General features: G+C 41.9%; 1 protein-coding gene across 1 annotated transcript; it reads left to right on the forward strand.

Annotated features, from left to right (window-relative positions):
• Positions 1-13330: 13330 nt before the first annotated feature.
• LOC131591841 (sodium-coupled neutral amino acid symporter 1) lies at positions 13331-54906 on the forward strand. The gene is made up of 16 exons (XM_058862941.1): positions 13331-13564; positions 22254-22466; positions 30007-30082; positions 30641-30756; positions 35735-35808; positions 37368-37460; positions 37769-37850; positions 39001-39083; positions 39987-40045; positions 40736-40855; positions 43038-43117; positions 43862-43962; positions 47097-47215; positions 47769-47910; positions 48020-48117; positions 49157-54906. The coding sequence occupies exons 2-16, from the start codon at positions 22348-22350 to the stop codon at positions 49256-49258; spliced, it is 1464 nt and encodes a 487-aa protein (XP_058718924.1). The 5' UTR covers positions 13331-13564; positions 22254-22347; the 3' UTR covers positions 49259-54906.
• Positions 54907-72089: the final 17183 nt, after the last annotated feature.

Here is a 72089-nt window from a genome sequence, read left to right on the forward strand (position 1 = left end):
AGGTCAAGCATGGCAAAACAAACTGTGCCACTGGGGTGTATTTTCCAGGCATTTGGCCTTTGAACACAGCACATTTTTCAGCTTAATGGGCTCTTACAAATATTCCCAGACATTTCTTCAGCTGCACCAGTCAAGGAATTTCTCACAGATGTCCTTTCACAGTAAATGCTTCGAGGAACTTCTCAGCTAATGGACCTGAAGATGTTTCAGGGAAGCCATGGCCACTTTTGGATGGAGACTTCTCAGTGGGAGAATTGGGCAGATGCAGAGAGCCAACCTAAGGTGGCTGCTGAGATGGCTTTGCTGTGCTGTGTGACCACTCTGCTCACTGCTTACTGTCTGATACTGTGGAGAAAATTAGGAAAATTCCTGCCTGCTGCTGCTAAGTAGCAAAGTTATGAAAAAGCAACTATTTCCTTTAAATTTGCTTCTCATTCTCCTCTTTTTACAATTTTTTTTTTTCCGTTCTGATGTAATACAAGACCTTTTAACATTATTTTCTGTCTCTTAACTTTCCTGCATAGGAAGCTCCATCCTGATGTATTGTATTAATCCTTAAAGAGGATCAAATGAACAAAACATAAACATACTCGAATTTGGAGGTTATTAGGATCTTCTTGAGGATGATTTTCTTGTTTTCCATTTCCTGTCAGAATTTGATTTTGCAAATGAAGCTGACATATGCAAACTCTGATCACATCTTGCTATTAGTTTTATATTTAGATGTATGAGTTTTATTCAGATTTAGCTTGGGATTATCAAAATTTCAGCTGTTCATTTCTTTAATATAGAAAACAGTTCTGCAAGGAAAGCACATCCGAGAATAACAGCATGATAGATCAATAAGAGCATTATATGTCATAACGTATTTCTATCAAAGATAAATCACTTCCCACTTGTCTGAAAGGTGCATACCTATCTCCTAGAACAGCAAAACAGAAAAGAGACAAATCTATATATCCAAAACCAAATACAGGGGAAACAGAAATAAACTGAAGACTGTTCAATTTAGATGTCGAAGAAGTAACATTGAAATCTTCTGTACATAGTAAACAGGACTGTGGAAAAACTGCAGTGTAGCAGAGGAACACATATTCTCAGAAAAGTCAATTTTAAAATCATAGGAATCAAATTTAGTTTTGTGCTTTCCTTTCATAAACTTTTTCACAAGAACATATTGTGTCCTTTGTATCATGTAAAATGAAAGATGAGAACATGCTGACATATATATCAAAATAAGTTGTATTCAACACATTTGTATCAAAAGCTGTAGCACCATTGTAGCCAAAAGGCCTAAGAAATAAACAAGACAGGTTTTGTAAGTAGGGATTGCATCTTTTATTAGATTAATTGGTGTAATTAAAAAGAATTAGAAATAAAAAAAAGCTTGCATGAGCACAGGGCCTTGTATAGATCTGAAATAGAAGTGGCAAACCAAAGTTTGCTAAGAAGCTAACTTTCACTGCACATCACTGACTGCTCCTTTCCCATTCTCACTTCAGGCAGATGATACATTACCCTTCCCCACACTTCAAGGGATACATTTATCAAATCTCCCTGTTTTGCTGAGCAAGTACCAGCTACCTTTTCTGCTGGGTGGCCAAATTTACACACGCCCAATTTGGCTTAGAGCAGCTTCCCTCTACTTCTGCCAAGCTTCCAAGTCTGTTTCTACATCTTACCCAGAGATGGCCATGTGTGCTCAAAAGTTTGCCTTACTCAGTGTGCAAACCTCTTCTTGCCAGAGTGTGCTGGTGCACCCTAGCTCCATGAATTGTGTCCTGGTTTGTTGCCTTCTCTCATGATGTGCTAACACAGAATAGTCCAGATGAGTAGAAAAACAAGGGCAAGTTTTACAGCAGCAGCATGACAATGATATAAACACTTCTAGCACTAGCGTCACTGGCATAGGGGAAAATAAACACTTCCAGAACAAGAAATAAATTCTTAGAGAAAATTATAGACCCACAAATGAAATATGAGTGAATTCTGTATGACACAGTATTTTTAGACTGGGTAAATGCAGGGGGATGGCAGTCACTTTTGTCAGTAGACGAATATTTTCCAAGAGCAGTTCAACATTAGATGCTATTTATAAATATATATAGAAATAATTATATATATATATGTATATATAAAGTTATATAAAAAAAAATTGTAAAAATAGCTGTTTTTTTAAAATTTCATTCTCCAAACGTGCAGTGAGGACTCCAAAACTCTGAGAGCACAGAAATAAGTATCCATACTCAAACAGCCCCAGATAGACCACCCAGATTTTGCATATTGTCACAAAGCTGAGGGAAGGTACAGGGTGTGCTTCCTGTCCCTGTGTCCATAGGGCACAATGAGGTCTGGATCAGCATATAGAGCAATGCAGGTAAGCTGGCAGTGTGGTCTTTTAATTAGCAAAGAGATAGGGACTGGAGGTATTGGAAAAGGAAAGTTTTGTCTGTAACACGCTAGGTCTGGCTGGCTGCTGCTGCTCTCTTGGGGAGAGGTCCTCAAGAGGGTGATGAATAAATGAGGGATGAACCCGAAAACAAAAGCTTTAATAAGCAAAACAACAACCGCATAATCTGTACACTGGATAGGGTTCACTAAAAAGGCCGGGGTCCAGGGTAGGGAAATAATTATATTAAGTGGGCTGAGGGCGGAGTTTGAGGGAAAGGGTCCAATAAAAACTGGGAATTAGGAATATGTAAAATAATTTGACAATGCTTAACCAATAGTAACAGAGAAACTATAGAACTTCCTAGTACTGTTTACATAGAACTTTTCAGGGGGCATTGTGGGTGAGCTTTTGCTCGCCACAACTAAAGGAGATTTTTCTCTTCTCAGTGTCTGGGACAAAGCCCCTTGCCAACCCCTTGCAATGACAGACTCCAACATTTGTCCGTCCCTAATTAACGACGTTGGTGCTCCACTTTTCTCATTATGTAATGTGACATAATGTTATTTTTGACACGAGTTAGCCTAAATAAAGGGAGACAGAGTAAGGAAAAGAGCAGGGGGAAAACCATAAATTTCAATCCAAAAATTTCCCAAGCATGAGATTAAAATGATGAGGAAAAAAATCCCTCCAGTTTTAGAAGTCCCAACGCAGCACTGTTGTGTGCAAAAGGCCTGAAGAAGGTGGCCTTTGGTTGTGTTACCCTCGTTTTCACATTACACAGGTCATCAACTCTGTTGTTGCAACATTTTCAGGCAATTGATTACCTGGTTAGGAAGCACAACTTAATGAGTCATGAGCAGCAGTGTTTGTTGTGAGTGGCACGTGTTTGTTTAATCCACATGAGAAATTAAATGTTTGTTTAATCCACTTGAGAAATTAAATGAAAAGCATCAGTAGCCATTTCAAACTAGATGAACGTCAGAGAAAAGCAAATAATTTTATATTTGTAATACTACACGTTGGCACCAAACCGTGCTCCTGACGGAAAACCAAAAGGCAAACAAGGAGCCAATGAGTGCTTGTGCCCATAGAGGCCGTGTGTGTTGCCAGCAACAGCTAGCCGTGAAATTGAAAGCAAATATTTGCTGTGCTTAAAAAATGCTCAGACTGTAATAACTGCATAGTGCTGTAAGCTTTGAGAGCTTCTTGATCATTCACGGACACTGCCTCTCTGCTTGCAGAATATTTACTGAGCACAGGGTGAGGTTCTCAGCAATTAACAATCAGTCACTCCCCTGGTTAAACCCAAAACATTTTCAAACAGAATTATGCATGTGAATCAAGTCCTGATTCACTGTATTTTTAGTTTCCTGGTTCCCTGTAGTACAGGCTGCTGGTTTTGTTTGTGGCAGTGGGCATGCCCCAAAGTCCAATCCCTCTTTTATTTAAGGTCCTGATTCAGGTTTCTTACAACCACAATCAAAATCTTGACATTTCCTATGCCAGGCATCCTTCAAGCATGAGGTGACTTGGCAGGGAGAGTTGTGGGATGGATTTGTCCTGTCTCAACCGAGAAGAGAGGAGAAGAGTTTGTGGCTGAGCTTGGCGACTTTTTTCTGTCCTAAATCTGCCACTTGGCATCCAGATTTTCCCAACTCTCAGCTTTGCACTAAGCCACAAACTTTAGTGCAAAAAGCAAAAAGTGCACAACCCAAGGAAAATTGCAGAAAAATGCTATTTACCTGGAAAGCAGGAAAAAATACAGTTTTGTAACCCAGAGAGCTGTGTAGCTCCTGTAGGACTGCGGTCACTACCGCAGGGAGCTGGAATGAGCTACCATGCTCCCTCCAGGTCAGCACAGAGAGAGAGCATCCTTTCTGAGTCTTACCCAAGGTTAGCATCAGCAGCCCGCTCCCCTGTGTTACAAGGCAGCCCTCAGCAGGTCTGAGAGCACAGTGCCCCTGCTCTGATCCCAAGCACCCCAGTGCTGCTCCTGCCATGGTGTGCCCCCACTGAGGCTGCCTGGGGCCCAGGGAGGGTCCTGCTCTGAGGTAGGGAAACAGCAGGGCAGAGGGGACTCCTGAGCACCCAGTCTGGGAAGAGGACGTGAAGAGGTGGGATTAAACATCTCTTACACAAACTGTTCCAGTGGGAAGTCAGGTCCGAGACAAATTGCTGCAGACAATTCTCATGAGTTAAAAATGCTAGCTCAGGCTTCAGAGAAGCAAAGCTGCCTGTGCACCACCTGCCCATTTCTGCCTTTGCAAGAACAGATCTGAGCTCAAGGCTTTGGATGATGTTGTTCCTAACCAGGATGTGTGCCCCAGCCTGGCTGAAAGGAAATGAGTTGGCTTTGCACCCACAACCTAGTAGGGAGGCATGCTCCTGCACAGGCTGCTCCTTGCCCCTGGGCCCTTGCAACTTCCGAGAAATTAATTACACCATTACATCCTGGACTCCCCATTATGGACCAAATTTCAGAAAGTGCTTCAGTACAGCATTTGTTTTGTGCATCTCCCTGCCTTCACTGTCTTCAAGAAGCTTCTGGCCAGCCCTAACACTGGGATTGCCTAAAGAGGCCACTTCTCACAGCCCCCCTGCACATGCATAGAGGGGAGGTGGACCCTGCAAAACCGGCACCACAACTCTTTCTGAAAACAGCAGTTTTGGACTACAATCTTCTAGAAAAGCATCCACAACCTGAACCAGGTAGCATTTGTGATGAACATGAATATTTCAGAACACATTTGCAAAATGCAGTTATGCCTTCCTTTTACATCTGCATTAAGCCATGATGGCAATACTAAAAACACATTGGGCTTTGTACACTGGTCCATAACAATATTTCCAGTGTGACTTCTGTACCTGAATGTACAAAATTGCAGGGTCAGGCTATGGCTTTCTGCCAAGGCTTTAGGAAGACAGCATTTCCAAACGGCATTTTGGACCAGGTATACTTAGCAAACTACGGCCAAACTCCTGCATGAAATACAAGTTCTAAACCTGTTCTCAGGAACGTTTTTTTTTAATGCATTCATTACAAGAGCTATAATAGCATCAGCTAATATAGATTATACATTAGATATCTCTAAATTTTAGCTATAAAATAATAATGTAAATTTATATATCCTTCATATTGTAATATATCTTTTGTCTTCTGGTTACTTAGAGCTTTATACACCAGATCTAGCGGCAAAGCATTTGTTGCATTCCAGTCTTCTAAGAACTTTTTCTACTATCAGTTTCCTCAGGATACATTCTTTTAAACCAGCATTTAAACTTTTACATCAGTCTTTGAAATTTTATTGCACTTTACCTCTGACACCCTCTTGTTAAAAAGTTACTGTTACCTGTTTTTTTCACCTTCTGGCTAAGCAACATGAGACAGATGGTGAAACAGGAGGGACCTGTTTGACTGTGGATGAGTGAAAGCAGTGGGAATCAAAACTACTGAATCCCTTTTCCAGTGTGAAGAGCCTCTGCCAATGCTTGAGTAGTGTATGTTCCACTGATAATGATCATCCTGTTTCTGTAAGAGGGTACACATTCAGTTGTATTCCTTGCTAAGTGAGCAGCACCTTCTGCTAGCACACATTTGTCAGAAGAGGCTGCAGGACAAGGCAGGTAGTCTTCACTCAGATGTTCAACTTCTGATCACACCAACTGTCCCAGATAGGACATTAAGGGTTGTAAGGCCAGACAGGAGAGGGATTTAAGCCCACAGTGTTGAAATGCATTTTAGGTGGGCAAATACACAGCTGCTGGAGGACAATAAAACAGATGCTGGTAAGGAACAGGTTTAGTTTTCCATCTCCAAAGATGTCAGGAGCTGGTATGAAGGCAGTCCTACCTCTAGAGACGTAAGTATCAGTAATTAAGGCAGACATGTGAAGTCTTCTCTCTTCATCATTAATATGACTATATAGAATTGTACAAAGAGTGGGGAGCCACTCTGGGAAATAAAAGCTGCAGGTGCTGTATCCAGCTGCAAACTGTGAGCAGTCTCATTTTGTACCCAAAACCTATAGCACCAGGACCTACAGGGAAGATCCTTTCATTCAAAAGAAATGCAACAAAAGGTCTCTTGCTTGTAGCATCTTCTCAAGGATATTAAAGAAAAGGGTATCTAGTCTTGAACTAACTAATCTTGCTTTAACATTTGACAGGAATCCTAAATAAATAATATTTTCTCCTTTTTTTACCCAAGTTTTCAATTTGCAATGGGACTAATAATACTTGCCCCTTGTAGCAAAATATTAAGAGATGCTGAGATGAAAAACGCTGTGTAAGTTCAAAGTACTTGATGTAATCAATAATTCTACAATATGATAGACTCCTTACTTCAATCAAGTGCACTTAAAAAAAAAATAAATTATGTGCTCTAAAGATAATTTCCCAAACACTATCCTTGAAATCAGAGGATTCAGATATAGAGTACTTAACCAGAATGCAGGAGCGCATGCCATTTCTAGTCCTGTAATTAGGCAACAGAGCAGATCTAATCACTTCATTACCGTAATGACAGCTGCTACACGAAGCCCAAAACCAGAGAGACAAATAGGTTACCACACAGGTACCTCAGAATGTGTTTAAGCATGACTGCTAACAGAGCTGCATACTTTGGCGTTTTTGTGTGTTACTTGCCTTTTCTCCTCATCTGCAGCCTGAGCTCAATTGCCTGTTTGTGCGGCACAACCAGTGTTGACCATCTCCCTGCTGCATGGGAGGCTTGGGGGAAGCAGCCACACCAGCAGGGCTTGAAACTTCCCTGTCTTGAGCAGAGCAGAAAGTCTTGCTATATTTATAACATGAAATTCCAGTGTGTTTAATTTTATTAGTTCAATGGTTCTTCTATGAAACTGTACTCCTCCATGAACATGTAATTAAAACATGCGCATTCGATAACCACTGAACGCTGTGCACAGAGCCTTGGCCTACAGCACTGTCACAACCTAGGACTTGCATGGAATATGCAATACCCAAAGCCTTGTAAATGATGAGATAAATTCTGCTTTCACTGATTTAATTTATGTTTAATGAATATCGAATTGGTTTGTATTTTACAGAATTGCAAAAGCTAATGTAAATATCAGAAGAAGTATGGGATGGGTCCTGGGTACCACATGAGGCATCTGTCTAGTCTTACAGATGTGTTAAAAACATCAGATTTAAAAAAAACCTGATTATTTCTGTCAGATTTTAGCTGCACTTCCGGAAATGTCCTCAGGCACGTCAGTAGCTTTATTTTGGTTTATTCTTCTAAAAAATATTGGCCATCAGGAAGTTCTTAACGGACTTAGTTTTAACCTCCCTGAGTCTGAATTTCTTGTGTGTAAAGAAAGCTTTATTTGTTGTTTGTTTACTGTGGTGATTTAAAGAATTCATTATTTTTCCACCATCCTGAAAATCTTACGTCATCTTATTAAGATGGGAATTGTAAAAAATTCAAAATTCATTCTTTTTTTCAAAATTCTCCCATTTCATGATGTTTCATGATACCATGAGGTTAGCAGATCATATTATTGCAGGGTTACACTAAGATCAGTATGTACAATCAGGATATCTACAAGTCAGCATCTAATTTCACACATAGTCAGGTAAACAACCACTCTGATTTCTAAAGATACTGATTTCCCTCAATGCCCATGGATTTAAGTAGCAGTGAGATACGGTCATCAACTTCACAAGCTTTTAATTAATGTTAGGGATTTAGATATATATTTGGCACCTAAATTCTGAATTTTCTTTTTTTTTTCTTTCATCTATCTGTCTGTCTGTCTATCTATCTATCTATCTATCCATCTTCTTTAACAGAAGAGAATTCAATTACTGGGATCTGCACTAGCAGGCCACTCCTAGATTAAGTTAATTATATTTGGTATAATTTAATACAATACATAACTAAGTATTTTTAGTATAATTTAATTCACAACAGTTATCAATTATCTCACTTTTCTGGACACATCCCATTCTCAATAGCTATGCTATCAATACATAATATCAATAGTATATGCTGGGATTAGGAGTTGCAATTTGCCAGGGTGGTTTCTGACAACATGACATCACAGGTATTATCCCTCAAAATGCTAAGCAAGCCCTTGAAGTTACTCCATACAAATGGAATGTCAAAACCCATTATTTTCTGGGAAAAAAAAGAGAGGATCTCATCTTTATGTTGTAACACAACTCAGCATCCTGGTCACCACTAAGTCTGAATTTACTCCTTTCAAAAAGATCAAAGTTTTATGTTCTACTCAGACCATATAAACTGGTCTATAGTACTATAAACTGATGTCAGGAAGCACCACCTTAAAGGAAAGTAAATAAAAGAGCATTTTGTTACACCTACTTTTAAAATGTGTTTAAATGAAACTTTTACTACCACTTCAGGCATATATCATATTTGTAAATCTATTTTATTTTAGCCACTGCTATTTTCTTAGCCTCATGCAAGAAGTTTGAAAACTTTGTATCCCAGTAAAACACTTGTTCTGACCAAAGAAAAGAGTTAGAGCAGATGATCAGGAGTTAAGGAGAAAAGGCACAACTACCTGGTTCGTTGCGTGAATTCCTGAATCTAAAGAGGAAGAGCAGAGGACAGCTCCTATTAAACCAGGATTACTCATCATCAGTTGTATACCATCCTTTGGCCAGGAAGCCAACGAGGGATAACATCTCACGGTCACAGCATTACAGACATGCATGCAAGATTTCACAGCCCTGCAAAACTGATTGTCTCGACATGCAGAGTTGGAGGCATCTGAACACGTTTAATCACAATTGATGCTATCAGTGTTCATGAAATGTGTGACAGGTGTGGGCAGTTCTTTTCAGAGTATCACGCAAGACCAGTCATGTGCAGATCATACATTATGCATCGTAGTTATGATGTTCTGCCTTGCTCAGCTGCTAGGCAAAATATCCTCCTCTGCTAATGTCACAGTGTCAGGACACTGCTAGCACCAGAAAGCTTTTAACATGATGATGGATATCCCCAAAACCTTTTTTTTTTTTGTTTGCTAGCAGATCCTGGCATGGCAGACTAGAGAATCCACAGATATTTGTTGAAACATTTACTTTATTTCCAGGAATAAATTTGTACTGTGCAGTCAACAGCTTGCTGTTCCACCCGGAAAGACTTCACCCACCTCAGAAAGCCCCAAGGTGTGTTTGGGCTTGAACCACACCCAGCCCAAGTAGGTACCAGTATTTTGTTTGTCCTTGCAGTACATCTCCAAGACTTTTTGAGCCCACAGTCTCTGTGAAGCCTTGGTGGGAAAGGAATTTCCCTGTCTAGTTCCTTTAAGAGGACCAGTACTGCCCCCTCCTGTGAGCAGTCCCAGGGCTTAGATGCCGTGTTTCCAAACCTGTTGGTTATCTGCAGCAAATGGACATAAATTCCTAAAAAAAAAAAAAAAAAAAAAAAAAAAAAAAGAGACAGTGAACAAAAAAAAAAAAAGTCACTAAATTCTGTATGAAATTTAGTCCATCTTGATTTAGAGCTAGTACTGAGGTGCAAAAATAGCCATTGCTTACACCCTTTGCTTCATCACTATTCTTGAACGGCAGTCACAGAGACTTCAAAGACGTTCAAGGTCACTTTCTGGCAGCAAGCACATTCTCTGAAAAACACAGGATTTTCTCCTTCAGCTGGCTTTACACTTCTGATCTGTTCTCTTTTATTCTCCTCTCTTTCACACAAGCACTAACACATAAGTTCAAGCATGACAATGATGGATTTACTAAAATAGAGGTGAAGAGAACTCTGTAAGCACCTCCAGCTCCACCTGTCAGGCCCATCACATCAGCCTTGAATTCCTCTGCCCCAGGCACAGCCACCTCTAACTCAAGCAACTCCATTCCCCTGGGCTGTAGCCAAATATTTGCCTGAGGGTAAAATAGTTGTAAGGATAATCATACAAATTTAATGACGCTCTGTCATCAGCTTTGTTTCAGGTGCAAGAATTGTGTCTGGAATGTCTGGTAGGCTTTGCTGCAATTTAGAAGCAAAAGACAACAAAGAAGCCAAACAAGCCCCACTTCCAATGAAATGCACACCGAATCAAACAGCATTCTGAAATTGCATTAAGAAAATTGCTAAATGTTCACACGTGCAATAATTAGGTCAGCCAAAGAAGTATTTGGTGTCTTTTGATTTAGGTCCACTTTTATTATGTAGATACATTTTTTGTTGCATACCAGCAGTTTCCATTAGTAAATGTAAGTTAGTCAATAAGCATAAATTTTTGAAGAACAGTACAGAAGGGAATTTTCCAGACTCTGGAAGAACATTGCACTTCAGAGGGTAGTTCTGAAAATGAACATGGCTGTTGATTCATTTTAGGCAGGCAAAATATAATCTAAAGGATATTTGGAAGTTGCAAGTCTGAACAAAAACAGGATGAGAATGATGATACCACAAACAGAGAAAGGCTTAGGGTTATTTCAGAGGAAAGAAAATAGGATCCATTTTGATTAGATAAAAGTGCACTGAAAGGCAATCTCCAAGAAGAGATTTGAGATGGATACCCACCTCATACCAGCTTCAGATGGGCAACAGAAAGAAAAAAATTACGGTAAATTCCTGAATCTTTGTGGATTCTCTGTGTATAGAAATAGGAATGAGATAATGAGTGAAAAGAATAAAGAAAAAGACACAGGAGGAGTGATTAGAGTCAGTAAAGAGTGACTGTCATGAAAACCTGTTGAATAAAAGCTCACAAGAAACCATAAAACTTGAAGATGCTTTCCACAAGCATCAAAGTTGCACAGTGTATCAAGGCAAACAGAACCAACAGTGATAAAGACAGAGAGATATTGAGAGGGAGAGTGGATGCAAAGTAAAGATGCAAAGTAAAATAGTTTCCATTTCTGAGAAATGCTATCATTTTTTGTGGAGCTGTGTTAAGATACATTAAAAAGATTTTTTCAGAATTCCATGAAAAATAATTACCTCCATTCTAAGAATGCACATGACAAGGTAAGAATCAAACAGCCTGCCTTTACAACTATAAAAGGAAAGGAGGTAGCAGAACACATCAAGTCAATGATCATTCACCTGATGTCCTGATACATGTTTCATTTTAAAGAAACAAAGTAGTTTTTGCTCTTATTCCCTAGGGCAACACCACCTGACTCCATGCACTATACAATACACATTTTTATTCAATAATCTTGGGGAGAGATTGATTTTCAGTTTACCATATAGAAGTCTAATTGAGTCAGAGTGAATTGCAAACATCTACTTCTCTGCTTTCATGCATGGTATCTTGCACTGAGGGCTGGGTGGGGAGTGAAGCCTCTGGCTTGGAATCCAGTCCCACATCTTTTTTCAATCTTAAATTTCTCTGGAACTGCATATGATTCTGATGTGAGAGGTTAAATCACACGAGTAAGGCTGAAAGATTTGCCATAATGCCCTTGTTCAGCCAGCTCTGCCTCAGGCTTTACTCCCAATACTGGGATGATATGGCTCTTGTCCTAGCAGGATGCAATAGGTGTTGATTAAATTACTGTTTGCACAGTGCTTCACATTTAGAGAACTCTGGGGTCCTCAGCACAGGAGACACACGGGGCTGTTGGTGCAGTAGGGCTGTGATGATGATCATGGGTATGGAGCACCTGTCCTATGAGAAAAGGCTGAAAGAGTTGGTGTTGTTCAGCCTGGGGAAAAGAAGGCTCCAAGGAGACCTTATTGCAGCCTTGCAGTACCTAAAGGGGGCCTATAAGAGAGGGACAAACTTTTTTAATAGGGCCTGTTGCAATAGGACAAGGGGTGATGGTTCTAAACTGAAGTAGGAGCAATTTAGATTAGATATTAGGGAAAAAAGGGTGGTGAAACACTGGAAGAGGTTGCCCAGAGAGGTGGCGGATGCACCATCCCTGAAAACATTCGAAGTCAGGCCAGATGGGGCTCTGAGCAACTTTATATAGTTGAGGATGTCCCTGTTCATTGCTGGGAGTTGGACTAGATGACCTTTAGAGGTCCTTCCAACCCAAACTGTTCTATGATTCTGTGAACTGCCCTATTGAAAAAAAAAAAAAAAAAAAAAAAAAAAAAAAAAAAAAGGTGAAAGCACCAAAACAGGAATCCAATTTGTATATGCAAAATCAGTAATTTGAAAACCACAGTTCTTCATGTGTGTCATCTGCCTTTTTGGCCTGACATTTAGAAGACCCAGTAGTGGAAATTCCAGAGCAAGCACTTCAAGAAGCTTCTGAAAGAGCTGCCATGAAAGCTTCCCAGAAGCCATTACTCTTCATGGGTGGCCAGGCAAAGTGTGTCCAAACCCACAGGCTCCATCACCCTTTCATTCCTTGCCTTGTGATATCCCATGCAAGTCATGTGTTCTGTAGCGGGGGGAGACAAGGACAGCTGCAACACCATCTTGCTTCAAGTTAGTTCTTGAAAAGTTTTTCCAAGCCAAAAAGCTCATACAATGCTTTCTAGATATTAGCATGGAAATAAAAAGCTGCAGCAAATCGTCTGTGCGTCAAATTCCTCGTTCGTTTTGAGGAATGTGTCCTGCCCCAGCAGGAAACGCTCTGACCTCTTGCACAAATGGCAGCATTTTCAGCATATACATTTAGGATGACAACACAGGAAATCAGCTAACACAATAATGCCAGATCTTCCGTAGCCATTTCAAGCTACAAAAATCCAGCCTGCTTGCCAGGAGGGGTTCTCCTGTGGCGTGAAAAAAGAGAGAAAAAATGTTGTCTGTTGTAAAAAGAGTAAAAAATTAGGGGTTTTTTGTTTTTGTTTTTTAAAAATAATAATAATAAAAAAGGTGCTGAACGTCCATGCGGCCGGGGAGCTGGGCGTGTCGGGGGGCCCGCGGAGTCTCCGGGTCCCGCAGCACCTGGCGGCGCGGCCCCGGCGCCGGCCCCGCGCGGCGGCGCGCCTGGCGCGCTCCCGCCAGCCCGCTCACCTCCACATGCACACACGCGCGGCGGGAGGAGGAAGGACATCTTTCTCGCCTTTTTCGTTTCGCCACTTCAATTTCATCCCTCCTTCTTCTTATTTTCTTTTTCTTTTTTCTTTTTTTTTTTTTTTTTAAATTACATTTTATTTTATTTTTATCCCTGTAATTATTTGTCGGGGTTCTCCAGCCGGATCCCGGCGGAAAAGGTGGATCGCTTCTCAGAGGGTCCCCGCGGCTCCTGGGGAAGGTAGGCAGCAGCAGCGAATGCAGTCGGAGGGATGGGGCCGCGGCTCCCCGCGCACCCTTTGTCTCCGCGCAGCGCGGGCCGGAGCCCGGAGCCCGGAGCCGCCCGCGCTTTGTCCCCGCCGTCTGCGCAACCCTGCCCCCATCCCCGGCAAAACGTGTGTGCTCGGCCCTGGTGCTGCCCTGTGCAAACCCTAAAATGCAGGCAGCGAGCCGTGCGGGGCGGGGGGAGCCCGGAGGGGCGGCGGGCACGGGGCGGCCATGCGGCATCTCCCCGCGGCTGCCGCGCCGGAGGCGGGCGGCGATGCTGCTGAGGCGGCCACGGAGAAAACCCACAAACAAACAAACTGAACCCGCAGAAATAATACAAAAACCTGGCAGTCTGCGGCTACGGACTTCGGCTGGCAGAGAAATATAATAAATATCAATAATGAATGAGTTTGCCCCTTATGACGGGCGGGTGGCGGGTGCCGCAGCCCCCGCAGGGTGCGCGGCCGCGGTGCAGCCGTGCCCGGGGAACGTTCCGGGCTTTGCCTGAAACCCTGCACTGCTATGGGGTCAGTGCAAGTTTCACGGTATTCGGAAAATGCAGGCTGGGCCCACGGCGCGCAGGCGTGTGCGTGGTGCCCGTAAATACATAGTAACAGCTGAGGTGGTCGCTTTCAGTGAGCGACGGCGAGAACAAAAAGAGGCCCGAGTGGATGCCCGGGGCTGCATTGGCTCACGTGTGTGTGCGTCCAGCTCGCTCTTGTGGCAGGGGGCTCGTTCCATTGTTTTGCGGAGTTGGTAATGCAACCTGTAGCTAGGATGTGTTTTCTTGGGAGAGAGGAGACGGTGAGGTGTGTGAAGACGTGCTTTGTTTATGTGACATTGCAAGGACTGAAATAGACCCTGGATTTGGCACCCCTGGTTTTATAGAAGGAGAAACTATAGTTTCCTTATGCCACCAGCTGAACTCACCTCATGTCCTTAGGCTATTCAGTGTCCCAGACTGCTGTGGGGCATTTCTACCACCCTCTAATCCAAATTATAAATAGGAACCTGTGCCGTGTTTTGTTCACCTTCAGGTTTGTTTGGCTTTTACTTGTGCTTGAAAGGCCAAATAACATAGAACAGACATTGTTCTAAAAGTAAAGTGTAAGAAAAAAATATGTGTTAGTTGATAAAATATATTGCAGGAATAAAAAACCAGTACAAAACAAAGATTCCCTACATTATGAGTCTAACCTTCATAGATCAGAAGTAAAAACAGCCACAGGGGGAGAAAGAAAGAGCATCCTCCATCTAAATTTTACTTCATTTGCTACCAAAAGACCAACTTTGTTTAAAAAGCCTCTAAAAGGGAATTCCATCTGTTGCTGAAGGATATAGGTATCAATAACTGCCCTTTCCAGGCTAGGAGCCCCTTCTGAAATGGCGCTGAAATCCGCTTTGCAAAACCTGCGTGAAATCTCCAAACTGCCATATTGCTGGTAAGCAGAGGCCTTCTACTGAGGCTCGGTGGAAATTCACTGACTAAAATGGGATCTGCTTCACTGTCGTACTGAATGACTCCTATTTGACTTTGCCTTTTCGGAAGGTCGGGAGTTTTTTTATTCTAAGAGGCACCATAGAGAGAGCACTTCACTGAAGCACACTGCAGCAGCATCCTCTGTCTTGTCGCTTGAGACTGTTTGTGCCGTAGTCAGACCAACTGGGCTGCCCAGGCTGGGTGAGGATGGGAGACAGCTGTTGGCAGTGAGCACCAAGCTGCACATACCCCTGTGAAGAGGATTGTCCCCTGAGGTTGAAGCTTTCTGCAGAATGCTGTAAAACGTGGAGGATCAATTGTCCTTGGTGCCCAAATCCTGCTTTTTACAAGGGTTTTAAAGGATGGAAGGGAAGGCAGTGCTCTCTCGGCCTTCCTGCTTGCAGGCTGCTCCTCCTGGGTCTCTGTCCTACATTTTGTCTGTGTTTGCTGTTCTGGGAGCTTGTTCTTAGCAGTGTAAGAGTGGTGACCGAGCAGAAATGGGACTCTCTCCTGTGCTCTTCTCTCTCTTTTAGCATCTTGCTCATTTCTGTTGGAATGTGCATAGCAAGTAACATGATAATAACCATCACTTAAAAGTTTGTATTGTGAAGGCAAGTGGATGTTGTGGAAATATTTAAATATTTTAAGCCTGAATTCAATTTTCTTTCTGATGGATACTTACTGCTGTGACCTTAATCCAATCCAAGAAATTTCAGCAGCTGCTCTTGGGAAAAATGGCAGATTTTTCATGTTTTGCAGTTAACTCTTACAACATTTGCCCATGCTTATCAGGTAAATACTGTTTTGAATCTCTTACAGTCAAGAAAACTGAGGCAGAGAAATTACTTGTAAACCAAAGCAGAAAAGTGAGTTACACATGTACTATTACAAAGGATCCTTCCTTCTGTAGTACAAAAGTTTATTTAAATGGGAATTTCAGAGCTGCTGTTTAACCCTTAGAAATACATCTGGATAGCGTGTTTTGTTGCAGTGACCCATAAAGCCCCACTCATACGGCATTTCCACTTTCTGTGGAAGACAAGAGTGCATTTATTTGTGGTGGTGATCTCTTGGGAAAACCAAGACTGTTGAGAGGATTTCACAAAAAAATATAATGAGGAAAAAATGTGACTATATTCCTCTGCCAAATTCCTTTCCTAAATTGACTGGGAAGGGCTCAAAACAAAAATGTACTTAAAACCATTTTCCTTTATGGCTCATCTTTAAGTGTTTTGCCTAAAGTAATGAATCACTTGGTGAATCAGACTGGGATTTTATGGTTTCTTAGTTGCCTGCCTTTGATCAGCTGAGTAGCCTGTCGAGACTTAATTTGGGACTGTCTTCCCTTTCTTTATGGCAGCATGGAAGGGCAGTGTGGAGAGTGATGGGGCAGAGGAGGAGCATTTTCCTGTTGTAGCACGAGGTCATGCACTACCAAGAGAAAGGCTGACAATCCACATTTGTTCTCATCACTTCTGTTTTATAGCACCCTTTTCTGAGCTTCCTTCCCAAGTCTTCTGTCATTTGTTTTCCCACCCCCCATCTTATCTTTTAACTGTTTCCATCCTGCCTGCCCTGGGGGCTGTGAGGGAGAGGAGCCTGGGGATGAGAGGTGGTGGCTTGCAGACACCAAGCAAATGGCTGTGGCAGCTCGAAGGCCTCCCAGCCACCGCACTGCCCTCATCCTGGCGCCACTGCCAATGGCAGGACAGGAGTGTGCCAGCACCTTGATGGTTCTCTGTGGCTCCTGGGCCCAACTGGGACACTGCCGGGGCCAGGGTGAAGCCGCTTCCTTCCACTGCTCCTGTGGCTGCAGCCTGCTGCATGCAGAGGGGCAGAGCTGAGGAGCTGGAGGCAATGACATTTCGAGCACTGCAGATGTTTGCTCAGTGGATGTGAGTCAGTCTAATTTCCAAGCTCTTTGTTATCTCAGTGGCTCTTCTCTAATCTCTCCATTTTGTCCTTCCTGTAGATGAGGAGTAAGTCTGGAGCTTTATGTCCCTCATGTCAGGTGTCACCAATGCAGAACAAAAAGGAGATAGTTGCTTCCCTGCCTCCCAGTGTGATACTGTTACGTATAAAGGTTATTCTTGCTTTTTGTCATTTAAGTGAATAGTCCACACACAGAGTTTCAGTTTCTGTGTTCCATTATTTATATCCGTTGTCTTACTGGTCATATTGCTCTTCTTTGAAAGAACTTTCAAAAGTGTATGAGCAAAGGAAGATGTATCACATCTCAGGCTTTGCAGAATGAAAACAGCTTGTGTGAAACTCAAGTGCAGGGTTCTGATGACTTGTAACCAACCAAGAGGAGTTCTTGGCAAAACTCCCTTTGAGAAGAAATTGACTCACATTTTGTCTTTTGAGCAAATTATCTTGAGTTCCACAGTTAAGTGTGCTTAGTGTGTCCTGGATATTTACCAACTCCGAGACCGTTTGACTGGGGGAAGCGCGCAGTGAATGAAGTGCCCAGTGAAAGGGCACATTGCAAAAACCATACCCAGAGATAGACTAGATTTTGTTCAGCTTGACCACTTACATACTGGGTCAGCTTTTGAGCAGCCATGTGCCTTAAGATGACACTTTTGGAGCTGTGTCATTTACAGGATGTGAAAAAAAAATGGCATGTGAACTAAGCCGTCGTGATTACTACCAGGAGTGATGAGGTTCTGTGCAGAAACACAGCTTCCGACAAACTGTTTTCTGAGATTATATATACCTCTTCCATGTATGGCCTAGAGAGGATTCATGCATGAACCAGAAGAAATAGATTGTCTGTATTATCATTATTTTTTTTTTCAGATATAAAGTTTTTGATCCCATTACTGCTCTTGTGGAATTTTAGCAGTCTAGGAACCTGGAGTTGCACGGGAATTTTTTTTTTATATTTCACAGGTTGACAGAGAAAATGACCACTGCTCTTGGAATGTGCTTTAATGGCTTGTGACAGTCTCGATGTCCTTGAAAATAATAAACTCATTTTATCTTCTTGTATCATCTCATAGTCCTCCTCAAGTTGTGACTAGTTGTAACTTTTCCCATATTCTGTAAAGAGCACACAACAAAGAAATTATCTCTAATGGCTTTTACAAGACATATCATGGGATCTTTAAAGAGAAGGCTAAGCTGCTAGGCCAGAGCAATGCTTTTTCTACTAAACAGAAGAGCTAGGTTAGCTACAAAACACAGATCCTTGAGTTTCATTTTGAAGAGTCATAGCTCTTTGCTGGTTTTCTCTTGTGGAGGTGCCTTCTTCAATAAGGAGTGTTTGCCCATCTGAGTTGAAGAATTTGAAGAGCAAAATTCTGATTTGTCCTTTATTATTTACTAGGTGTGTGTTTGGAAAGAGAGGTTTGATGGCAGGTCTCTGGAAGTTTTTCTTTTGAGAGGTTTAAGGCTGGACAGAGTAGTAGGCACAGTGACCGAGGTGATTGGGATTTCTGCAGTCACTATTCATGTGATTATTGACTGTCTTTCAATGTGAATTGGGAATAAAGCTCAGCCTAAGAACTCTTGCCAAAATAGTATTTTTATTTGCATTTCTTTAAAGACATTTCTTGAATGAAAAGGCTGTAAAAATACAAATATTACCCTGGTGCTTCCAATATAGCTCAGTATCAACATATGGTGAATTTTTATTAGTTTAATATAACTAATTATTATAGTTAGCATATTAGTATATTCTATTAGTATAGAAGCAATTTTGGGTTTGTTGCTCACAGCACTAGTGGCATGTACACCTGAGGTGGCAGCCTGCTTAGCTCAGCTATCCCAGCGTTGAATCTCCTTTTGGTAGCAAAGCTATTGCAATTGCAGGGAACAGCCCAGTGTGACTGCAGACCCTTCCCATGGGTCAGGGGAGTTGTCCTCCTGCAGCACCAGGCTCCGCTGTAGAGGCCAAGTGACAGGCCTGGAGTGGACACCTGACTTGTAGGGAATTAAGCTAGCTGACATGAACCATAACCTTTGGGATTTTAGATTTTATTTAGGCTCTGTGATTTGTCACATGGGTGAATTTGAAGTTTAGAGTGGGTGAATTTGAAGTTTAGAGTGGGTGAACTTGAAGTTTAGAGTGGGTGATTTGGGGATGAAATTCATTTGACCACCTGTACTCCATTGACTGTAGAGAATGCCCAGAGTAATTAGCAGTGACAAAGGATTTTCTCTGTATATCTCTAAGATAAAGTTATCACTGCAAAAATTTTGTGATTTGCATAGTGTTTTATTCCAGGTATCACACTTTTATCACCCTTTGTCTCTGAGTCTTCAAGCACTTCACAAACTGAGTGTTATTGTCACTACTATCATCTTAAGTTTATAGGTGGAGGTGCAGAGGACATGTTGTTTTTACTTTGGCAAAGATCTGTTATGAGTTCATGCCGTGACAATGAAAACTTCAGTTCCCAGCCCCACCACTCTCTCCTCAACCACCCCATGTTTTGACACTGAGATCAGGTTTTCTCATACTTAGAAGTGCTATGCATTATTTCATTCAAGATTTTTTTTTTTTTGTTTGCTTGTTTCAGGCTTCTGTTTTGGTGTTTTTTTAGTAAACCACTTACCCTAGCAAGAACCTGATGCATATTCAGAGATGTGCCTACTCTCATGATACTGCAGGAGCAACTTGTCACTGAAACATGGAATCTGCTGAAATGATTGGTGGTGCTTCAGCTTGCTCTAAGATTCTGCTCTGCCTTATAGAGTAATAGAAGGGTTTGGGTTGGAAAAGACCTTCAAGATCATTTCGTTCCAACCCCTCTGCTGTGGGCAAGAGCACCTTCCTCTACACCAGGTTGTAGAAAGCACCCTATCCAATCTGACTATGAACAGTTCCAGAGATGGGGCATCCACTACTTCTCTGGACAACCTGTTCCAGTACCCCACCACTCTCACAGTAAATAATTTCTTCCTAACATCTAACCTAAACATGTCCCCTTTCAGTTTAAAGCCATTCACCCTTGTTCTATCACTACATGCCCGTGTGAAAAGTCTTCAATTAGTTTTCTGTAGAAGCAAGTGACGCTTGTCACTTTTGTGCTGCAAAGATTCCTTGGGGATGAAGCAGGGAACTGTGTTCCTGCCAGTCTGGTCCTGTAGTGTTTCAGTGACAGGGGCAGAGGGCAAAGCTGGAGCCACACATCAGTGAGCTGTGCAGCCGGCTCTCCAGTGTGCTGCTTACCTCACACCGCTGCTAATTTCAGCGCCTTCAGCTTTTGAAACACTTAATGGGGAATTTATTAAGCACAGGCAATGTCAAAGCAGTTCTGCAAATCCTCCTGGGCATCATGGTACAAAACAGTGCCCAAAGGAAAAGCTTCTCTGCTTGAATCTCAGAATGAACCTTTACACAGGCTTTAAAATGCTGGGGGACACAGATCTTGGCACAGAGGTTGCCAGGTCTCTTAAGAAATTGTTTATTTTAGGAACTCGTGGTCCCAAGAAACTTCAGAATTTAGTCCTTGGGGACTTTAGGGCTTGGTCCTTGACACCTCAGCAGTCGCTGTCTCCTGTGGCTTTATCCTTTTATAAAAAGATTGTGCCTCTCTTTCAAAATAGGTAGACTATTTTCTCCCTGCAGCCTCCAGGAAGACGGTTCCAGAATGCTAAAACCACCCTCTGCTAGCCAGTCTGCATTTATTTATCAGCAGCCTAAATAATTTTTTTTTTAATATTTTATTGTGCCAACATTTTAATACCTGAGCAGTTTTTTCCTGGTATCTGTAGTGGAAATCTCTTGCAGAGGAGTTGAAAAGTACCCAGCTGGCATGCCCCGAACTCTACCCTTGCACCAGGCCGTGTTTGCCACCATAATCACATGCTTAGCTGCTCCTTCAGTTGAAGAGAAGGGATCCTGCCCTGCTGTTACCCTCGAGGCTAGCCTTTAAAATTGACACCTGAGGTTTGGACAGGGTGGGCTCTTGAGGAATTGTTAAGAGCACGTGTAAACTTTAAAATGGCGTTTCTGAGAAAGTATTTACAGGGAAAAAACTGCTCATTTGCAAAGCTGTCTTCTGCATGGTGGGGATGTGGTATAAAACAGAAGTACTGACTTCTGTAAACTTCATTTGAAACAGGCAGATGTTATAACTGAACAAGTGAATTACATCCTCCTGTCTCTCCCTGCAAGAGCCTGAGGATGCTCATGCCTCTTTGCATGCAAGCAGTTTGATGGCTTTGAGGTAACCCTGAGAATTTAAAAATATCCCCAAATTAATCTGGTGTCTGAGGGTTCACCATGTACCCCAGGCTGAGTAGTTGTTTGGCAGTACTGCAGGAAATTCATTCACAAAATGAGAATTCAGAGAGTTGTGGTGCAAGAGCTTGTTTGTGAGTAACACACTGTTGCCTGACTACCACGCTGGAGTTGTAGCTCAGCCGAGAGTGGTTGGACTCCAGAAAATACTGGTCTTTCGGTTGATTTGCATTGCTGATGAGGAAGTATGTCTCTGTAGCAGACTTCTCTGATCTGCCTTTGCTTTTATGGAATACATAAAAGAGGAGAGATCACCTGATCTCTAGATTATAACTGCTTGACACAAGGTATGCGTTGCTCTTTCTTTCTGTGATACATGAGCTGAGGGATTTAGGTTTTTTCTGCTTCTCTCCTTGTTCATAACAAGTTTAACCATCCAAAAACTTGAACAAAGCACCTCTGCTTTCTCAGAAATCTTTACCAGGTTGGAATACATGTTTTAGTAGAACAGAGTATTGGGATAACTCTATCCCTCTTTCTATCCCACTTAGCATTAGCATGGAAGTGTATTTTATTTTTTTAAGTAAGAATGGAGAACATACAGAGGACAAACACCAGATATTGAATTGAGACTTGGACAAGCAAATAATTTTTATTCCTTAATTTGTAGGAGGTTAATTTTTTTTTCCTGAAACCATCAGGCTTGGTTTGCTCACAATTTAAAAAAAAAATAAATAAAATACCATCTTCAGCAATTGATTGCAGGACAGGGTAAATTTATAAGGTTAGTGAGGTTGAACTCATTACAACATATGAGGTTACTACTGTTCCACACTGTATTTAGGCCATAACCTGAGGTCCAGCTAACAGTACGAAATCATTTGGTATGGATAGCCCTCCTGCACAGGTTTCACTGGTTTCTCCTGGTGATATTGCCTGCCGGTGGTGGTATACATCTTGGATTTTTTTTTTTTTGTTTGTTTCATTTAGGTTGCTGACACTGTGGCTGCAGTTTACCCACGAGATATCAACCAAACATTAGGATTTGAAGAACCACTTGGATAGGCACAGTTCCTCACCCAGCATGCCTTTCAAAGCTGGATTAGAACTGACCGAATTGCAGAATATGACTGTCCCTGAAGATGATAACATCAGCAATGACTCAAATGATTTCACAGAGGTGGAAAATGGCCAGATAAATAGGTGAGTATTTTTCCACTGACGTTGCCTCTGCTAAGAAACACACTGTTTAAAAACAGCATTCTAATTTTCAATATATGTCTTGAATAATTCATTACCAAGTCATGCTCCATTTGAAGATGTAATTTGAATTTCATACGTAACATCTGTTGGGCATAGGCTGCAATAGCAGATAAAGCAAACAGAGTAGCAATTTATTCATCATTTTGAATCTTTCAAATTAGTCTAATAAAATTCACAAATATATAATGCAGCAAAAAACCAAAATTTTTAGATGTCTGCTTACACACAGCGAAGAAGTAATAACAATACGATGGCATAATTTTGGAGAGGTCTGTTAGCTGACCTTTGGTCTCTGATTCGACACTTTTAACTTGTCTGGCCACCTCCATGTATCCAAGCTTCTGGGGAGTTACAGCTGCTGTGGTTGGCAGCAAACATAGTTCCAATCTGTATTTGTAATTTGGCAAGATAAACTGGGCAGCGGTTTGCTCCCTTGAGGCAGAAGTGGCAAGAAGATGGTAAAACTGAGTCTTACGCCTAACTCAGCTCAAGTGTAAAAAATGCATCAATATTGGTGAAAAGTATTAGTTACAATTATTATCAATACAATTATTAGGCTGTTGATTTTTTCTATAAGCTTACAGTCATTTCTGAAGAGCTGCCTTTTCCACCAGAGAGCCATTCTCCAGCCCTTCCTGCCAGCCTCCAACAGGTGCTGAGCCATCCAGTTTATAGCAAAGACCTGCTGACAGACCCTGTTTGGATTTTGTGAGCTGTAAAATAGGAAGCTCTGTTTTGATCAAACTTCCTGTTCAAATATTGCAAACCAAGGTGGAGCACAGGGCCAGTCAGTGCCTGCGTGGGGATCCGGCCCTGCCGGGAAGCGTGTCCCAGCACATCATTCTGCTCCCTTCTGCGGGGCTGCCACCGCCTATTTTACGATCTTTAAAATCTTCTTCTCTTGCCTTTTCTTCCTGTTGGCAGCATCGTCTCCAGCTACATGAGAAACTCACTTTCTAGTGTTAAAACAAAATTCAGAGCTGTTTTTTCCCAGGTGAGGTTAGAGTCGGTTGTGGGACTCGCAACTGCGTGGGTGGACGAGGATCTTGGTGCCAGGTGTGGGAATAAGCAGCCAGCATTGTCCCCACGATTCACGTAGCAGAAGCAGCCGGCCGTGCCGTGGGACAGAGCGGGGGCCCGGGGAGCTGGCAGGGGCGGGGGCAGCAAAGTGCCAGCCTGTCCCCAGCGCCAGCCCCAGGGAAGTCCTGGGGCCCTCAGCAGCAGGGCGGGTGGTGCTGTGACCGCAGTGCAGCTGCGCTGATGAAGATTAGAGCTGGTCAGGAATTTTCTGATGCAACTGCTTTGATGGAAAGTGCCAAAACGAAACACAAACCACTTCTGTTAAAAAAAAAAAAAAAAAAAAAAAGGCAAGAGAAATACAAAAAAGCCTCCAACTTTGCCAAAATAAAACAGTTCCAGTATGAACATGCTTGCTTTCCTGCTGGTTCATGTTGTAAGGAGAGGAGCTTAGGGGCTGACAGTGGTAAATTCACTCCCTGGAGGCTGTTGAGGATTTATATCCTCGAGACAAGGAGTGGCTATACTGGGCTGGCTGTGCTTCACCAGCACTTTGGCTGATGCCATCAGTAACTGTTATGGGGAAAAACCCTGCTGGTGCTTCATTGTCAGTGAATGTTTATGGAGGGTGGGGAAGGAGTGTGCTGGATGTGCCTGGTCCTCTGTGGTCACAATGTGCTTTCTGGAGTTAGGGCACAATAAGTGTGGCAAGATCTGGGTTGGATCCAGACTGCCTGCGAAAGGAAGACAAAAAGCGGAGTGAAGAAAGAGGGTCAGAAACTCAGAGGCAGAATTTCTGATTAGTGGTCTAGCTCTTAGGGCAGATTAACATATTCCACAAGTTTCTGTTCCTTTCTGGAGAACTTGCTTCCCCTGCAGAAGGAGGATCTGTCATTTGGCTATAGGATATAGCCTTTATGGTTCTCTTAGCCCTCTACCCAGGCACTCATTGCATCCCATGCATGACTATTCTGCCCCGTATATCCCAGTTTGTTCATGTTTCCCTCCATGTCCAAACCAAGGCAGCTCTTCCTGAGCACAGCTACCAGTGCAGCCTGTCAGCATGGCCTGGGGCTCAGGCTCTCGCTGAGGCACCCACAGCCACTGCTCTGTGCAGGCACCTCCGTGCTGTCACGTGTGACCGGCAGGCAGGCACATCCTGCTCTGCACCCGTGCCAAACGCATCCTGAAAGGATGTGGTTAGTCCCTTTTTGTAACTAGTTTGGCAAACACCTTTTTTCCATGGAGTAAGAGGTTGACAGGCATAGGAAACATGTTTTGTGCTGCCTGGCACGTGATGTGAGGCCTTGTAAAGTGCCCAAGTCCATCAAAATCAGTGGGACTTTTTCTGTTGATTTCACTTGAGCTTTAGATTAGATCTGTAATTTTCAACTCACTTTTTTGTTGTTTCAACCTGTTTGATTTAGCACCCTATATTTAATTTTAAATGTTTTTTTCTCTCAGCATGTAGTTTTCTCAAGCTCAATGTAGAGCAATTTTTCAAGGGTCTTTTGGAGACGGTATACCAGGCACAAGCTGATTCCAAAACTGGCTGTAAACTCCAAATATTTCTTGATCTTGGAAGAGAATCCTATATGTTCCTTTGACTTTCCAGCCTTTTCTGGGCCTAAATATATAGTTATATGTAGGGAGGGTATGTTGACTTGAAGAGGCTGTATTAAGAGGGGTTTTTCTTTGTATGCAGATGTTGAATGGGAATGTCTTCTGAAAATGTCAATTCAGAGATTTGCATGAAACCCAGACATGAATTTTGTGACTTTCGACTATGTCTCCTGGCTATAAAACTTTGCCATCTCTGTGCATAGTTGTAAATCAGTATTTAGATAACTTAGTCCTTAACTATATGACAGTGCTCTCAGGAAACTGATATCTGAATGCCTGTCTTGGTTTACAGTAAGTTATCAGTCCCCCTTGTTCAGTTAACAAGGTTGTTAGTAGCTATGCTAAGATCTGGTTCAGGTTTCATAGTGTAAGTCAGATCAAGCTTTCCTCTGCATTTCTTGTTCATGCCTGCCCTGGAAATCTTTGCCACTGCTCAAGTTAGCATGCAGTTTAAGAAGCTGCCTAAGGATAAATTTCTGTCATCTTGGCAAAACTAGCTTTCCCTAATAAATGTTTAAGGCATTGTAAAATAACATTTTAATTTAATTATGCTTAAACGTATCTGAGATGGCTACATGGTTTTTGGCTAACTCTGCTTAGCCAAAGTGGTTAGCTTGGGGGTATCACCTTAATCAAACATTTCTCACTGAAGTCCTTAAATAAATTACATTTGGAAACCATAGTTCAACATCATCCTTTTTAAAACACTTTATCAATAAGGCTAAGTTTCTACTTTGCACTAAATCAAACCAGTTTAAGTTAGATTAAGATATTCTTTCATGCTTCATGCATCACAAGGATGAGCTCATTATATCTTGGCCAGGATATTTCATTAATATATCTGAAAAGTTTTGTATAGTCTGTTCATACTCAGCTGTGACACAGGAAACACAACAGGAAAGCAGAAATATATAAGAATGGGTTATGTCTTTCAGTGGTGGGTAAAGCATTTGAAATGAAGACAACAAACAGTGCAAATGGATTTCATGCTTGTCAGGGAGTCTCAAAGCTTTGATGGCACAAACAGTCCCACAGTGCATTGCCACAGCACCTCTCACAGAGGCCTCTGATCCTTGGGAGGGCTGGGAGAGACCAGCATAAACAGGCATTTCACTTAATTTGTGTCATATTCATAAAGGTCAAAAATACAACATTCTGTGACAATGAATGGCTTGTTTTCTAAGCACGTCTATTAAGCAGAGCAGATGCATGGCACAGTTTAACTAGAAATTCCAGTATTCCAACATGTTTCCTTTCATATGCTCTAGGGGAAAAAAAACATCCTGAAATGAAAAAAAAAAAAAGTTTATAAAAAGCAATATCTTGATAAAATTTGTTTCTGCTGAATTCATTGTATTTTTTTTTTTTTTAAATTTTATTTCCTTTAAGATCAGTAATATTTTTCATTTATGGAAAACTTTTTCTGTCATGTGGTATGGCCAAACCAAGCGTTGTCCCAAGGCAGGCCTCTCCTCTGGACTTGCAGGTTAAGTTGCCTGCAACAGCAAACGCCGCACAGCAGAGCCCACATCCCCCTGTCCTGCGTGGCTGCTGAACTGTCTGCACAAGCTCTCCTGGGGCTGGGAGGGCCCCCATGAGAAAGCTGGGCTCGGTGCTAGGTACCCCGTGGCTTGGGATCCCAGTACCCTCATTCCCATGCCCAACTTTGCCCTCCTGTAGACATCACACAGCATAAATTGAGAAAAGTGCAGTGTGATGTGGGAAACGCAGGGTGGATGAGGAGCCCGGCTGGGCAACAAGCCCACTCTGTTTTCACTCTGGAACTGACACAGAAAAAAGTACTTTGGATCAATTTATCAAATCAGACTAGTTCTCTCAAAGTCCTGTCCAGAAGGATATAACATGTTTGTTGGCCATGGAAGGTACCAGCTTTGCAGAAACTGTTTATGCTGTCAGAGGTATTCTAATGGAAAGTCCTGTGGTCACTTCTATTTTCAGACAACATTGCTCGAGTATTGTCTTTATTGTGTATTAGTTTTTAACAATAATTTTCATGGAACATTAATACCAGAAGGCAGTAATAATAGTATCTACAAATTTGTTATTTTTGTAATTATTAAGGGGGAACTGGCTGCAGGGGATGAGCAGAACTAGGGGGAGAAGACTAGTGACTTCTATCATAGCTCTTGACAAAATCTAAAATGACACATGATCTCCATAAATGACAGAAGAAGGCAAAGTCCACAGATGTTCCCAGCAGCAGTTACAAATCCAAAAGAGACAAAACTTTTCTCTGTGCTCCTGCCTGTACAAATTGCCTGCAGGGTGTTTCGAGAGAGAGCTGGAATGTCCTTTTCAAACTGTTCACACTCTGCTGCCTGCGTTCAAGAGATGGGCTTTAAACAGACATGAAAGAGAAAAAGCACATGCTCTGAATCAGGTTGAGATTTTATTCCATGAGGATGAAATACCTACAAGGTGAGCTTTGGAAAGCTAATTTCAGATCAGTCTGTCTTAGAAGTGGTTGCTTTTCACTTCATAAAACAGTGGGGGAGGTTCAGCCATCTATTCCAACTGTGTTAGGGCTGGTAAATCTGACATCATGCCTATATTTTGCAGCAAATTAGTTGCTGAAGTTAGTATTTAAAAAATACAGAAGAAACCTATAGTTCTTTTTTATTGAAGGAATAGAAAATCAAAGCAGACCAATGGGCAGGAGTCAAAATTGCAAAAAAAACCCAGCTAAAATACTACTTACCTTTTGCAATCTATGCCTGGATTTAAGGCATAAACACAAAATGTTAGACACAAGGCCCAGTGTTTCAGCTGTGGAAGCCAAGTCAGCAGCATTATAGCTGCATGATTTTGGCACAGCCTTAGAAGCTCTGCTAGCATACATATCACTAGTAATTAGGCCACAGCTGGGGCAGTAGGGAAGTTTGCTCAAGCTCTGTCTTTACAAGTTCATGGATTTATTACCAGCCTGAATACTGCTGGATGTACTGAGATGATGCAAAGTCTTGAGTCACAGTTTGAACTATATCTCCCTGGCCAGTAGATGTTTCCCACTGTGGGAAAGGACCAGCAGTGCTGCTGTTTGTGTTCAGTGTTGTTTGTCTGTTTCAATTTAAGAAGAGCCAGCTTGATGTAGCTACAGCTAAAATGGGCTCTGACACTTGGTGACAGCCCCTGGTTAGGTATGTGACGTGTACGATGGCTGAGGCATTAGCCAGTGCAGGCTAAGAACCATCTGTGGATTAGCAAAGATGCCAGGGACTTAATTGTGCATAAACCTTCAAAAGATGAAAAGCTGAAAGAATGCTTTATGCAAACCAAAGTGTTTGCTGAAGAGAAGATCTGTGAGAAAATAACAGCTCATCTAAATCAAAAGTGTCATAAATCTCAAGGATGCCAGCTCTGCCACAGGGGGACAGTAAGTTCCTAAATGTGAATACATCGAGGACACAGAACAAGTAAAGGTTAAAGAGAAAGAAAAGCTGTTTATTCTATGTTTCCCTGCACAGAAGTGTTTAATTTTGCAGCATGATGAATTCAGCATTGCTTTTTGAAATACGCTTACGTGAAAATCCTGCAGCCCAGAACAGTGTACCAGCAGAGCAGGTTGCCTGGTTCAGGACTGTCCAGCCAGCACTGGCATGTATGTCACATCTTCCTCCTCTTAACTCCAGCCCTACCAACCCTATGTGGCAACTTAAGGTTTCAGTAGCAATGTAGGGTTTTGCAGTACCCCTGACAGTGAGGGGACAGGTGAAATCTTCTAGGGATCCTTGGCAGAATGATGATGGCAGTAATTCATAGTTTCAATTAAAGGTTTATTTTTTAGCAGGGTGTTATGATTAGTGTAGTACAGAATTTATGATTAGAATGGTACAGGATTTCAACAAGCAGAATCAATGCAGTGCAATCTATAAATAGCATAATACAGAATTTATAGTGCAATTTGACTTACAATTTCTAGTCACCTGGATCCTCAGCAAATGGAGTCAGATCTTAATCTATGGTTCGTTGTATCAGAATACAATCATTATCTTGACTCAAAATCCTGTAAAATAATAAAAGCCACTCCCATAATCCTTGGAGGATGTGGAGGACAGGTGGCTGTCTCTGGCCAGTGGCAGCTGCAGTCCCAAGTTCCCCACTTAGGATTTGTAACTGCTTGATTTTATAGTCAGTGCCCAGGATGCTGTTACACTTCCCTCTTCTGTGGAGGGGTCATCACCATTGCCTGGTGGGCCATGTGCCTGGGACCTTCCAGCCTGGCAAGGCAGGAAGTAATTGAGCCGATTCCCAGCAGTCTGAAGGTCGATAGGGATGGGAAAAAGAAGTCTGTTTGGTTTCTTGTATTTGCTTCACAGGACCTACAGGGCCTGGTAATGAGGGAAGGGAATAAGTACAACTCACTCGGCCACAGAGAATGGCTGCTTGCCTTGTAGAGTGGTGTTAGGTACGCTCACCCACATGCAGGGGCAGGGAGCAGTGGGGTACTGGTCATGTGTGCCTCTGCAGCACCCTGGAGAAATATCTCCTCTTAGCTTCTGTGCAAACAAATTACTTCTCTGTCCACAAAATTGGTTCTGCTCCTTCCCTAAATAGCCTAAAAGTCTATTTTATATATACATATATTTTGCAGTTATATGCATTTATTCTGCTCTTGTGCTGATGTTACCTTTTTTTGATGCTCCATGTATGTTTTATCAGTGAAGCGTGACCTGGCTCATTGAACAGTTATGAGTGTGACCTCTTTTCACATACAGTTTTTATACATTGAGTATTTTGTAATCACATGCTGCTTATGGAATGAACGTGTTCATATTTTCTATAAGCACTTGCTGGAAATAAATCCTCTGACTTCTTCCAGCAAGTTTATTTCGGATCGAGAAAGCAGAAGAAGTCTCACAAACAGCCACCTTGAGAAGAAGAAATGTGATGAATATGTAAGTCTCTCTCATTGCTCTGTTCCCTGTCAAAATGCATGTTGTGCATATGAAAGGCCTTTAGACATTGTCTTTAAAAGTGCTGGGCACACACAACTATAACTGAATTCAATTTCCAGTAGGAACTGCCTGGGATCAGCACTTAAATAAAACCTCAATACAAAACCCCCAAGCATACTGGTTCGGTTGAGGCAAGGGAATCCCTCTGGCCTCTGTTGGGCAGGAAGTTGTGGTGGTTCCTCATGGCTTCACCATACATAAATTACACATCCAGGATGTTTCTTAGGTGTAGTGGAAGATGGGGTTTAAAACTGAAAGTGCAGTTTGAGCTGAGTGTTGCCTGTACCATTTAGGTCAGTTTACAGAATCTACGGGGCAGCGAGCAGCGTGGCTGTGACAGTTCAGTGATGCTTTCTCCTCTTTCAAACAATTTTTATTAAGTCATTTCCATAGCAGTAGTTACATCTGATACATCACAAAACATGGGGTTTGAAGCAGAGGTGCATTTCCCTGCTCTGTTCCAAGCTGTTGCTGACACATCTGTCTTTATTTCCCCAGATCCCAGGAACAACTTCACTGGGAATGTCCGTCTTCAACCTTAGTAATGCAATTATGGGCAGTGGGATTTTGGGTCTTGCTTTTGCTTTGGCCAACACAGGAATTCTCCTTTTTCTGTAAGTATTCATGTGGTGAGTAGCTGATCTCCATGGAATTTCACTGTGTTTAAAGAATGCGTGCACTGCCAGCATGTGGAGGGATTTATAGTCCATGTGTAGTCAAGTACAGCATTCAAGCCTGAAAATACTAGCTATGAGTTTCAGACATCTTTTTTAAGTCAAATGTTTTTGCAGAAAAAACCATTTATTTGTAGTGCAAGAGAAAGTTAGGTCTATGTTATTTACTACAGACCTAGTAGGGACATTTCCTGTGCTCTGCAAGCTACATAGACGTCAAAAATATTCTGTAGTAATAGTTGCAGTGGGTTAGTACCTAGTTCTTACTTGTGACACAGGATCTCAGATCTCTCTTCAAGGCATCGTGCAATAAACATTTTTTTTTAAACAAAGAGTATTTATATTCCTTTATATGTTGCATATAATATTTTCATCTCGCTCCCACAGTTTCTTCAGTGACAGTCCTTGAAAGCCAACATAAATATAGCCAAGATTTTAGTATAGAAAAGAACTAAGGTAGACTACCTAACTCCAGAAAAAAAAAAAAAAAAAAGAAAAAAAAAGAGGCTTTTTATAAAGGAGAATTTAATAGTTTAAAAATGAAACAGTGCCATTGAATGACTAAGAGTTTTATTCTGGATCTCAGTATGAGACATTTCATTTTGAAAAGTGACTGTTAGGAAATCAGTTGGGAATTGTGTGTAGATTTCAATAATAAATGTTCATTGAGGGAAGACATACAATAATTTACAATAGTTGAGAACTATTCAACATAGTTATTGAGTTTACAGATTGCTCTAAAGAGATGTCATTTCTTGAATGTTAAATCTGTTAAATCTAAAAATACAAAACTTTTGTCATTTCTTAGGATTTTGGGGAATACTTAATTTGAGCCCTTGTATAAAGCAGAGTAGATGGCCAAAGTGGTACATATAGCCATCTGCTCTGGAGTTTTGTGCCAGGATAGCTAGGTCCATGCTGCTAGCTTAGAATTTGCCTTGGTTGGGTAAAATCTAGCAGTAATCAAAGGAGTTAATCCATTTACTTCAAGAGCGTCTCATTATTGTGTTGTCACTAAGCTAGTGATTTACATCTTCCGTTAGCAGAGTGACAGAGTTTATTTTACTTTTGCTGCTTTTTTTACCCAGTACTCTAACCTGTATATAATATTCCACCCATGCTCCATCTCAGAGAGTACAGCTGGTGGTTGCAATAACTGCTGTTGATGCCTTAGGCCTCTGTTTTTAGGTAGTCCTGAAAAGGCATCACTGTAAGGAGAGAAAAAGCATTTGCGTCTTTTCAGCCTTGTCACCTCTTCTGTGATAATAGGCTCTCAGCAAAGGAACAGCCACAATTTCCCCTTATTGATTTGGTTTTTATAATCTCATCCTCTTCTCATTCTTTCAGCACTTTTTGGGAGAGTTAAGTGACGTGTTTGTTCTAAAGGATGTACAAATGCAGTTTAAGTAATGTAGATCAGACAGGTGATGTGAACACCTCAGAAACTTCTAGCAAGGTGTGTTGGTGACTGAGCTCAACCAGAGTAGTGAGTGTACTAGATCTATAGATTTGTACACATTGTACAAAAAGCTGCCAAACATGAATGTGGAGATCTCACACAGAAAATGACAGCATTGTTTGCTGTAGCATCAACTATGTGTATTTAAAAGTGGATAATAGTTTTTGTTAGCTTTATAATGCCTTTAGATCTGTTGGCCTTGAGATTGAGCAGCCAGCTGAGATCAGAGGAAGTAAGTTAGCAGGACCTAACTAAGCAGGCTAGTAGAGCTTTCCTCTTTGTAGCCAGGAGATGCAGGATCCTAATGTGGTGTCTGTTGTTAATGCTTGAAAGTTGAACTGCTTTAAGTGTTCTGCTCTCATGCCATAATCTCAGCATTAAACCTAGTCCATTAGTGATAGACTTTTTCTTACACTCAAATTAATTCAGTTAATTTTAAATTAATATAAATTAATTCAGTTAATTTTTCCCATAAATGTATAGCTCTGCTGTCACTGTCACAGGTAGATAATTTTGCTTTGCAGGTGATCAGAGTCCTAACAATACTTTCACTACTTTTTGAACGTGAGAAAGATCTTAAATTTACTGCTTTTGAGTAGCACAATTTTGGAAAGGTTCTAGTTGCTTTATCCAGTGTTGGCATGCACCATCCCTGAAAATTCTGCAGATGCAGAAAAATTAAGGGAGCATTTTCTGCACTTACAAAGCAGACCTAGACTGATTTCCACTCCCACAACTTTTGGGCTCCTGCAGTGTGAAGTGTGCACTGCCATGAGCGTCTGGATCAATTCAGATCCGATATCCTAAGCATAAGATGTGCAAAATAAACATGGCAATGACACAGCTTATTTGCTTAACAGTGCCATAACAAAGCAATATCCTTTCTAGGCAAAATTACTGAGAGTAGGAACTCAGAGGAACTTAATCCCAGTGTTACTGATAACTACAGCCTAGACCAAAAGAGAGTTTCCAGTGTGCAAAAGGAGAGAAAACTTTGCTGTAGAAGGGTAACACAAAAAGTTTGGAAGGTTAGAGATGAGCTGGATTACCTGGGGACAGCAGGAGAAGTTGTTGCTGCTTGTGGTTTCATCCTGGAGACCAGGGACCAAAGTGATGGATCCTGTTGCAGAGAAATATGAGCTGGCCAAGCACAAGGTGTTTTCAACCTGCATTTAACCCAGCACTGCATGTGATCTGAAAAACCTTGCTGAGGCAGAGGGCCTTATTAGATTGGGAATAGTATGAGACTAGAGATGAAGTTTCACACTGCAGCCACTTTTGCTGGGTGTGTCTGGAAGGGGTCAGGAAGCCTCAGTATAATTCCTGCAGTGTTTTAGGGCAGGCTGGCAGACCAGCCCACAGGGAGGCTATACGAAAGCAAACCCTGTGTTCTTCCATCCTCTGCACCTTTTGAGGGTTCAGAACTGCTCAGTGAGATAATCTTGTCACTGCATAAGCCTCATAAGTCTTCTGGCCCCAAAGCCTGGGACTTCACAGAGGGGAGGGACAGCACAAGTTTCAGTTTTTCTGGTAAATGTGGTATCTGGGAGAAGACAGCGCTGGCATCACAGAAGCACTTTGTTCTTCCCAACACTTTATCAGTCCCCTGGCCTGAACTGTTTATTCTTTTGGGAGAAGGTAACTTTTGCATCTGCTGTTGGCTTCCATAGCTACCAGCACTTCTTTGAAAGCAGACATAATAAAAAGTAGGGAAGTGCTTTTGGGACTGCAGCGCGAGCTCCCCTGCCTCTGTTTTGAATTTGTGCAGAGCGAGTGGCATGGACATTTTCATTCCTTTCCAAGGGGTGGTTCTGGCACGAATACTCTTGTCCATACCACAGTCCTAGCACAAACAAGTTTTTCATACAGTGCTAATGAAAATGCCAAGTGTCTGTAGGAACCCTATGGGGAGCTAAGGACAACAGATCAGATAAATACCTGGCTGCTTGGGAGTGTTATTTTTACCACTGCAAAGGCTCCATGAGCTCAGTGCCTGTAAAACAGAAGCTTTTAATATTAAGACAGACTGGATGCTGGCATGCAGAGTTGTAGCCATTTGGGGCTGGGAGTGAGTCAGCCCCAGCAGCTGAGCACTGGGGCTGAGCGCCGTGTCTGTAGGCAGACAGGGGCGGAACGGCTCGGCAGGGAACATGGGTAGGAGCAGGGCTTAGCAAATCCATAAAAAATGGACCAGAATGACCTAAGCCAGTGCAGTCTTCCTTCCCTTCTCCACCTTCTCAAGGAGAAACACCCTTAGGGCTGTACAAAGAGTGTGTTGTTAACTGTCATTCTTTGCTGGTGAAAGGACAGTTCCTCCTGTCACCTCTTTATATTTCTTCCTGCTCCTCTGGCCCAAGAAACTAGTCAGTCATTATTTGACATTAAAGTATTTCCAGTCTAAACTAATAAAAAGGTAGGGGGAGGAGGCTTCTCATTCTGTTCTTTCTATGTATTCCTATGAAAATCCATCTATGGCAGCAGTTTGTTTTCTCTTGAATTTTAGCCTTGTTTTTCTTGGTGTCCGGAGGGTAGTTGTCATAATAAAGGGAGGAATTGCCAACAGATTGTCTGAATGCTCTTCGCACACATCATGAAAATATCATCAGGTCTTTGTATGTCAGAGTGTTGGAGAGGAAGGCACACATGGTGCTTGGATTAAAGACATTGAGCAATGAGAAAATGTGTTTTTATGCACTTGGCCCCCGGCACTGACTAATTATCCTTTGTGCCAGCAAGTTCCCTACACATTACAATACACTACACATTGCAAGTTCCCTACAAGGTCATTACTTTCTGCAATTCTTCTGTGTGAAGTTAAATTATGGATCATGTCAGAGCAGGACTGACATCAGTGAAGGAACACAAATCCTACCTGGACAAAATGCAAGCCTTTGGCTGCAGCCTTTATTCCCAAGGGAAGAACAGTCAAGCCTCAACTCCCCCACATCCTCCTCCTTGGGAACTGTGAGGCATATAAAAAGTCATTTGGGCTTCGGTAGCATATGAAACATGTCCTGGGAATAGAGGCTTCCATTCTGTATGGAAGTCCTTAAATACAGGACTCTCATTTAAATTTTCACTCTGCTTCCAGAAGAAAAAAACCCTTAGAATGGATTTTGAGTGACATATCTGGCTTGTCTGTACTCTGATAAATCTTCATTCCTATCTGATAAAACATCTTTATTCTTGATTTTTTCAATATGGGGAGGTGTAACTCATTAAGAGGCTGTGCTCTGCAGCTCTGCTAAGTTTTATCTGGTTGTATCCCTCTACACACAGAGTTTTCTACCTCCATGATGGAACTGCAAGCAGGATGTGAATTACATGTATTTTAGGCCTTTTTGCATTGTCAGAAGAATAAAAAATTCTCTCAGAGACAATAGAAACATGATCTGAATTAAATATTGCAATGTCAGACCTCATCTTGTATGGTAAACTTTATTTTCCATTCTTTTTTAGGCTGCTTTTGGTTTCAGTCACACTGCTTTCTATTTATTCAATACATCTCCTGTTGGTGTGTTCAAAGGAAACAGGTAATTTATTATGTTCCCCTATTCAGTAGAATGTAAAAATCAAGAGGTGACAAGTGTTCAGATGAGGCCAGATGCTTTGTGTAAGTTTCTATCACTTTGCTGACACAATAGGAAGACCTGACACACTTGGGGTCAGAAGCCTAGAATTAACAAGAATTTAAAGAATTTATGGCATGGCAATGGAGAACAACATCACTGTAAAGAGAAAAACTTATGACAAAGAATGAATGCTGCTGCCCAGAAATTATATCTTCAGTGAGCCAAGAGGAGCAGCTCATAAAGTTTATTTGCATTACAAATCAAATTTCAAATGAAATATAATGAATCTTTGCCTATGATGAAGCTTACCTGGAAATACAGTGGTTAGTGTGAAACTCCTGATAATCTTTGTGGTGGAGTTTTCTTAGAATAAAATAAAAGGGAACAGTTCTTTCACAGGGAGAAGTGTAACTGTAACACAGATGCACTATCTAAACTCAGAAATTAGAAGTTGCCTACAGTTCAAGAAGTCTTTTTCCTTGTTAACGTCTAAATCCATATTTTAAAAATAATCTGTGCACAAAATACTGTAATATTTAAATATGCAATTTGGACATACATGATCACTATTACAGCACGTACAATGTCAATAACTGCCTATTTAAACTAGCTACAGGTGCCTTAATATGGATACATTTGTGCCCCATTACTTCCCAAAATCTAAGTCCTGATTTCTATATTGCTGGTACGTTTAAGCTCAAACTTACTTTTAACACAAATTTCAAAGCAGAAATGTCAGCTGTAAGGTAATATAGAGAAAAAGAGATAATGGGATACATTTTAAAAATCATCTGTCTAGTGTAGCGTCTGAATATTTCTCTTTCTGTTCCTATGGATCTCAGCATTTTCACAATGCCCAATCTTTTTATCAGCCTACATCACCGCCAAGTAAAAAAAAACAAAACCTTTAACATAAACACAAACCAATTAATAGAGGAATTTCACAAGCTTGACAGATATTTGAAAAGAAATTTTAATTATAGTTTACACCTTTGCCTGCTTTGCCAAAAACATACGACACTGAGAATTCACAGGTTAAGGCTTTGTCATTAGAAGCCATAAATGATGCTCTAAACCAGTGGTTGTCCTCATTTGTTCATTCAGTCAAGGCAAGCAGAACTGCAGAATGGCAGTAGTGTGTGTCTGGGCTGCCAGGGCTGACTTATGGATCCTGCTGTGCTGGTTTTTTTTCTGGAGAGGAGCCTTTCTACATTACTCTCATTGCAGGTGCAAAACTTAAGATACTGGGATGAGGATACCAGAACTTAACATGTCACTCGGGGTATAGACAGACTCATTAAAGGGGTGTAATAGTCTCATTAAGAGCTTCCATTTCAGAAGTGACTGCTAGTCAACAGTCAAGAAAACATTCCTACATCATTTTCAGCCCTAGAAATTACAAGAGAGCTTCCTACTTGCAAAGGGCAGGTTTGGCTGCATAAATAGGTGCTTGGCTAAAAAGGAAATCTAAGTGCTTTGACTCAACAGCTTTCAATAGCTCTCCTCTTCTTCTCATGCAGGCTGCATGGTGTATGAAAAGCTTGGTGAGCAGATCTTTGGTACCCCAGGGAAAATGATTGTCTTTGGATCTACATCTCTTCAGAATGTTGGAGGTAAAGGAAATAAGAAATATTGAAAAACAAAGCCCAGGAATATCTCAATAATTTTACAGCTACAGACAAATCAGATTCCTTCTCTCCATGATATCCAGGGATCTTCATGCTCCTCAGTATAGTTGTGGTTATCATTTTGCATGCAGCCCTTTAAAAATACTGCATTACTGATCAGTAATTTACAATCAGTCATAGTCTGGGGTCTTCTATCATCAGACACGGATGTAGGAAAGGTTAAGGATGCTTCTCAGCACTTGTTCCACAAAATATTTTACCTGTTTTCTAAAATTATTTTCTTCTTCCTCCAGCAATGTTGAGCTATCTCTTCATAGTCAAAAATGAGCTGCCTTCTGCCATAAAGTTTCTAATGGGAAAAGAAGAAACTTTTTCGTAAGTTGAATTAGTTCTGGTACTTAGACTGTAGAATTTAACATTGTATAGTAAAGTTTAAACATATCTTTACAAAAGCTCTGAAATATTGGATACCCTTTAGGTTTGTCAAAGTAGATTTTCACAGGAATATCTCAGGAGGTTAATAAAACACAAGACAAATTTGGGAAGGAGAAGATGGATAGAAAATGAAAGCTTTTGTTACCCTTTTTGCACACCAGCTTTTCATGAAGAATTTTGTTATATACAAAACTTTTGTCATAGAATCCAATATTTTACAGTGTTAGGCAACACTTGAAATACTGTGAACAATGCAAGTTAAAGATACTGTGTGTTTCCCTGAGTTCTCAGCCTCTTACATGATTTTGCCCCTGAAACAATGTCCACTGAGTGAAATTCTTTCCTACTAGCATGTGACAACTGCAGAATATAATACTAAGATTTCTGGCCCTTATCACTACTTGGCGTTTACCAGCTACTTTAGTAGAGGGGTGGCATTTCTGTATACTAGTAATAACCCCTTGCACTGGAATATATGGTGTGCTGCAGTGTAGGAGAAGGTGGTAGAGATTCCATTCTTCAGGCTTTCCTACTACACTGGACCAAGCAATGGAAATCGGTCATACAGAACATCACTAACACTGCCCCTTCTCCTCTTTCTTTATTTGCAGTAGAGTGCAAAGCACTTTGGTGGAGGAGATGCAGACTTGGGCTAGTTAGTGCATGCCAGCCTGCTGGAGCCTGGTTTGCTGCTCTGGTCGCGCGCCTGGGTGGTTTGGCAAATGACTCATGGTGGCCCCCCAGCCCCACTGTGCTCTATGGCCCTTTGTGTGATCGTTCCTCATCCTGGCAGGGTGGCTTATAGCAGGTTACAGAGGTGGTTCTGCCTCTCAGACCCACGCACTGATCTCCATGGCAGGGTAATACTTTGGTTACTCTGGAAGTCTGCCCTGAGTCAGAGCAGTGCCATGCGTACTTAATGAGTCTACAAAGCCAAGATGTGGTCCCTTCTCTCCTTTTGTAGGAGCTTGTAGGGTAAGGAGACCAAAGATAGTTCTGTAAGTATAGCAATCAAAGAGGATGACTGAGTGAAAAGAACCAGAAAATGTTTAAGATGTGCTCATGGTATGTTTTTTTGGAATTTATACAGGGAGTGGTACGTGGATGGGCGAATTCTTGTTGTCACAGTGACGTTTTGTATAATCCTCCCTTTATGTCTCTTGAAGAACTTAGGTAAGATGAAAATGCCATCATGAGTATCAAAAAAAAGGAACATCGTGCCACTGATGGCCAAACTGGCAATTCAATTATAATAATAAAAATATGCTGTCATTTTTATCTAAGCCATCTCCCTGATCCAGAAATTGTCTGTGTTCTGAGCATTTTGAAACAAGTAGGCCTAAATTATCACAATGATTGAGCTCAGTATAAACCAGTTTTATCCACACAATTGTGCAAATTGATTTTAAAAATTATAGTTAAGAGGGTCTTCATTTCATAAGATAATTCAATTTTATGTGTGGCCCATAAAAGCAACTTCACAAATGGTGAGATTACAAAAAATGTTACTTTTCTATCAGCATCAACATTTTTACTGGTGAGGTTAACTGGAAGTATTGGACTTTGAAGTAAGATATGTACAGATATTTGCATTTTCAGATGTGTTTGAATCCACTGAGATGCCAGTAGGTACACAGTGTGTTTTTTTAAAACCATGCTGGTTACAGCATTTGGCACCAAAGTCCATTTGGGATCTTCCTTTTGAGACAAAAACCCAAACTCAGCTGACGTGACTCAGGGAACCTGGGTCACATTCACACTGCAATTGCACACTTTCATGTTTTTCTCAGTTATCACAGCCTCTTTTAAAAGTAAAGTTAGTTAAACCAATGTAAAGGTGACCCTGAGTATGTCACAACAGATCAGAGCAAGGCTTAGGCTTGCCCGAAAGACTTGAAAGACTTTGGAAGACTCCCAAACCAGCAGTACATGCTTTTGTCCTGCCCAGATGTTCGCAATTACACATATTAAATGTGTAATATGCTTGAACTTCTTATGAAGAAGCAAACAGCAGTAAAAACCAAGATAAGACTAATAAAATTACTCTGTATGAGACTTCCTCTTAATTTCTTTCAGGATACCTTGGCTATACCAGTGGATTTTCATTAAGCTGTATGGTATTTTTCCTGGTAGTGGTAAGTTCAACTTGCCTTCTTTGTTGGATGAGTCACTTAGCATCATAGAATTGTTAAGGCTGGAAAAAGACCTTTAAGACCATCAAGTCCAGCTATCAACCCAGCACCTTGTTCGCCATTAAACTATGTCCTCAAGTGAAAAATCCACTTGTGTGTTTTTTGAACACTTATAGGGATAGTGACTCCACCACTTCCCTGGTCTTTCCAATGCTTTATAACCATTTTCATGAAAAAAAAAATTCCTAATGTCCAGTTTGAATGCCCCCTGGTACAACTTAAGGTCATTTCCTCTTGTTCTGTCCCTTGTTATGTGGAAGAAGAGGCTGAGCTCCACCTGGCTACAGCCGAGAGTGATAAGGTCCCTGCTCAGCCCTCCAGGCTAAACATCCCCAGCTTCCTCAGCAGCTTCTCTTATGACTCACTCTAGACCCTTCATCATCTCTGTTGCCCTTCTCTGGACTTGCTCCAGCACCTCAGTGTCCTTCTTGTAGTGAGGAGCCCAGAACTGGACACAGCACTCAAGGGAAAGCCTCACCAGTGCTGCATACTGGGAAATGATCACTTCCTTAGTCCTGCTGACCACACTCTAGCTGATACAGGCCAGGATGCCCACAATTCCACTGATATTTTAATTTAAATTGTCTTTTTATTATTATTTTAGCAATTAGCTATCTTTTGCTCTTATTCTAGGTTATTTACAAGAAGTTTCAAATTCCCTGTGATGGACAAGGGCTAAATGCAACATCATCTATCCTATCAAATAGCTCAGAACATACGTGTAAGCCAAAGTATGTTATCTTTAATTCCAAGGTATGTTTCTTTTTATAATACTTACTTTTAATTCACATAATATATGCACCTAAACCCCATGTTCTTATTCTGATCAGCACCACAAAGAGCCTGATTCTTCATGGTTCCCCTTGTGATCCAGTGGTAAATGCACAACAGATCTCCTTGTCCAGTCTTACAGAGTGGTGAATGTACTCTTACATGGTGAATGTGCCTCCTTACAGCCTTGTCCTGCCCCGGTAGTAGAGGTGTTAAGGATATGAGTCCAAGCTACCACTGGACAATAACTGCTTTCTTTAGGAGACTTTTCCTTTCCACTGCTGCTTACTGTCCATGCTGCAACTGTGCCTTTAGGCTGTTGCTCAGTAGAGGCTGAGTAGGCCACACCTGCATCCAAAGCCCATAATCTCTGTCCTTCTGCACACAAATCACTTCTTTGTAACAGGGTACATGTTTCTGTAGCCATGCGGTGAACTGGATTGTGAAAAGGATATGGTTGAAAGATAATCCAGCAAAAATTTGGTTGCCTTCCAGCTGGATGGTTCCTTCCTTCACCACACAGCTGCAGAAAAAGTTGGTCTAAGAGAATGTGAGAGGGCAGCTGTCTGTAACTGTGGGAGCAGGAGAATGGCTCCTGTCAGCTGTGCTGGGAGGCAGTGCTCCCAGTGAAACAGCACCTTATCCATCAGTGCGTGGTCCTCAGGGCCTTAGTCACATTCATAGGGAATGTACATTTACAGCAGAGGTGTGCAAAAAGTTGTTGTTTTTTTTTTTTTTTAATTTAACCCACCAGCTTCAGTTGAAGAAGCCAAGCAAAGCACTTTTCTTTGGTTGGGGGTAACCATCACCCCAGATCCAGCATGATGGACCAAGAACTAGTTAACTTGTTGTGCCATGGCAGCTTAGGTGTAGGCATATTTCAGAAAGCATTGAAGGGTAGTGGTCTTATGCATTTGCCTCAGAGCCAATGGAGGCACCTCAGAAGGATTGGTCCATCTGAATTACGCACACCAGAGCTGAATTTCAGAGGTTTGCCCTCAGGGCCAACAATTTGCCAGTCACTTTAGCAACTTCAATGTGTGAGAGGAGAGAGTACAATTTCACAGAATAGAGGGATATCTGAGGGTGGCAGAGACCTGGAGGTCACCTAGTTGAACTCCTGTGCTGAGGCAGTGTCACCCAGCCCCGTGTCCAGGCAGCTTCTGAATATCCCTGCAGATGGAGACACCACAACAGTACTGTGCTGTGAGTGAGGGAGAGGTGGCAAAGACCTGGCAAGGAGGGACCTCTGGAGAGCAACCAGCGCATTTAGTGAATCTGTTAGGCCTGGGGTGCACCATAGGATGTCTTGTATGGGAAGGGGATGCCTGTGACCAGCACAAGCAGATCTCAGAGGGCAGGACAGAGCTGTGTGTAGAATGGACTCATGTCCTTTGAGGAGGACCTATATATAATTTCCTGTGACCTCTGCTCATACCTGTTCTCTCAGGAGGATAGAAGTGCATGGGCACTGACACCATTTTTGAAGTTTGGCTGAGGACTGAAACCCACTCAGGTTCTTAGTGGAGAAGGGGCTGAGGTCCCACTTGGAGGCCTCTTCCGCTTTCTGGTAACATAATTGTCTTTTTCCCAAGAAGAAGCATGCTCCATCCACAGCCCTCCTAGTCCTTCTGTTGGCCTGGAAAATTAAGGGATTCAGTCTGGTACCTTGTAATATCCATTTATTTGTAAGTTCTGCATTCCTGTTCTCTTTTCTTACAGTCTGGATACGGGCTTCCTCTTCAGGACTTCAGCCTTAGCACCATGGGTGCGCACCCCTCTCCATGCCAAGGCAGGGTAGCGTAGCGGTGACCCACCATGCGTCCCTTTCACGCGTGACACTGTGCTAGTAACGGGGGCAGTAGCTGGGCAGGCAAGCCCATCCCAGGGGGCAAAGCCAGCAGCAGCGTGTGCTCTGTGAGCACAGTCAGTGCTGCACTCATGCCACCAACACAAAGACTTTGTCCTCCTGTTGAAAGCACTGTTTTCAACATTTCATTGAATACATGCTAATTGACAGGTCTTCTGCCTTCTCAGAAAGGCTCTCAATGTTCTGTTGAAGAGTCCAGTGAGCTGGGAGCTGAGGTAGTTGAACACGGAACATTTCTTCACACCACTGGGGGAAATACTTCTTAACTCATTTTCTGAAATTCTCTCTGAACAGACCGTGTACGCTTTGCCCACCATTGCTTTTGCGTTTGTGTGCCACCCATCAGTCCTCCCGATTTACAGCGAACTTAAAGAGTAAGCCTTTCTTTTTTTTTTTTTTTTTTTTTTTTTTTCCAGTTTATTGTTTGGAGCCATTTTACATGGAAAATGTCAGCACAGAGGTGCTCTGAATCATTCATGCCACTCAGAGGTGTGCTTTAGTAACACCCAACAAGCATGGCTGTCAGCTAGGAAATCTGGCCTCCCAGATTTTGCTGTGCCCCTGGGGCAGGGGCGAGGGAGGTGGAGAATAATGCAACACCTGGGAGTTTTCCCTGGAAGTACACAGCAGCCTGGGGAGAGCCAAGTTCTGCTGGTTGATATTTGGCAGAGGAGAGGTGTGTGTTCCACAGCATTAGTGCAGTATTTTCTACCCATGGGCACACAAAAAATTTCTCTGCAGTCATTCAGAACATTTTTGGGTTTTTTTCTCTCTGTATAATTTTATCGTTCCTTCATTTTCACCTTTTAATTTAATTACCAAAGTGTTTTCAGGGTCATCCTCTGTCCACACGGCTTCACTGTTTAAGCAGGTACAGACATGGAGCAGACCCACAGGTCACACCCACTATTTTTTCACTTAAGCCCCAAGTAGGTTTCTTTTCCCCAGTCCTTTTCTTCCTTGTGCAGCTGTCAGTGAGTTTCTGTTTTAAATGAAAATGCATTCATGAGTCTCCCCAGAATTACTATGCTTATGCAAACACCTAATACATTTTGAAACAGCTATGGAAAAATCCAGCCCAACCATTCTTATGTGTTCTTTTCTTGTTCTTTCTCCAGCCGTTCACAGAAAAAAATGCAGTTGGTTTCAAATATCTCATTTTTTGCCATGTTTCTGATGTACTTTATGACTGCCATATTTGGCTATTTGACTTTCTACGGTAAGTATGCAGTTCTTTACTGATCAGAGTAGAAAGGGGATACGTGTAAAATCAATAGTGTATCCCAGCTAGAAAGGAAAGTCCCATCCACTTATATTAAAATACTTTTCCAAATAATTTTCCTTGAATTTCTCATGTTGAAGGTATAAAGCCTTTCCTCTTTTTCCCCTGTGGATGAAAAGAACAAGTGAAAGTATTATTTGCAAAAGGCATTTTCAAAATATGAGGGAAAGATTTTTTTTACAGAACTGGGGATTAGCTGGGCCCCACTAAGATTTTGTTCCAAGGTCCTCACCTGAATGATGTGTGCATTGGTAATGGCTGAAGCATGCCTATTTGCAAAAATTGAGACAGATTTGAGAGCAGGTCCTAGGAAATCGGCCATCACAGCTTTTTCACTTTCTTAGTGACATTTCCATCACAGAGGCAACAGACCAAATGTTTTCCCTGTGTCCCTAGAGCTGACCTCTTTGGGTCTTGGTTAAACAAGCTGTCAATGAAGGCAGGGAAGCTTTGAGTGTTGTCCCAGCTCAGCCACCAAGGATGATTATCTCCATGTTTGAGACTCCCACCCTCTCTTTTTCCTTGCATATCAATTCACTTAACAAACAAATTATTTTGTACTGCTAAAGGATACAATATGTATGCCCTACAGCCACAACTGTTAAGTAAAGTAGGATAAAATATGAAATGTTGCCTGGGAACTTGCAGGAATGTTGCCCATGGAGCTCTCATGTTCCAATGTCATGAGAATGTTGAAAAGTAGTGTCTTTTTCCATGGACTGTTAAGAGGTTACAAGACAGGTGACAAAGCTAATGTTTGCCTTTTGCCTGAGAGTCACCCATCAGTCTTCACCACCCTATTCCAAGTGGCATTTTTGTTACAACCTCCTCATTCATGATACTGTCCCTTGTCAGCCACCAATTGCAAGAGAAAAAAATATGAAATGTGGCTTTTTTTTTTTTCAAAGGTGTACCTATCTCATATTTGATTTCTCAGACTCCCATTCTGAGGCCTTGAGTATACATGTGTTGAAGTAACTTGAGGTCATCTTTTCTAATTTTCCCCATAAACCCACAAGTAGGCTGCAAGTGACAACAGCATCAGCCGCTTTCATCCAGCTGCTCCCATCTAACACATTTTCGTAGAGATGCATCAAATTAGCAGCCCCAGGGAGCAAGTGGGTGTAAATCAGCATGGACCCCTTCACTTTGGCAGGGAGGAGATTCTGATGTGATTGCCCCAGGGATCTGAGGAGGCAGATCTGTGGCGCTCCTCTCTGGGAATCTCCCACATCCCTCAAGGACGAGGGTCTGGAGTCCATGGAGGAGGTAGGGGCTGCGTCCTTCTGGCCCTCCTGAGGGGAAATGGTGGAGGAATCCCTGGGGTGTCTTGTGTGCCTCTCCCCACATTAGGCATCCCTGCTCTCCAGCACTGAGACCCCACAGGTGGAAGCTGTGGTGAGCTCTGCTGGGGCTTCTGCAGTGTCAGTGCAGTGACAGGCTGCAAAAAAGACATGGAGGGAATATAGAATTCCTCCATAAAATTCCTTCCTTCTGCCCCTTGAGACTGAAAAGACCTTACATTTCATATGTTCACTTACAGTGTTATAACCTCTTCTCTACCCTTACCTGGGTAAGAACAGTATTTTTATTGTGACCATTTCTTCTTTACACCAATAGTACTTGTCTGTTTGCTGTGTTCTCAAAAGTGTTGCAGTGATGACTATATTTACATTGCAGAATTACAGAAAAGAGGTGTTTTTCTTCCCCTAAAAGGTCACAGTGTGGTTGGGCTCTGTGGTGTATCTAGCTGAAAGGAAAACAGACCTTCAACTGTAAGCCTTGCCCTTCACTTCCTACCTGGCTGCAGCCCGTGAGCGGTACAGAAGTTGCAGTCTGTGCTTGCAGGAGCAGAGTAAGCTCTGTGTTGCAGAAAGCTGTGCATGTGCCCGGCTTGAAAACCCCACTCCTGATCTGCAGGGAGGTGGGAGAGTGTTTTCTTTCTCCTGGTGGGGATTCAGGCACTGCCTAGGTGGTGTTGACCTGTGGTCTCTACCCAGAAGGGTGCCCTGGGGGGAATGTAGGCATTTTGCCACAGGACAGATCCCTCTGCCTCCAGGAATACATGAGGTTTTACCAAGTGCCAGAGATGGTAAATCAGATGTGGCCACTGAGTTCCCTTTAACAGCTGTTACGTTTTACCACCAGCTTTCTAAGATTAGCAGGCAGAAACAAAACATGGACCTAAAAAGGGGCAGCAAGTGTGTTTGGTGGCATGCTTAACAGCCACCCTTTTAGGTTATTGCTCCTGGATATTTAAAAATTACAAAGCAAACACATAGGTCCCTCAGCAACTTGGTTTTCCTGCTGGTTAGTACACGCAGACCTGCTCTGCGCTATTTATCACAGCTTCAAGGAAACATTTTGCAGGAGGTTGTATTAAAATATTGCCAGCACCTCCCTGTTAAGCACCCCCTGTGATTTGTCTTGGCTGCTGGGGCTGCTGGCCAGCGTGGAGCTGAGTTGCAGGCTCTGCTGGCAGCCCTCAGAGGAGCTGCTGAAGGATTTGAGTGCAAACGTCAGAGCGTCCTGCTGAGAGCTAACCCAAGATAGGCTTTGTTCTCAGTTTAGAACAGGGGCACTGCTTTTTGCTGGAAGTTTATTTGCTGTTTAGACCAATTTAGCCCAAGACCTTGCAGTTTATATTAAGTTCAGCCATTGCAGTGCATGTGTTTATTTTAATATAATTTGAAACTTTAAAAAAAGTCCATGGAACCAATTAAAAATAGATTATTTCACTTTACCTATTTCTGTATATATGTATATATGTAAGCAAGCTTTCGTGTATGTCTCACTGTTGTCTTTTCTACAGTGAAAATTACCTTAGACTTAGGCATGTGCTGTCATGAATTAAGATGCATTCCCAAATCAGGCCTCCAAAGGATTAATCTGGAGTAATGGGATCATTGGGATTTTGTTCAAAGTGCTGTTTTAACTCAAGGATGTTTCATTCCACACTCTTTTGTTTACAGATAAATCACTTGTTTTTCAAGAAGGCTGTTGTTAAGCAATGATTTTTGTGGACTAATTGCCTTTTTGCCAGAACACTTACCTTACTGTCTTTCCCATAGAGAATGTGCAGTCAGATCTGCTTCACAAATACCAGAGCAAAGATGACATCCTCATCCTGACTGTGCGCTTGGCTGTGATTGTGGCGGTGATACTCACCGTGCCAGTGCTGTTTTTCACTGTAAGTAAAAAGGTCTGCTTGGTTTGGAAGTTGGCAACAGCTGTACACAGCACATTTCTTCAAACCACAGTCCAGTGGTGGCTGAGACTACAATGTTGCAGCTACAAAAAGAGCTTGAGCTTGGATTAGTCTTTTCTCATGCTAGACTCCCACTAACTTCTGGAAAATTCTCTATGCAGTAAATAAATAAATTACTTTTGGTCTTACACCTGTTTTAAATTGAATCTACAAGGGTCCTCTCTTACATTATTTTACTGGAGCAGGCTTGGAGGTGAAGCTTCTTTTTAAGTGTAGAAGGATTCAAAAAGGCACTTTAAAAACAGAGGAATATCCTACTGCACATGCATGGGTACCTACAGTTCTGAAATAACAAATTAAGGAGTATTTCAAAGGACATTACTTCAGGCAACTCAAAATTTCTGACAGATCTATGCAGCACTTGTCACAAGAAGAACCAGTTAAAATAAACATGGGAAGCCTTGAATTGGCTCATAGACTATTCTTGACAAGAAACTTTCTCTCTCTCTCTCTCTCTCTCTCTCTCCCCCTACAGGTGCGTTCATCATTATTCGAGATGGCCAGAAAAACAAAATTTGACTTATGCCGTCATGTTTTGGTTACTTTTGTTCTTTTGGTTATCATCAACCTGTTAGTCATTTTTATCCCATCCATGAAGGATATCTTTGGAGTTGTAGGTAGAGTATCCTGGTTTTGTACTACTAATAAAAAAAGAGTTGCTAATCAGCAATGTAATAGTTAGCTGTTGCTGACAGTTAACAAAACTCATTCATTTGAATTTTGCAGGGGTCACTTCTGCCAATATGCTGATTTTCATTCTTCCTTCATCGTTGTATTTAAAAATTACACAGCAGGATGGATCAAAGTTGACTCAGAGGATTTGGGTATGCATTCCATTCCCATCAATGCAACACTTCCATCTTGTCATTCTCTTTAACGTGTTAGGTGCAAAGCAGACCTATGTGTGAGCTCCTTCACATTACATTCCCTCTGTGATTCAGTCAGCTGGCAGCTGTGCTTGCCCTTCTCCTTTGCTTACCCTGGGAGTCCCCTGGTGGAGGTGGAGGGGCCATGCCATGCACAGCATCTTGTGTTTTGGGGAGGCCCTGCTCTGTGGGATGAGGTAATTCCCTGGCTGGCAAGCAGCAGCAACTGTCAGCAGGGTGCAGGAAGCCCTCCAGCCCACTTCAACAAGCCTTTCAGAACAGCAAGCTCTCTCTGCTTCTGTGTGTTGATCCAGAAAGCATGCAAAGTGCTCCATTTGCAGTATTCCTCAAGGTTTTAATGGACCTATGTCAGACTTAGGGTGGTTCCACATGAAGCAGCCAGCTAAAGTGATGTGTTAGCCATTTGGCATGCATGAGCAGATAGGAATGGACCTTGGAAAGATTTCCTGTGAGCCCCAGAGAGTGCTGCAGCTGAAAAGATGCAATACTCCTGTGTATTCCCAGTCTAACTAGGCATGCACTGGAAGCATTGTACAGTCAGACCTTTCTTCTCTGAGCAAACAGGTAGAAAACATGTTTCACTTTGGCCGCATCCACAGATCCCATGACAAAAGGGCTGAACTTTGATGAACACATATCCAATGGGAAGAATACACTGGTTTCTGTGAGGCTTTGGAAAGCTCAGAGCTTATCAGTCCTAAAAACAGACTCACTTAATCCTCTTTAGGGATGATCACTGTTTGGAAGTGAATTGAAAGGAGAAAAAAAAAATAGTTTGGTGTTCAGCAAGTAATTATTAATGACACTAATCAGTTTAATTATCTGTGGATCTCGTCTTTACCAGAACTGCTAGCTCATTTTAGCTGATAACTTTGATACATCCCCTTGTACATCTCCTTAAGAGAAGTTAACATACTTGAATTAATTGCCTTTTCTTTTTATTTGTTAATCTTCTCTCCTTTTTTATTTGTTTCAGGCTTCTCTTTTCTTGGCACTGGGGGTATTGTTTTCCCTAGTGAGCATTCCCTTGGTCATCTATGACTGGGTACAATCAGGGGGCAGTGCCGAAGGCCACTGAAGTTCACCTTCTTCTTGAAAGAAGACACCCCTGCCTGCTACACACCAAAATCGCAACCATCTGTTCTGTTGTCTATTCCACCTTTTGTGAGTTTACTCAAATCAAATCCAAATAATGATTATCCAGTACTGAAAATACTGTCATGGGAGTATTTTCTTGCAGAAAACAGACCCATTCTTCCAACAGGCATATCACTCTCTGATCAGCAAACAGTCTGTGTTAATTGTCTATGAGATTATATAGAGCATCGCTCATAGAAATCCATCACAACTATTTTCCCCTCTTCCACCCATGAATTGCGTTGTTACATTATTATCCTTAGCCCTCCAGCCACAAGCTCTGCTCCTTTAGGGGAGCAGTGCCTGTTGCTATCAATTCCAACTGGAGTGTTGTCCATTCACATCTTTCCCCCATCTTTTAGCCAAAACTCTGCTCTCTAATTGTATGCATCTGGTTTGTTGGTTTGTTTGTTTGTTCTGTTGCTGTTTCAGGCACCATTTGCCTCACTGGGTTAAGTGTAGCATTCTGGATACAGGCATGAAAAGCACCACGAGAGCGTAGCTGAGCCCTGTGTAAGGTCCTAAATCCGGTGCTTCTCTCTGATGTTTTGGGGGATGAACCAGCCCCAGGGCTTGGCCCATTCATGGCTCTGGGGAACAGACTGTGTGTGTCTGTGTGTGTGTTTTTGTGATGTGGAGCAGGGAGCAGGAGATCCACCATTCCTCTGGCACACTTGAGCTGGAGGTTGACCAGAAGTTGACCCCAAACCATGAGTACATAAGTCTGAAGAGAAGCAGACATTTGCAGATTTCCATAAGAAGTCTGCATTTTCTTCATCATTAAACTGTTTAGTAATGCCCATTGCTCTCAGAAAAAAAATACCAAGCTCCAGTTTTATCAAAACCTACGCATTTACTCATACCTCATGCCTTTTCCATACCTTGTAGGGACTGGTTCCTCTCTTGTGTCTTACCCTCCTCCCACTGAAGTCAGTGGGGTCTTTGACAGCAGTGGGAGCAGGATTTGACTCACTCTGCCAAACTACTAGATTTCTAATGAAATTGAAATCTGCAACATTTCTTTAAATTAACAGAAATACTTTTTATATTTACAAGATTTCATTTACATTTTTCATTAGTTCTCCATTACAATTAGAAGATATTCAATTACTACTAGCAGAAACACTGTAACTTGCAACAGTTGCCCACAGAATAAGCATTTGCCTAATGCCTTATAGCTGGTGTAGAGAACCACTTGTAGAGACTCAAAAGCTAAGCAGGTGATCCTTCACCGTCCTGAGCAGACATCTTCTATTAGCGCACTGCCAGCAGTGTAAACATGTTCACTTTGTGTCATTCACCATGTGAGCTAAAAAGTGTCTCAGAATATGAACGTGGCTCCCACTGAAAGAAATGATGGCTAAAGGGAGCCCTGCTCATGCCCAAGGTCTGTGATGCCCTTGATATGCTTGAGCCATACCTGTCAGTATGTAGTGACCCTCTTGTTCTTAGTAGCTGGTTCACTGACAACTCCCTCTGTAACTGTGGGAGCAGACCATCATCAGCTGTGAGGAACCTGTCATTGCAACTTGATCTTTTAAAGGCTAGGGATAGAGTATTTGGGATCTTGGGATTTCTGTGCACTACTGAATTGCCTCAGTTGCCATTGCCTTGTCCTAAATGGCTTGAAGTCACTGAGAGTTGAGATCACAGAACACATCTCAGGACCCTGAAAGTTGGTTTCTAAAGATAACATCCAGAGAGGTTAGTTACAGGCCTTCCTAGGAATTTGGGCATTGAGATGCATATTGTTCATGCTGCAGAAACTAAGCCTACTAAGCCCAGACTTCCAGATCTGTACCTTAGCATAGGCAGTGAGGTGCTTGCCTCGGACTGTACTTCACTGTGATCCAGAAATAAGGCAGAGTAGATTCCACAGGCTGCCCAAGTACTTGGAGTAGCCCAACAGCAAGAACAAAACTGGAAACCTTCTCCCAGAAAGTTCTCTGGCGCATCATTCTTTCTCCCAAGCACCCCTAGCCCAGCCTTTAACATGCAAACCGCTGAGCTACCTGGGACCCCTGTGCTAAGTTTCCTGTGGCTGGTCTCAGACCCTTGCCTGTGATGGTGTGGGTCACTGGTTCTCTCTGCGCTGTCCCCTTATGGGACTGATCCCTGCCCTTATTCATAGAGAAGTCCATACCATAGCCTACAAGACCAGATGTTAGGCAAGCTCTGGGAAGAAGAGCCTGTGCTTTGTTCGTATCTCTTTCCACCTCATTCCAGGCATCTTCTCAACTTTGGATGTAAATTTGTGGTTTTCCTTTTGCAGGCACCCAACCCTCTGGTTACTGCAGCAGAAGCCCAGCATCTCACTCCATTCTCTGACTCAGCTTGCTGAGGTTACATTTCAGGTTTTGAGGTGCCTTTTAATCTCTCTGGATCTTATCCTAAAAACTTAAGTCAGACCTGAGAATGCTGTGCAGTGTTATCCTTAAGATGCTACCAGGCTCTCCTGCTTTCCTCCCCCTTTATCTTTCTTCTACTACTGATTAATGAGCAGCACAGCTTTCTGCATTGGGGGGTTGTGAGAGACAAGATCCTGGGAATGATTTTCAAGTATCCAGGTATGAGCTAGAGGTCTGATCTGCTGTACAGGGTTCCAGCAAGGTCACATGTGTGACATCTTCCTCCTCCTTCCTCCCCCCCACAAGTAGTCTGTAGTCTGCTGTTTGAAATATGAACCATTGAGTTTTGGCACCCAACTTCCTTCGACTTGAAGGGCTGTTGGATCACTGATTGTTCATCTTCCTAAATCTCCATCACTACCCTTCTCTCTCCTCTTTGCTATTCTGCCTTCTCCTTTTCCCCAGTTTATTTGTATACTGGAGTTTTACTGAATAATTAGGGAGGATGAGCTGAGTGCGCATAGAACTGAAATTACCCAAGGTACTGAATCACCAAAGCATGTCTTATATACTGAAAAATAGATACCCAAAATCTGAAGTCTTTAAATAGACTGTGTTTCTGGGTCTCTTGGAAAAAAAAAATTAAAAAAAAAAAAAAAAAAAAAAAAAGAGGGAATTTTGCTTAGACTGATTTACTGGCATCATATTTATAGATATTTATGGAAAGGAATCATGTGTTTATTGATGTCTGTGGTAATGAACGTGAAATAACGTGCTTTTTGTTTTCTCATCAGGTTTATACATTCTTAACAGAATGCAATAGACCCTGCTGTAACTGTCAACATCAGTGATGGATGACAATATTTGTATGAGGTTATCTGTAAAATGTACTGCTGTTATTCAGTTCATTTGGAATAGTGAAACTGTAGCCACGATTGTATGAGTCCCACATTTTAGTTAGGATTTTAAGAGCACAGTGAAATGCTGTAGGAGTTTCTCTGTTGTAAAATTAATAGGATCCAGAGTACCATTATCTACTTAGTAGGTGATAGCATGCTTTCTTTTCATAGAGAGTTTATCACTATTGTGAGCACTGCAAGTGTCATAGACTGGATGCAAAATTGCTCCTAATAACTGCAACAAAAAACTTTAAAATTCTCATTTGTGTAGTAGCAACAATCAAGTGGTGAGGGACAAGGAAGGACTAATTAGAAGCAGGGATTACTAATAAGACTGTAAGAGTTAATCTTACACTTAAGACAGCCTTGCTGCCTCTCCTAGTCCACAGCACATTGCAAAGAAAATAGTTATGGGCTTAAAGCAACCGTAATACAGCTGCCCTTCTCTGTACAATGGCAAACATGCCTAGGTAGTAAAACACAGTAAATTGTTATTTGGGAACAGTATCTCGGGGCAGTGACCTCTCTGGGTGATGCTTGCTCCTGGTCAGAGGGCCAATGCCAAAACTGTGCACCAGCACAGAGCTTTTGTAGAGCTGACATGGACCAAGTGGTGCCTGGCACATGTGCAAGCCTAGGGCACAGCAGCTGGTGTCATCCTGCGAGGTTAGGGATGGGGACGCTCATCCACTCCGAGGGCTGCTCTTCTCAGCCACGTATGAACCCAAAGCCTGTGCTCCACCTGTAATAGGTCACACATGGAAGTGTGGGTTGGATGATGTGTGGGTTTTGTCTGTACATCTGCCTTACAATGTATAAGCGCAACACAGCTCTCTGGTATTGAGTATTAAACAGTAACAATTAATGGTATGTCTAGCTTATCTTTAAATTTATACATTTCTTTGCTTGAACCTTACATTAAGGCTAAAGAGCACCTTGGTCAAAACAAAACTTTTCATGTGGTGGTGTCCCACCTCCAGTCCTACTGCCCCACCCCAGTGCCTGTAGGAGAAAGGCACCACAGAATGTACTCAGCTCCATCAGCAGCTCCATGAGATGGCTTTATCAGCTGGCGCCACGGTGCTTTGATAAACAAATCCCCAGAGCCCTTGGCGTCACAAAATCCTTATTTCCTATAACGTACAGCAAAGAATGTTTTATTTGTATCTAATGTAAGGATTTCTGTAACAAACTGTGAAAAAAAAAAAAAAGATAATGAATTAATAAAAGGTACAGGGCTGGAAAGTCTAGAATTTCACAAATTGTACACATACCTATGTTTCTGAAGACAAATCTATGCAGTTGTGTTGTATTGTAGGAAATTTCATTTTTATGTACATATATATTGTAAATAAATAGGATGCTGTATATTTTTGCAGTTGTTTATCCCCTATGAATAGAAGTGTTGAAATAGGCTCTGCATATTAAGAATAATTTTAACAGAAATACAAATACTTTAGCTTCTTAGCAAAATGTATATCCTTTTCTTTGTCCCTAAAGTTCACAAGTTAAATCCCAAACTTGAAATTATAATTACATCCTTAAAGTAAAAAGATAAATAAAAGGTCCAGTTAAGTTGCTAGGATTAATTCCAGTGCATGACTCCCTGTTTTCTCAACAGCAAGTCTGCCAGTCTTCCTGTTGAGTAAAATATCTCCCTTATTAAAGGGCCCCTTTGGTACCCAGATACCTCTTACCTCCTCAGCTGGAGTCAGTTGGTAGTAAAGTGCTGAAAAGGCTTTATGGAAGAAATCACAGCAAACTGCAGACAGCAATTTGACTTAGCACTATGCTATGTTGTGCCCAGGCGTATATTTACCAGTCTAGTACAGAGTCAGGGTGGAGCTTCTGCATTTCCATTTTCAGCCATCAGGAATGCCAGTAGTTCAGAAAAAAAAAGTATGACAAGCCAGGGGTCGGCAGCAACCAGAGCAATTGGTGCCATTTCCAGCCCCCTTCCCTTCCTGCAGAGTCTTGTGGCTGCTCTGCCTCAGACCCTGCTGCTCTCATGCGACCAAAACACTGGCACCAGATGCTGCCAAGAGCCTCCCTGGCCAGGGACTGCTTGCACATCCCACCCTGTGAACAGGCAGCTGGATAGCTGCATGTCCAGGGGTGAGGGTGATGGGGAAAGGAAGGCTGAGTATGTCTTGAAACTGAATCCATCAGAGGCCTTGCACAGACTTTCTCCCTTGTGAAACATGGAAATGTTTTTTCAGGACTGCTGAAAAATGGAGGTTAAGAAATGCATCTAAAAATAATTGTGGGTTTTTTTCCATGTTTACTTTATGGGCTTGGATGAAAATGAAACTTGAAACATTTGCTTTTATCATGAGCACAAATTTGAGGGGGAAAAGCCCTATATACAATCAGTTCTACAGAGCTTTTCAAATTAATATCAGTGTATGTTTTGTTTTCAGTGTTATAGCCAACAAAATATAAACTGTAAAGGTATTTTTCCACTAGACTTGAACTTTACATTGTTTATAGGAACCTGTTTTTAGTGTCCCAACATATGCTAAGGCTCACAGATCCAGTATAAACAATGTTGTTTGAATGATGTATGCTTGATACAAGCTCATCGCTAATAGATTGTTGAAGTGAGTCATTGGTAATATTTTGCTCCTGTTAACATCACCTGTTAACTTTGTGCTGCTCATATCCAAATAAACAACACAGTTTTTCAGTTTCTATGTGTAAATAAAATGTATCAAGTTCTATGATCTCTCTGTTACCTCTTAGTTTTTAAACATTAAAATTGTGATCTAAATTAGTTGGGGCCATACTCATTCTTCCAAAGGGGTGATGATGCATCATTTTAATGGCTTGAACAGCAAACGCTCTCTTGTTCTTTATTCAAGTATTTTCACTGAATTTGTAGGGCATGCAGCTCTTGCAAAGCCAACTGCATTAGATTTGGTGCGGTATATAGAGCAAAGCATCAACAAAAGGCCATGGTACATTAAGATGAAGTTTCTGATGCAGTTTTAGAGGGATGTGAAGCTGGAGCAGGTGGTTACCACAGCCTGTGGTTTGGTTGCTGAAGATAATAGCATTCCTCAAGGCCAGTACTTGTTTCTGCCTGCTCCTTGAAGGCTGAGTGCTTGCCAGTCTGTTTCAAGGTCAAATCAGGCAATTTAACTTGCTGTTAAGGGCTGCTTTAAGTTGGGTTTGATTAAAGATGTCACACTGAAGCCTGAAGTGACTAAACCCCTGCCAGACTTTTCTCAGCTATGGAAGCAGAAACCATTAGCAGATGTATGAGGAGGATACCCAAAGACAGTAATGTTTTAGGCATTAGCTGTTTCTGCCAAAGCACCTCTGTCAAAGCTTTGAATGGTCCGGAAAATGCTAACCTTTTTACCTTTGACCACTGATTTTACTAGTGTTCAGATTACAGTGACCACCGACAAAAAGGCGTCTTGTATAGAGTCCAAACAACTGAAGAGCTTACTTGACTGCACAGGATGAGTACAGCTCCCCAGGCTCCTCTGCAGGAGAAGTGGTGGGACAATTTGTGTATCAGAGGTTCCTTGGAAGCCATTGTCTGGTTCCCAAGCCCAGGGATGTATGTTAAAGCCATAAACCTGGGAGCACAGAGGTACAAGCTTCTGCACTGGACTGGTCTAATAGTCTCTTCTGTTTGGCATACATTTGCACACACTCCTCTACCCAGCCAAACTTAATCATCTCAGACATATCTTGAGACACAGGAACATAATTTATGGATCAAAGGAAAAAAGAGAAACTATAGTTCTTTTTTTCCTTGCTTAGAGAGACTGCAATAAATAATGTTGCCTTCTGCAGTGCAGTCTGACAGCTTCACCTGAAGTTCACCTAAAACCACACAGCCAAAGTTAAAAACACCAATCTTCTTTCCAGCCACACACTTCTACTTTTGACTTGTATCCCCAAAGTCAGCCTGATCTCTTGAGTACATCTGACCAGTCCCTGTTTGCGAGGGAAAAAATAAAAACAAAACAACAAAAACTATTTCCTAGAGCAAGCAATGTTTTTATCTGAAGGAAGACATTCCTTCATATGGTTCAGCTGGGGTCTTGGTTTGACTTAAATTCATGTGAAATTGCACTTAGCCTTCAAGCTGAAGCCCAAATTCAAGCCACTGTTAAGATGTCTCATTATACTAAGAGGTGGCAGTAAGAACTCATGCTAACTTTAGGAAGTGTGGAGAAAGTGGAGATAGTAGGAGCAGGCACAAGTGATAAGTCCATTTCTAAGACTTTCTAACCACAAACTGAACATGGGCTTTGTTTCCTGCGAGGAAGCTTCCTTCCCTGTTCTCAGCCCCATACAGGAAAGCAGCACCTTTTTTTTGCAGTCAGTTGATTCAAAGATCTCTGGCTGAATTACTGACTTTCTAACACAGATCCCAGTGCGGTTAGAAGTTTTCAAGCAACCCTGTTGTGTTTGCAATTTCCAAATACTAAGTGCCATGCATTCCTCTTTCAGCTTACAGTTATGGAAAATGGAGACTCTTAAAGCTGTCAAGTGTTACTAAATATCATGGCACTGGCAAGGGGTGGTGCTGCTCGCTTAGTGTGCCTCAACCTGTCATGGTTCACTGCCTGAAAAATGTGAGGTTATTGATATTATTAGAAAATGGTGTTGATCAGCCAAGGCTTAGATAATATGGCTGGAAATGTAAACTGTGATGGCTGGCAGCCCTGTCTGAGAGTTGACCTGCAGATAAAGCCACATTAGGAGTTCCCTGAACTATGAGCCCACAAAAACTGCTGTCCTGGAAAAATGGAGGAAAGTGTATTATCAACATGAGTTAGGTTGTACGTTGGAGGCAAGAACCACATCCCCTCCTTAAAAATGCTACCTGGCTTAAAATGTCAGGTCCTTTTCCCAGAGGTAACCAGATCCCCTTCCTCCTGCCTGCCATATTTTCTTGGTTTAAGACAATTTAAATAACTGGACATTCTAAAATTAGTTACCTCCCCTTAGTTCCAACCAATCCCTTTCCATCAATAAAGAACCAGTAGATACAAATGGAAAAAATAAGTTTACTGACAAATGAAACTGCAACAGGCAAAAAATAGCTGTGAATAATCACTAAATACAAAATTTCTAAATCTCACAAATTCTACAGGAACAAAAGACACCCAAACTGGTGGGGTACTGCGCCCTTCCAAGATAGCAGCCCCCACTGCCGACTGCATATAAGGAGACAAAGGGAAAACAGTGTCAGACCCAAACATTTTGAAGGGATTGGTACCTCCTAACTGTACCACAATTGCTGTTCTGGCTGTGCTGCTGGGCTGTAAACAGACAATAATGATTTTTTGGACACAGATGGATATGGAATACAATAGTATTTTGGGTTACCTAGGACACATGTACCTTGGGAGAATGTTTGCCCATTGGGCTTCCAACCTTAAGCACTGTCCTCTTGCCAGTTATGAAAAGCTGGTGAGATTTACCTAGTTTTTGGTGTAGATCGTCACTTCAGACTAAACATACCAAGTACTGGCCATGCCCATAACATGCTCCCATGTGGTCTTCCCTCCTGGATACTTTTTTGGGACCCATGCTTAGATAAGCTCCCAAAATTATTCTTTCCAAACCCCACTGTTTTCCCAGCAGTGCTTGCTTTAAGCTTTGCAACAGCTGGACCACCCTTGTTACTGCTGCTATAGACATGCCCCACAGCCCAGGCAAACCTGGCAGCTCCTCTCACCTTGCTTGGCAGGGGTTTGCTTAACCATTCCCCTTGCACAGCACTGGATGGCAACAACCCTTGCACAGAGGTGTTTGCCAGTTTACAGAGGAGTTACAGTTTGACACATTACAGAGGTGAAAACCAAGTATCAGACGTGGGAGCATCTGCAGCTGCCGTTTCTCCTGTTCAGGCTCATGTCATGAGCTCATCCTGGTAAGCAGCTGACGAGGATGAGAGAGGAGGGTCTGTTGCCCAGATGTCTCCCGGGCCACTGGTTCCAGCCCACCAGAGCTGAATGTGCAGTCTGTGACAGAGATGGGGTGAATGTGGTGCTCAGGAAGACCACTGCAGGAGCCAAGTGCATTGAGGATAAAAAACCTGTTGTTGTACCCCAGGTAATTATAAGGGAACATGTCAGAGTTAGGCGTTAAGGTATTGGAAAGTGTTATGATAACAAAGAAACTCATGAAGAGGGTGGAGAAATTTTTATGATGTGGGATCAGATTAATGACCTGTACAATGGCTGCAGTAAAAACAGCAGGATACAGATGCTACAACATTTGTAGAACACATTTCTTCAAACCATAACCAAAGCCTGTAATTTACTAGAATGTTCAAAAAAAAAAAAGAAAAAGAAAAGAAAAGAAAAGAAAATTATATGTTCACTGACAAAGCCAGTTCTTGCAGTCTCGGAAGTCTTCTCAGGCTTAGTGCAGGCAGCAGTTCCCTGCAGTACTTCTTACATAATAGCTGGATTTCCTATTAATTTTCAGATACCATTTGTAGATAATCAGAGAAGTACCAGATGCTGAAGAAACAACTTCCCTGACATAACAAGGAATTATATATCTCTTGCAATTAGATCATCACAAAATGAAAGGAAAGCAGGCATCAGTCTGCCATTCCTGCATCCAGTGGCACTTAAACAATGAGCACAGTTTCTGTTACTATTGCTGGCAGCCCTCCAGCAGCACTTTGAAAAGGCAGTGTGGCCTCCCTGTAAACTGATAAACAATCTTGTAAAGCAACAGGCACAGGAACATTCAACTCTTTGTTGAATTTTTACTTGAGTAGAGAAATAATTGGCATCTTTCTGTGCAGAACAATCAGGGTCAACTTCTCCATTTCCAGAGGCAGATTATTTTAACTAGAATCCACAGTCCCTGTAGTTAATGAAATAAACCCTAGGAACGCAGGTACTAGGAGATGCAGAAATTGTTTTCTCAAGAGTCCTGGTTGTGAAACATTAAACTCGGTTGACAAACAAAGACAAAATAAATGAATCCTAGCTGTGTTGATGGCTCCAAAATGCATTTATTATCACTACAAAAGCAGACGTGTCATCCTCACAGGGGATGCTGATGTCCTAAAGCAACATGTGATTACTTGGCTGTGCCATTCAGAGCAGTCTCACCCAGAGAGAGGATGATATTTTTACCCCTGCTGTGGGCCAAAGAATAAAGAATGGCCTGAGATCTTTTGTACTAAGCTGCCAGTGCCCACCAAGATGCAGAGTGCACTTTAAGGAGTGAGAATTGTGCTCAGATAAATGCATGCCGCCTAATAATCTTCCTTCATGTAGTGTTCTGGCATGTCCCTGCCTGCTACAAATTACACTAGGCCAAATTCAGGTCTTGGTAGGACTCATGCTCTGGACAACTAGGAAGTGAAAGCGTGTCCCTGTGGATGACCAGAGTATCATTTTAGATATACCATGATGAGTATGTGTAGCTGAGCAGAAGACGCACCCCATGCAGTTGCAAACCCAACCAAGCAGCTAAAGCACTGAGCAAGTGAGGCTTCACCTCAGCACATCAGGCAAGCACATCACCAACACGTTAACCTCTCTGGGGATAATTTCACTATCCTAAAAGAGAGCACAGTAATAAATCAGTTCATTCAAGCAAAAACATTTCTATATTTACCTTATAACCCTCTATCAAGCACAAGAGACCATTAGTTCTGTTTACTGCAGAAATAAGCAATACTTTCTCTCAGGCAACTGAATACCATTCTGAGGACCCAAAACAGTTGTCTAAAATCGGAAAGCATCTTTTTCAGGGTATTTTTTGTTTTACTCACATCTGGACAAACAGTCCAGATACCTATTAAAAAAATAGGTCCAAACTAATAGCTAGAAAAGGAGTCTTGCAACACACTCTTTACCTACCCACTTACCCTTGAGGAAACAATGTGGTTAGCACAGTTGAGACAGGTAAACAACACCCACAAAGAGCAGGATTCATCAAAGTCAGCTCTGAGGGGTACTTTTCATAATGGGACAGACAGGAAGAGGGCATTTACCCACAAGAAGAACACACAGTGTTTTCAACCCTACGCCTTTATAGATGCTGCATGGACCTCCAGCAAAGGCAGCATTGTCCCAAAACCCAGCTGGTAACACCTCTGCTGTCTTGCTGGGGAAGTACCAACTTTGGTACTATGGCTCAGTGCCACAAAAGAGACTTCACGTATTCTTGCTATGGATCACCTCAGCCAATTTTCCATCCCAGAGGCCTTCCAGGAAGATCTGGATGAGTCCAAGACAGAAAGTCCACAGTCTAGTTACAAGGGACCAGATTAGTTATATAGCACCCATATACAAATGCTGTGCATTTTTTAAAAGAATTAATTAATGTCTCACAAGAATTTCAAGTGCCAAGTTTTATGAGCAAAGAAATCTAGCCACAAACATATTGAGTTGGTACAGAGCTTATTTTACAAAGGGTACTAGCAAGCACTACTAAGTGGTAGGCACACCAGACTAATTTACTAATTAGATACACAGAGCTATTTCCAGGCACTATTTCCACAGACTTTCCAAGGTTCACACCCTGCTGTGAAATGGTTGAGGTCCACTGTGATCAATGGAATTAGATTTAGATTTATATAGCCTGATAAAATGTCTTTGACTTATGAAGAACTGCCTTAATGGATTTCTAATAAGTTATGTAAGAATTGCTTCGTGGAGTTGGAGGGGATAAGAGAAATGCTAGATAGGCTTCAAGCCTTTGTATCTTTTAGTGCTGATAAAGGATTTATATTTTATTTGTTTCAACCTTGGTAAGAAATGTATAAGTATCTAAACTGACTCTGTAAACAATGCAGAAGGTCAACAAAAGCCCAGGAAAACAGACAGCACTAATAAAGAAAATATCTTTAGGAACGAAAATTCACTGGAATTGTATGAGCTCCAGGTCTCTTAGGACAATATTACTTCAAATCTCCACTGAGAATAAAAAAAATTAAAGGCAAGTGCAATCATGGTAATAGAGTTCAGTGAAACACCATCTAATGCACAAGGCCCAAGCTGTGAGGAGGTAGCCAATATGGCTAGTGATGGTTACTGAGAATTGCACAACCAGGCGCCAATGTCTTCTCTGTTCTTGTGGCAAACATTATTTTGCATACACGCTCATAGTTATACGTCAGTCCTTGGTTATTGCTGCTATTTTTCCTCATAAGCAGAGCAAAACCATCACTGCCTATAGGATTTGTCATTGCAGGCTACACATGAAGACTAATCTCTAACACAAATTTGTCATTCTTATCCAAGTCAGGAGGCAAATCAGCACAGACACCAGCAGTTTAGCATTTCACCACTTTGCAGCAATACTGCATGCTATAGAAAACATATCTATCTGTTCTCAGCTCCAGGGAAACTGGGTCATCAAAAGTATTTACTCCTTTACCATTATTTTACATCTGAACACACAGAAACTGAAGTGCTGTCCATGCTTCTGATGACCCTTGAAACAAATCCATGTCACCCAATGAAGTTAATGAAGGGCAAACACAAGTCTCGCTGGGAACCATTTTTCAAACCGTTAGGGCTCGGATCAGGTAGTCATATGTTTTTCTTCAACAGCTGAAAAAAAAAAGTCATACCACTGCACTAATATGTGCATGTCATTTAGCAGCCCAGTTGGTGTTGCTTGTGACAACCTGAACTCCTCTGTAAGACGCTGCATGTCTGCTGTTTTTTCTGTTTCAAGTCAGAAGACAGTGCTTTTAGAAGGACCATCTTTCTGCCCACTGATTTACAGCCAAAGAAGTTTGGTAAACTTTGTGAAAGAGGTGCTCCAGCAAGCTGCACCTCACCTGGGAAACCTAGAAGGGAAGTAAGAAGAAAAGGTTGCACATACGTAACTTTACTGCTGGTTGAAGTAAGGAAAGATTGACAGAAGGTCAGAAAGCTTTGTGTGGAAATACAGGTCTCTAGATGAGCCATGCTTTCATATTGAGTAATGTGCTTCTCTCTCATCTCAGCATTTTATGCTGCTGGTTCTCATGAGACAGTCTCCAACTGCCCCTGAATACACAGTCAGGATGGTGAAGTTCCTGTTCAATGTACACTGAAGAGAGGCACAAAACACACTGCAAAGGAATAAAGTGCCCCCAAGAGACTCAACATCTCTTCAGAGTTTGCCAGGCAAGGAGATGTTGGCCTGAAGGCCTTTTTGACTGTGGTCCTGCGTTTGGCAGCCTTGAGGAAGACTGGGGAAGAGAATAAGGCAAATCAGTTTATAATTCTTTTCTTAATGCTTCTGTCCCTTTCTATCTGACTCAGTCTCTGCCCCATAGCTGGAATTCCCATGTCAAAACATGAGCCATTTGAATGAATTTTTGTAATAGTGATCCTTATATTATTCATAATATTGTTACATTATTAGGATAACTATAATAATTCAGAAAACACACATTTAAATGTTCATTTAATTTACCTTTTTAAAGAAAATTATATTTTTCTTGTGTTTTTATAAAGAACCCAAGTATTTTCAAGTGTCTCCCCTCTCTCCCTTGCCCAGGCAGTGTAGTCACAGTTGGATTTTTATGGGGGCAGTTCAGACCTGAGACTTCCTTTCCTCATGCAGAGAGGTGATCCTCACTCTCTGCCTGCCTGCTCTCAGAGGCTGGGCAGGAAAGGCAGAGACAGTTTCTTGGCCCCTTGATGAGTTAACAAACCATGGGAGAGCAAAAGTAACTCACTGCATGTGTCAGACAGGGTCACCGAACTGTTCCCAAACTCATAGGGTCAGTGCTAGGACTGTTGTCCTGACTGTCATTCTTCTCTTGCCATAACAACCCCACAGTTTTCAGTCACTGCCCTTGTGCTTTCAAGGGACTGCCAGCAGCCTAGCTCCTGTAATGCTGAATGGGGCAAAGCATGGGACAATGTGCTCACACCAACTATGCTGCCCTTTTGCTGGTACTGAGCCACCCTCTCCCTGCGGCACCAGCACCCCATTTAAGGGTTCCCATTGCTGCACTGTAACCCAGGTGACATCAACAATGCTCCCATTTGGCATCTGTCTTTATGGTAGCCCAACATTATGATAGCAATAACATAAACCAGATCTCTGCAGCTGTCACAGCTCCTTTGTAATAACTGAGAAATAACACAAGCATTATTCTGACATCATCCAACCAAAGTCATAGTAAGTTTTGGAGCTGTATGAAAAATAATTTAATAAATGATCACGGAGTGAATCATGAATGGATAAATACATCAGTTTTCTTACTGTTTTACAGAAATAACCTTGTTCAAAACATTTTAATTTTAGCACAGTCGATTAGTGATACTTAGTGTGTTTCATAGACCTAGCAAAAATCAAAGCAACTTAAATCAAATTGTGATGTGTTCACTGGATAGGCATATGCAAGAGAAACAACAGAGAATTCTTAGTCCCAGGCATGTAGAAGGTAGCTAATATGGCTTTCCTGGTATATTGCTGGGGCAAATGACAACACAAAATTGATATTAGGTAGAAGACTAGCAGATCTGCAAACATCAAGAAGGAGTTGGCTCTCTATTGTTGTCTTAACTATGTCTCCTGCAGTTGGTTATAACATCCTCATACACGGAAGCAGATGGTTTGTTACATATCAATTTACTATGCCTCTCTTTCACTGATTTCTTTTCAGCTCCGTCTGTGCATTTTTATTCAAAAGGGGACCATATGGTCCCTCTGAGGTAGTTTATAAATAATTGTATATTTACAGTAGCAATTGAAACCAGAGTCACATGCTTGCCTCCAGGAAAGTAGCTGAAAGTAGCTGGGTACTATAGGATTTGGAATTATTTTCTCAGTACAGCATAGAAATATGCAATGAATAATTAAATAAAAATTGATTTCACATGGCCTTCCTCATTGCGTTTGTTCTGCTACTGCTGCAAAACACAAGGCTCCTAATCAAAACTGGTCGAAAAGAGATGGGATCGTGCACGCTCTGACAGCATTGCTTCCATCCATCATCTGCAGGCTGGAGCAATGATCCCATGTCCCAGCTTTGTCAAGGGCTGGATTCAGCTCTCAGTGAAGGAGGGCCTAGGAAAGATGGTGCTCTGTCCCTAGGAGACTCTATTTTACTTCATCTTTGAGGCCTGCAGGGGCCAGTTTGAGCACCTAGTTCAGCCCTTCCCCAGCTGAGCAGTTTTCCAGGTGAGGAATTTTGGAGGACAGCCAATATTTAGCTAGCACCACTTCATCAGACACTGAGGATTAAAGTGAATGACTTCCACCCTAGTGCTTCTTCTGCTCACCCTTCCCCTTCTTCCCCATGGGCCTGTTTGGCCATACCCTACTTCAATTTCAGCAAAGAGAAAATTACTCTAAGAAAAAAACCCAACGGTCTGAAGAAATAAGACCAAAGTTACTCATACAACTTGGTGACTGAAGTGACTGAATTAGGGGCCAGCCTTTTCTCCCCCTCCCCTCCTGCCCCATATATTTTCAGCACTGTCCTTGTTTTTGCACAAAAGAATGAAAGACAAGCCTGCACCTCTCCAGTACCAAGGGAGGGTGTACAAGGTCAGATGTCCCAGATACTCTGTCTTCCCACTGGGAATAAATTGCCAGAAGAGTTCATCTCCTGCTTAGATCAATAAATAAGAGCATGTTTTTAAGTGCCTCACATTGATATTATTGGCCAAGATATGTGAGTGAGAGTGCTATTCTGGAAGGTTCAATATATCTTTGTAAATCCTGCCTACTTACTTGAGGGCTTAACTGGGGACACTGGAATAAGCATGGCCCCTGACCCACTAATCCCACACCTTCAACCTGAGATCTGGGCTCCTCTAAAACAGGAAATCCTGTACTCCAATTCCTACCTCATTTATCATCCCCCAGCACAGTGCATTTTTGTGTCTAAGAATTACTACTGGATAAAAATGAACATAAAACTGATCCCACCAAAGTGGCAACATTATCATTCTCTTTACTTTCCGTTTTCTATGTCTTGCACTGTTGTTGGGTAATGAGATTTGCTTTTCATCATGATCCTCTGGGTTGATGCCTAAGAAGAGAATGCAAGCTGTGATTTACCAAGCTAGGAGGCAGGATTAGGTGGGTTATGTAAGCAAGACAGCAAAATCAATCATGAATGAAAGCTAGACTCATTCCAATATTGTGTTGAACCCTGCCCTCTCACCTTCAGCTTGAGGACAAAAACTGCAGAGATCTGTACAATGATTTGAGAAGTGTCTTTGAAGCACTGTCCCTTCTACTCCTTTGCATTTTGGCTGTTCATACTGCCAGATGCTGCCAGCATCTTCTGCTTTGATTATCCAGCACATTCAACAGTACCACATGCAGTAATATGTGCTGATGTGTTTCTCTCATGCAAGTATGAAAGAAAAGTAGCATCACATACACTTGCAGCCCCAGCTGATTAATTTTGCTCCTCATTCAGTTATCAGTAAATACGGACAGGAGTAAGGTGATGGTTTGCCCACCAAGAACATGGTGACCATGGGGACAAGAACTGCCAGCCCTAAGCTTCCCCAAGCAAAATTACGGGGATGGCATGTGGTGGGCAGTGGAGCAGACTGTGTTTGCAGGGTTACAGAACATCTCCTTTTGAGACGTCAGGTCTCTGTGGTGCTACAGTTCCTTGCCTTAAGAAAGCTAGAAGATGCATTGCCTGGAATTGCTGATTTTTGCTACTTTGTGGTTCTTTCACTGAGAGGGTGAGGAGGGCCACCCACCTGTATCCACAATACAGCTGCTGACTGTCCTGTCGCCCCCCTGCACCTTGGGTAGGTCACCCTGGAAAAGCATCTGAAGGAGCATGAGCTTCTAAGTGGAAAGCCACTCACCTGCTGTTATCTTCTGTATTGCTAGATGGAACCTTTTAGTCCTCTTTCCTTATTTGAAGAGCAGAAAAGAAGCCTTGGTTTTCACTGTTCTTTCTTTCTAAGCTTGATAACCAGACTGTTCACAGTAACAGAATAAGGTACACATTAACGTGTTTCCATTAGCAGGACCTCTGACTCAACAATCTATTTAGGCTCCTAATAATAAACACAAGAACCAGGCTTGCCCTGGATTTCCAAATTGAAATGCCTCTGAAGATCTGAATCTAAGTGGCCATATCAGCAAATGCATGAAACTAATTTTACTCAGACAGCTATCAAATCCATAGACTAATCAGCTAAAAAATAATGATTGCTTTTTGCTAATGGCTTTCATTAATACTTATTTTGCTGTTACTGGTAATAATAGTTTTAGCTCTTTTTCTCCTGATAGGATTCCCTTAAAAGTCCCAATGCAATGCTTGATTCAAATACAGTATATCAGTTCTGTGCTTCTGCAAAAGCTCCAGATGTTAAAACCGACGTAAAAATGAGATTTTTTTTTTTCTCTAAACCACTGTGATGAAAGGATTAAGAAAATACCTAAGAAACCTAAAATTTTAAAGTGTTATTGTTTCATACAGTCTACACTGTTATTGGTCTAGCAATCCTACCTTTAAAGGTATATTTTAAATATACCAGACCGGATAATACACTGATGCAAATAATAATTTCACTGATTTAATCAAAGCAGATTTAACTTTTATTAGGTGACAACCAGATCCAATAGTATCTTTACTCTATTTATAGCTTTACTCCAGAACTCCACATTGTCCCTGACAATGTAAAATGTCATGTAAATAATAAAATAGTAAAATGACACATTCCACAAAGGCAAGAAATCCATTGACTTCATATTCTAAACAAACCATTGTTAAAATAAATGGAAGTCTCTTAACTCTTAACAATAGTGAGTCAGATGGATCTGACCTCTGTGGGTGGGACTTTAATTATGCCCACTATGTTTAAGAAAGTACAGTATTGTAATAATATTATTCATTGCATTCCAAGAGTTCCATCAAAGGCTTGACAATCCCCGGAAATGATGCACATCCTCACTTACAGTACTGCTAAATTGCTAAATATACCCGGTCATATAAAACCTGATCCTGTGCAGTTTTGGCATTGCCATTTAATAGGAACTAATAATATCTTTGGCTGTCCTTTTCCCTAAGTGTGTCATTGTGCCCAATCACAGATTTTAGCCCTCTCTGAAAAAGGATAACCAGAATAAAACTCCAGCAAAACCCAGGGGTATCAGTGCTGTACAATGAAGAGTTTGTGATGGGTGGAAGGAAAAGAGTAAGTGGTTATCCGGCCGGGAAACGCTGGGATGGGTAATGTATAGAGGCCAAGAGGGCTGCTGGAGGGAGGGAGATTGCAACGTGACAGAAAAGTGGCGTCTCCACCGAGTCTGTGGTTTCTGTTCACCAGCTCAGTTATGAGTCAGAAGTGCCCAGCACCAGTCTGCCCTCCCGCGGAGCGCCATGCTGCCACCTACAGCTTCTTCTGCCTGGCTGCTGGGAAGCGCCATCAGGAGAGAGAAACTCTGAATCTCCTTCAAGTGATGTGGCTAACTGATACCTAACATGACAATTAATTCTGAACTGATTTCATCGCAGTGAACAGAAAATTTGTTTGAAAGGAGTTGCTGCAGTAATCCTTCTTTTTATTTTTATTTTTTTTTCCCTAGAAATGCAGGATGCTACTGCACAATTAAACCTCTCAGTCACAGCCAGCAGTGTCCACGGAAACAACTGCAGCCTTATTCCGAGCCATAGCCTGTGTTTTAGATCCTGATGAAACACAGTTTCATAGGAAATTAGTCACGATATTCAATATCTAGAAAATTAAACTTTCCCCCTAATCTTATGTTTCCTTTGCATTTAGGTGTGTAGCTGGGGTCCTGTGCTCACTGGCACTCAATCTCGCTATTTAGCTTTGCTGAAGAGCTTGCTAAACCTCTTCCCTATTGACAACTGCTTTTTCTCTGTGTGTTTCCTTTCTCTTTGAAAGCCTCATTTATGTCTGGAAGACAACAAGCAGGAAACCTGCCAGTACTCTGGGAGGCAGCACCTCTCCTCCCAAGCCAGAAAGGACATCTCCGGGGATGCTCTGACCTCTGTCTCCTCAAACCTAGCTCCACCGTGCGGCTGGTTGTGCTAACGGGCATCTTCTGCGGCTGCAGGCGTACAGCAGCTGCCTGCTGCCTGCTTTACAGGAGCTGTCCCAGGAAGGTTCTCTGATGGGGTTTTCCAACTGCTCATCCTGATGCTCAGTTGGGGAAGAGGTCATTCTCCAAAAGGACTTTGCAAAGTTTCCCACAATTATCTATGTAATGATAGTTTGAGAAAATATGGACAATTGTAGCTAGCATTTGCAGTTTTATCCATTTAAAATTTTCAAGAATTATTAGTCCAGAAACAAATGAAAATCCACATTTTCCCTCTAAAACTTAGAAATCTGCTTTACAAAAACTAGCACAGAAATCCTCACAAACTACTGCCACAGGAAGTGTTCCCAGAAGCTGAGGTGAAGAAAGGCAGGGGGAGCATGTACAACAGGTGTTTTCTTCTTGCCACCTACAAGTCCAGGGATCCAGCTTGCTCCAGGGCCACCTCATGAACAGCCTCTCCAGAGAGGCCACTTCAGCATGTGGCTTTGAGCAGTGGCACAAGAAGGCTGTCCACCACTCCCACCACAAAATAAAAAGAAGCATCCAGAAGCCAGCAGCTGCCATCTGGTAATTTCATCTCAGCCTTAGAATGGTTCCTTACCTATTCTGGAAATATTTTGGAAAGTGGAGGAAGCAGAATAATTGCTTTCATGGGCAGCAATGCTCTCCAGGCCACCACAACAGCAACCTCTCACATAAGCTAATATTTTGATGCAGTGACAGGGAAAATGGCATCAAGGAAACATTGAGTTTGCAGGGCTAGAGAACATTCAACATATCCAACATTCTAGAGGAGATGGCTGAACTCTGTTGGAGAGGTGCAGTCTCAGCACTAGATCTGAGTTCTGTTTAAAAGGTATAACAATTTATTTGAAGTCTCTTTACCACTTTTATTATAGACTTTTGAGCAGCTGGAAAGAATAAATAAGCAGCAGGCAAAAATAAATACTCTTTTACTATGTGCTTAGAATGTTAGTGGGCAGTGTACCCCAATACTTGAAAACACAAAGTTTGTCACAGATCAGGTACAGACTCAGCCACAATTTCAATGCTGAATTGAGAAGGTCATTACTAACTCCCCTTAACAGTTCAGTGTTATTAATAGCTACAAAATATATAATGTGCTCCCTCAGCAGAAATGTGGCTATTTTATTCACACTTTATAACGCTTCCTTTTCACTAACTTGGGAAGATGGCATTAATAGGATCTATTTAGCTCTTCTGGAAATTTGGAAATTTATAGAACTATTCTATTTTATAACTTTTTTTTTTTTTTGGTTGGTTGGTTGGTTGGTTGTTTTTTTGGGTTTTTTTCTTTTTTTTTGTATATGTGCCGAAAAGCAGCTTGGTAGAAAAGGCCGTGAAGGTCCTGATGGACACCCAGTTGAACATGAACCAGTAAAGTGGCCTTCCTTCAAAGAAGGCAAGTGTTAGGTAAAGTATTGCCTGCAGGTTGAGGGATGTGATCCTTCTCGGGGGAGGCTATGTTTGGACTGCTGTATCTAGTTCTGGGCTACCCACTACAAGACTGATATTGAGCTATTTGAGAGAGCCGAGCAAAGGATCACACAGGCAACAAAGGGACTGGAGCACCTCACACAGGAGGCAAGGCCAAGGGATCTGGGACTGTTCCGTCTAGAGAAGAAGCTCAAGGGGATCTCATCAGTGTGTACAAATACCTGCAGGGAAGGTGTAACAAGAATAGAGCCAGGCTCTTTTCAATGGTGCCCAGAGACAGAATCCATTACAAGAAACCACAGCCTGAAAACACTGGTTCCCTCTGAATATCAGGGCACAGATTGCCCATGGAGGCTGTGGTGTCCATCTCTGGTATATTCAAAAGCCATCTAGACACGGTCCTGGGCAACTGGCTTTAAGTGGCCCTTCCTGAGCAAGGTGAGGTTGGACCAGGTGACCTTTAGAGGTCGCTCCCAACCACAAGAACTCCGCAATTCTGTGAATTTTATCTGATAAACAAATGGATACATAATCATCCTGTGTATCCATCACAAGGACATATCCAATGCAAAAAGAAGACACACGACATCTCACTAAGGAGTTGTAGGCAACAAGAGCATTTACCTGCAGTCACTCCACCTAAACAAGTCTATGGTAGCACCAAGGTGTGTGAATAAGAACATAAATAAGACATTCTTTCCCTCAATAGATGGCTAATTGGATTTGACGGCTCAGATCCCTTCTGATTTCTGACATTATATGGTAGTTACAATCCAGTCCCTCTTTTTATCCACTGGGTCTATTGAAGAGATTATTGCTTTTCCTTTCAGACACTACTCCAAAATATGTCTTCCACCTCTGTGTCCCATGAGCCTTGCTTGGGTGATGAGTTCATACCATGGCAGCCTCACTGTTCTGCCATACAGAGCTGAGAGCAGCAGGGACAGAGACCCACAGCATACAGTGTGCCACACAGCTCTGGCACCAAAAACTGCAGCAGAGGGGATATCAGAAGGCGCTCAAGTCACCAAATTATTACTGGGAAGGTTACTTCCCTATTTTTAGTTAGTATTTACAGGTGTGAAAGTGCTTAGCATTTTGGCTAAATTTTTCTTCCAGCATTTTAAATACAAAGGACAAGCAAATTTCAGGTGGGAAAAGCTTCACTGCAAAAAATTCTGGCATAAGTGACAAGAATATATTTTAATGTAGCTATAGAACAAAATAAATTACAACAGCCTAGAAAAACCCCAGAGAAACAGACCTAAGAAATAATTATATTTCTCCTTAATTTTATAACCTGTGGGTAATCTCAGCAATTCAACAAAACTTGTCTCAGAGCATAAAGCTAACACCTCCTCTAGTCCAGCCTTGATGGTGGCTGCATGAATGTGAGCACCATAACATTAACAACTCCTCCACCTAGCTGCCTTCTTCCATAATGTCATCCTGAGCAGCTGCAGAGAAGCAGAGACTTATTAAAATGCTATTTTGGGGAAAATGTCAGAAATAATTAATTTCAACACAATTTTGAACATACTGTTCTCAGAGTGTATTAAGTGTGGTGTACTTTTAGTAGAGTAGATGCTTAGTTTTTCTTTTGGGTAAAAAGATTGTTTAGTATGCACTAAAAATACTCCAGTGGTATTATATATGATTAAGGGATGTTCTTTTTAGTGGTGCCCTTATTAGTGAGTGTGCTATGAACAAATGTGTTTATTAGATAGCAAACAGCACTTCAGTTTGTATTGGACCATCAGCTAGCAACCTGTCTGCTGACTCTACTGGGTGATCAGCTGGGGATTACTGTCTAGGGACTGTAATAACATAGCCCAGTTTGGGTGCAGTAAATCACTAATTATGCTGTCAAGATAAAGTATTTGATAATAGTACAAAACTAAATGACTGTTTGGAAAAGCTGATGGTGGTGGTGTTGGCAACTGACAGAATTCATGTGAGCTATACAGCAAATAATCTGAAGCCTGAAATTATTTTTTTAAAGTTATGGCCAAGTTTTGTTCTTATTTTAGTCACTTGGATTATTGCCTGTTATGCTTAAGACAGGACA

This window comes from Poecile atricapillus, chromosome W (assembly GCF_030490865.1).
Source record: "Poecile atricapillus isolate bPoeAtr1 chromosome W, bPoeAtr1.hap1, whole genome shotgun sequence".
Lineage (NCBI taxonomy): Eukaryota > Metazoa > Chordata > Aves > Passeriformes > Paridae > Poecile > Poecile atricapillus.

What these genes read in the sequence shown, in the direction of transcription:
- LOC131591841 (XM_058862941.1), top strand. Translation starts at nt 22,348, where the DNA reads ATGCCTTTCAAAGCTGGATTAGAACTGACCGAATTGCAGAATATGACT. An exon ending in GAAAATGGCCAGATAAATAG is followed by an intron (nt 22,467 to 30,006) that starts GTGAGTATTTTT and finishes GACTTCTTCCAG; the next exon opens with CAAGTTTATTTCGGATCGAG. An exon ending in ATCTCTTCAGAATGTTGGAG is followed by an intron (nt 37,461 to 37,768) that starts GTAAAGGAAATA and finishes TTCTTCCTCCAG; the next exon opens with CAATGTTGAGCTATCTCTTC.